The sequence below is a fragment of the Papaver somniferum genome, chromosome 2, assembly GCF_003573695.1.
Source record: "Papaver somniferum cultivar HN1 chromosome 2, ASM357369v1, whole genome shotgun sequence".
Lineage (NCBI taxonomy): Eukaryota > Viridiplantae > Streptophyta > Magnoliopsida > Ranunculales > Papaveraceae > Papaver > Papaver somniferum.
The window spans coordinates 9364499-9436587 of record NC_039359.1 but is presented as its reverse complement, the minus strand read 5'-3'; the positions used below and the strand labels follow the sequence as shown (position 1 = coordinate 9436587).

The following is a 72089-nucleotide window of genomic DNA, read 5'->3' as shown; positions in this document are numbered from 1 at the left end:
CTTTTCTTTGGGGACTTGAACTTGTTCTTGTTTGTTTGTTGAGAGCTCGCTTGTTAGTTCCCTCTCTTGTTCTCATTTCTGGTTGTTTGGAGTTGGTTTTTTATCCCTCCTTTTTGTTTCACCTAGGTCCTTCTTCTTATGTTCTTTTTTCTTTTTACCAATAAAATTTTAACTTTTTACGTCAAAAAAGAAAAAAAAAACTCACTGTGGATTCTCCCGTATCTCACATAAAAATTGATCTCCTATGAATCCTGGGTTGTGGGTCTTAGAGGCTCCATTTTTTATGTGAGATACGGTAGAATCCACGGAAAGTTCTCCCAGATAATGTAGATTGTTCCGAATATAGCAAATTAGTTATTTTAAGTTCTAGTAATCAGAGTTTTTTGGCCGGTATAAAAAATAGAATCAGGATAACAGCAACCTATACAAGATGAATATTGTCGTAAGAACATAGTGAGGATCGTGATTATCGATTTGCTTTCCATCTTTTATTTCTTATTTTGTTTGTTTTACTTTGACAGAATAGTTCAAGGCTGCTAATAGGGGTGCCAGATCTAATGGGGGTGTACCAAGCCAAGGCAAAACTTGTTTTATCCTATATAAAAACCTGTTTTGTCTTATCTTAATTTTGGTATACCTTCATTTAATCTGGCACCCCCATTAGCAATCTTGGAATAATTGCTTATATGTAACATTGAAACAACAGAACTTCCTGTGGTGGGGATGGATCCCCTCCCAAAGACTTTCGTCACTCTACAATCGCAACACTGAAACCACCTACCCTTAACACGTGAATCATTTCAGATATTTACTCCAGCTGTGGTGGCCTGGTGATATAGCGGTAATAGTGCCGATAATTCTACAGCTACCGGGAGAAGGGAAAAATACGGTTTAGTCCAAAACCATATCTAAATATACTAGTTAGTCCATACTCATTCAACTAGGTACAAATCATTCCATTATTCATTTGAAATATGAAAAGTACACTAATAACCCTTATTATTACAATTTAGTCCAAATATTTGAAGTTTAGTCCACAGTGACTTATGATGATGTCACCAATTTTAAAAAATATAAAAATAATATAAAAACGATTTATCTTTCTAACCGCTCATCCAAAATTCATGAACTTTATATATTCGGAAAGCTCTTTCCGATAGCTACAAAAAGAGTACCCATATGACTATATAATTTTCATTTTTAAAAATTTTTAATTTTCGCTTCAAAATGTGCACATGCACGAAATTTTCAGAAGTTTTTCAGTCATTTTTTAACATGTGTACCGCCTTGTACACGCCTATAAAACATACATGAAATTGGTCATTCATATCCACTCCCAAACCTACTTTTTCATGGAAATTACACTAGTGCATCAATATGTACACCCCTGCAGAACATGCATGAAACCGTTTGTTCATAACCACACACAAATTTACCTTTTCATGGGAAAATACATTGGTGCATCGTTATGTACCCCCTGCAAAACATGCATATAATCAATCATTCATAACCACACCTAACCTTCTTTTTCATGGGAATTACATTGGTACACCAATATGTGCATCATACGAAACATGCATGAAACCGTTTAATTATAACCACACACAAATTTACTTTTTCATGGAAAAATACACTGGTGTATCAATATGCACATGCATGAAATGGTCATTCAATCCACTCTCTTACCGACTTTTTCATGGGAATTACATTGGTGCACATATATGTGTACACCCCTGCAACACATGCATGAAACCGTTTATTCATAATCACACACAAATTTATTTTCTCAAGGAAAAATACACTGGTGCATCAATATGTACATCCTTGCAAACACATGCATAAAATCAATCATTCATAACCACAACCTGACCTTTTTTTTCATGGGAATTATACGAGTGCATCAATATGTACACCCCTCCAAACATGCATAAAATTGATCATTCATAAACACACACAAACCTACTTTTTCATGGGAATTACACAGGTGCACCAATATGTACACCCCTCCAAAACATGCATAAAATTAACCATTCATAATTTTTTACCCTACGCCGACTTATTTTTAATGAAAGATACACTGGTGCAAAAATATGTACACCCATACAAAACATGGAACAAATCAACCATATTCGCCTACAAACAAATCCATTTCATTGGATTTACACAGGTGCACTAATATGTACTCACCTACCCATATTGTATAAACATAACAAGGAAACTCAGATGGATTTGAACCATCAACCTCCGCAAACCTTGTGATAGGCTTGGGCGCTCTACCATTTTGAGCTTGTGAGTCCCTAAATTAGATGCATAAAAAGAAGAAAAAAAATGATGTCAAAGGTGCATCAGAGTACAATACACTTTTGTATCATTAATATTCAGCAGGTGTACAACTATATACACAATAACAATCAACAGGTGTACAACTATGTACACATGAATAATCAAAAAGTGTACAACTACGTAAACATGAACAATCAACATGTGTCCAACTATGTGAACATGAGGTTAAATTATTCAACTTGAACTAGTAAAATATTCAACGTATACAAAATGAAAACAAAATGAACATAGATAAATATCTCTTAAGGAGCTAAAAAAAAGTAATAAAATCAAAAATAGGTGTACAATTATGTACACGTTAACAATAAACATGTGTATAATTATGTACACATTAAGAATCAACAGGTGTACAACTATGTACACATTAACAATTCAATAACAAAATATGCACAAACTGGTAAATCAAGTGTTTAAAATATCACATACGAAATAGTATTCTAGATATTTTCATTCACAAATACTATTCAGTTGATAAAATATAGTTACAAAGATCATGTAACCAAATAAAATGGTCATATAAGACAACATCCATGCATATGCTTGTGAACCAGCTTGGCTTCTCTTCCCATAAAATTACCATTAATCAAACTTATGTTTTCATCTTTATATGGAAACAAAAATTAGTTTAGGCGGAAGGCTTAACACCCATTCAGTCTAATTTTCATCAGAAACAACAAACCCAACCCATATATACAACAAGTACATTACCTGACAGTCTGCAAGCAATTGCTCAAGTTCCCTAGGGAGGTAGGCAAAAACAGCTGCTCTTACCATACAATGAGAAAATTACGTGACCTGCATAGAGAATCATAATAATATCATTACATCGTACGTGTTAGGATGAGACCACCATGCCTTCTTAGCTATAGATAATTCGAAATGTCCATAAAATACTCTGAAGTTAGATTCAAATATTTTAATATAAATTAATATTACTATCCAAATATGAATAACCATCTCACTAAGTGTTGCCCGAGAAATGGTGTAGCTAGTATGAGAACTGTTGATGTTTTCAGCCTAACCCGGTATATGTTGTTAAATTTGAAACTGTTCATTTATGTGTGTATTTTGATGTGGATATGCAAGTACAGACATATTAATTAGAATAGAAAAAAAATTGTACCCATTTACAAATTTCATGTGAGTCGACTACAAAATCACTTATTAGATTCATGCTTATATTACATTTTCAAAAATATTACGACTAACACAACGAATCTAACCAGAGAAAGCATAAACGAGTTAAAGACTATGCACCTCCATAATATTTCTCTCTCACAATCAAACAAGGAATCATGCCTACATGGATATCTACTGTAAACTGTATACTAGTTTGATTCATTATCAATGTAGTAAAACAAAGTATGGATGATTATTTTAACAGCCTGATACACATGGGTGGAGATTGTCCTATGTCAACCACAATACAATAATATAATGCCTACATGATACGTGTTAGGATGTCGATTTCTAATCAACTAGTCACCTAATTGTCAATGTATTCCATCTTAGAAATTATACACAATTTTCTCTCTGCAAATTATTGCGTCAATAATCAATTTATCTCTAACAACAACAAAACATTAAATAACCACTTACTGAATCCAAAAAAAAAAAAGTTACAGTTAGGTAAAATTCAAACAAAACAAAGAGATTAAGAGATGTAATTAAGATTTTTGAACTTGTTTAACAAGAGAGTCGGCGATTTTATATTTACGAAATGTAGAAGAACAGAGAAAGAAAGATGCAATCGAGTTTTCTAATCCCATCTTTAAATCGATCAGATTATCATGAGTCTTCATCATCTTTAGTTCTTAGAATCATCAAACAAAAACTTATGGCAAGAATCAAAAGAATCTCTAAAATTTAAAGAAAAAAATGGGAAAAAAGAGGCTAGAATTACCTGAGATCTGGTAGATTTGTGGAGAAATTCGCTCATCTAACTTGGATCTCATATACAAATTAAAATTGATGAAAAGCTTGGATAATCGATCTGAAACGTGATGATTAACTAAAACCTAAATCATTTTCGTTGCAGAACTTTGTCGTCACATGACGATGAAGAAATGAATTAGAAATACACCGACACTCCGGGTTTCTACATGAAGGTTAATTTTGTCATTGAAAAAGAAAGTTTTGGACTAAATCGTTCAAATAAGGACCGACTCGTTTGAGATTTGGTAAATTTGGATCAGAGAGTACCAGGCTTGAGAGGGGTGGACTAAAACGTCCAAAGCTCACAAACTTTGGGACTAAACGTCAATTTCTACCCGGAAGAATCCATCGCAGATTCTCACGCGACTCACACCAAATATCTGCACCCCTGTTTTCTCCCTGTGGGTCCTCGGGACTTCCTTTTTTGTGAGACGCGGGAGAATCCGGGGTGGATTCTCCCGGCAGCTGTAGCATTACTCTAATAGTGCCGCACTGGGCCGTCCTTCCATGTTTTCTAATTTCTAACGCTACTAGTATATTCTTCACATTAAATAGCTTCACCTTCCTCACTACCCATATTCCTAGGGTTCGTCAGTCCTGCACGTACTAGCTAGCTAAGATGCGTTAGATACCATAGGCTGTATAGTAGCTCCTTCTAACCTTACGTAGTATTTTGATGCATATCTCCTTGAAATTCACATTAGATGATCACCATCCACAACAAATATCGAGGAGGAAATATCAATAAAGCACTGACGTAAAAAAAAAATGTAGTAGCTGTTTATTCGAGATTTATTAGACTCTCTCACGTTAAATCCATCTTTATTCTTTCACCAGGTGATACATTAATTTATGGAGGCCGCGATAAGCAAACGAACATTTACTATAAATTACTGCCTGCCAGTATTTTTTTCATTGCGTGTTCATACTTGCATAAGAAAAGAAAAATCACAATCAGCTCTATATACGCGGTTGTTCACTTCTCTTAGATAATTAGTGATCAAAAAGGTCCTCTTAAGAAAATGGAGGATTATAAAAGCCCATAGTACCTCACGTCTAGTTTCTTCAGAAAATTATCTCATGAGTGATGACTAGTCAGAACTCTTGAGGCCAATACTCGTCGACGCCATTCTCTAAGTTACATCTAAGTAGGCATATAGAGAAGACAAAAACAAACAGTGAATGGACTAATCATGGAATTAGTTGCTAAAGCAGCAGTAAAAAAAGTGGACTTAAAAGCCTAATGATATAGATATGCGTAAACCCTATAACTCTGCATTGCCATGCATTCGGTGTATGATGTTTCTTTTTTGCTTTTCTGCTTTGGTTTAATTAGCATCTTTATATATGCAATAAAACAAACATTATTTGGTGATTAGATGATAGAATTAGAGTAGAAGAAAAATTAGCTTTGGGCTTGAGTCCTGGACTCACAATTAATCTATATTAACTTGTTTGACATTGAGAAGCTCAGTTAAATCGTGCAATACTTCATTAAAATCTGTTACTTCCATATTATAGTTTTCCCTGCCTTGAAATTTTTCTACGAGTTCAGTTCTTCGTCTTCACGGCATACAATCACACTCTCTTTAATAAGTCGTCAACAAAAGTTACAATGGACCTCCTTCCTCCTTTGGATACTTCTGGAGGATTTCATGAAAGGACCTGGCACATCAGCACGTACCTAATCCAAAATACTTTTACGTGATAGCTTTGCCAAACTTCACTTCATATTGATTTCCATCAGTATGTATAACGTTCACAAAGGTCGAATTTATCTTTTTTCCCCACTTGTCAATCCATATTTTCATTTTGGTCGCTCTTTAACAAAAATCAGTAAAGTAAAAACTCACATAGCAAAAATCATTTAACAAGGTGAACTAATGTCCTTGTTCCGTCTCTGCAAAGTTTTAAATTGAAGGCAAATGGAACTCTTATCCAAGCCTGAAAAACACTAGACGGTATGGGTTGCAGCTCGAAGCTGATTCAATTTAATGTCCTCACTATACCTTTACCGTTTCTACAGAGAAGTACTGTACTGATGAGGGAAATCTTTCAAAATCAAACAGCACAAGTTTTGACATGCATGTGTATTTCTACAAGCTACAATCTTTCTCTCTCCAATAAAAAAACTCTTCATTGTAAAGCTGGGGGCAGTAGTTATAAATACGAGAGTGAGGAAATGATCTCATCAGACCCTAGTTAGCAATTCGGGATTCGGCAAACGTACGGAACGGCAAACGTATGAGAATTGTACGGTTTTGTAAATTCCAGTTTCGGTCCAAAATTCGGTCAACGGGACGTGATTCGTCAGTAATTCGGAACGGCATACGTACGTGTATAATTCGATTTATAAATGTGAGTTCGGCTCTGAAAATTCGGTATCTATATATAACAAATAATTTGTATTTATAAGGTCATAAACCAATTTTTATGCATATGTGTGAGTTATTTAAAGAAAAAATAAACTTAATATGATGATATTAATAATATATACAACATTAGTTATCCAAGAGGACGTCGTATGGTGGTTTAGATGCTTGGTTAGTGAGTTTGAGATCTCTCTCACCTTCACCTTCAAATCTCTTCAGTCGTTTTTGTTTCATAAAAATTACAACACGTCTAATATTCGGTCGTGTATGCTCGGAAGGCAGTAAAGCCCAAAAAGTGGAGTCTTTGAAAAGTAAAAGCTAAAGAATTTATGGCGAATTAAGCGGACGTATCATTCGGAATACGTAAAATTCGTGAACGGTTCACGAATAATCCGGGAATACCACATAATACGTGATTTGGGTTCGAAGTTGCAAACGTACGCGAATAAAACCGTAAAATTCGTGATACGAAAAAATTCGCGAACTTACTAACTAGTCATCAGACTTCTTTTTAATTAAAGATAGATGGATATTTTAGTTATCTTCTCTGCCCGAGTTCTGAATCAAAAACCTGACTCTTTAACAACTCAATTCTCACACACGCACGCATAAATCTCTGCCAACTCTTTTGCATTAACTTCTGCCCACCCCCTAATCTACGAACCTATTTTTTTTCTTTTTTCTGAATGTATTATTTATTATCTTATTTCCTGTTTTGAAGGGGTTCTATGTCTCAGGTGAGCTGAACTAGGCCCCCCCATAGCCATTAATGAACCCAAATCTGCCTTCTACCATCCCCAAATTTGTTTCTTACATTTTATTTCTTTCTCTCAATTTGTTTTCTTGTTTTCGATTTCAGTGCTCATTTCCATTATATATACCCCCTCTCATTTCTATCCTTTTCCTTCACAGAAACTTTTCTTCACTCTCAATTTTTCTTACTGTACCATTTACATTTTCAAGCTCACTTTCTTTTGCAATCCTTGATGAAGATGATGTTAGCAACCATGGGAGGAGGAGGAGGAGATTTTTTAAGTGAAGTTCATTTAGATGATGTGAATGAACAAGGGTTACCTCCTGGTTTTAGATTTCATCCAACTGATGAAGAGCTTATTACTTTTTACTTAGCTTCAAAAGTATTCAGTGGAAGTTTTTGTGGTATTGAAATAGCCGAAGTTGATCTTAACAGATGTGAACCATGGGAACTTCCTGGTAAAATACTATCCATCTTTCTTCATTCATTTTAAACTTTGTTTTCAAACCAAAATGCTTGTCTTGAAGAATTAGTTCTAGCTAGTAGCTACTATGCCCAAAACTTCTACCGTCTCTTTAAAAACTTTATATTTGTTCTATGCCAATTGCATGTAAGCTCCTAGTTCTGCAGGTTCATTATGTGAAAGATTGCTTGTAAGCTTATCTCTAGTCCTCTTAAATTCGCTATACAATTCTTTTATACTTTATGTCAATGTCATAACAGTGTTCCTTCTATATTAAAGACTTCGCAGCTACCCTCACTACCTCTCCATACAAAACTTTCTCTTTTATTGCTACATTTTTTTTTACTTCCTGACACTTCTTATGAGTCCAATATTTTTGTCTTGTATTACTTAAAACGAAGATTTTTATACTGTTTGTTGTTTTTTCTTGGTGCAGAGATAGCTAAGATGGGAGAAAGAGAGTGGTATTTCTTCAGTTTAAGAGATAGGAAATATCCAACAGGGTTGAGAACAAACAGAGCAACTGAAGCTGGGTACTGGAAAGCAACTGGAAAAGATAGAGAAGTTTATAGTGCTTCTAATGGTGCTTTACTAGGTATGAAGAAAACACTTGTTTTCTACAAAGGAAGAGCTCCTCGTGGTGAGAAAACTAAATGGGTCATGCATGAATATCGCCTGGACGGCAACTTCTCTTACCGTCACGCTTCCTCTAAGGTATGATGATCAACTCTATTTGTAGCTACAATGTGAGTTCGTTCATTCAATCATTTGCAAAAGTTTGTTACTGTGTTTTAACGGGTTTTCCATTTTTATGCAGGAAGAGTGGGTTATTTGTAGAATTGTTCATAAACCAGGAGGAGAGAAGAAAACACCATTTTATTTTGCTCATCATCATCATCACAACTACCTTGTTGAAGTTGCTTCACCTCTTCATCAGCATCACTCCAGCAACACTTTGCCTCCACTTCTTGAATCTCCAACAAAATTACTTGAAGCACAACCGTTACAAGTATTTCAGGAACCTTACTTCATGAACCAAGACAGTGACATTGGAACTTTAGTAAACCCAGCTTCAAACCCTCATCAGATAGTACCCAACAATATGGCAGTGAATAGTAATAATATTCAACCTTTCTCTTCCTTGTCATCTAACTGCAGCAACAACATCTCATCAGCTCTCTTCAAAAGTTTGCTTTCACATCATCAAGATTGCATGTCAAAGGAAGAACCGAGTTTTCATACTAAACAGTTTATAAAACCCGATACGAACTTGAATTCTTATTTTCAACAACTAGATGGTGGAGCTAGTAATTTGAACTGGCTAGACAAAATTCAGAACCAAAATCCATGGCAGCACAGTTTCTCTTCATCCTCCTCATTGTCTTTTGAAACGGGTTATGGTGCTTTAGGGTTCTGCACTGATCATCCAAATACAATTCAAGAGATGTCTACTTCAGTTGCTTTCAGCAGGGCTATCTAGACGATGTTAGATTCTACTCACATCGGATAAACAGTAGTATCTGGACCATTGAATGTTGGAAATATCTAATTATCTACTTTATATAGATTATTATATAGTTAGTTTATAGTATGGAATTAGAAATCTAAGATATATGTATGTGGCTGTAAATAATGGTGTACTGTTTTTACTATAAATGTATTAGGGAGTTAATGCCAGTTTTAGGCGAGTTATCGTTGAAACTTGAAAAAAAAACTACTTCTGTTTTTGTCATCGGGGTTTGGTATTTTAGGCCCAGAGATTGAAGAGATGGGCTGATTTGACATGAATGACAGATTAGAAATTTGATGTCACTCTTCTGTTTGCTGGAGACTTGTGCATTTAATGTTACACGTTCATAAGTTTGTTTATTTCATTATTTTCCTTCTTGCCAAATGAAAACCGCAGGACTGAAGTTTAGTTAGCATTCAAAAATGAGTTTCTAATCTAACAGAGGGTCCTAAAATCATTGGATGCTACCTGCCCGTCATGGGTTCAATTAATTTTGAGAAAACTACAATTTGGAAATAAAAATGGCAAGATAAACAGACCAGAGACCCATCCCATAAGGAAAGCAAATTGGCTCAAAGTTAAGTTGTTTGAACCAGACTGACTGGCATACGGGGCTAATAACCATTATTGATAACGGTGTACTTCAAACATGGAAGTTAGGGAACCACCCTGATGAGGTTTAGCCGTTTAGGGGATGGTATCACTGGTACATTTTTTGAAGCATGAACATTGGTACATGATAAGTTCATGTCATCATGGCCTGATGATAGAAAAGATAAGATGATCATTTTGATGGTGCATGATCATGGCAAAGTGATATACAAAATAGATCTTCTGTAGATTCACTTGGGTTTTGGTGGCCTACTACTAGGGTTAAAAACAACAACTAGAAGCTGTGGCTGCATGTTGCGCTGCCCAATAAAAGCCTAATTTAAAAACAAAAGATCCAATAATACCACCAACGGAGGTAAAAGGACAATTGAGGAAGACAACTAGCATCATTACCGTTTCTTTGGTTTTGAAACGATACCATCATTACCGTTGCCTTGCCCTGTTTTTTATTGAAACACTGGTGGAGCCTACAGTTCCATCAATTGATGGGACCTCCTTGTGATGGTTTTTGTCTCATGCGCACCAGTCAAATCATCACCATGGAAATGAGAAATAAGTAATTTCAGTATTGTACACGAGAGTGAAAACAATTTCTAAGGTACTACTACCTTAGATCCAGGCTCCTGTGAATGAATGTGAATAACTTTCTTGTGATCTTCCTGTAATGTTTCTAGGCAGTGTGAATTAAAGCGAGAGAACAGAGCAGAAACTAGGCTCAAAGGTGCCAAAGGTTGTCGAAACTTACTTCTTTTACTGAGAGCAGTTCACAGTTGAGTGTTTGATCATGTATACGGATGAGTAAATACTGTAGAGGACGACCCGATGAACTGGTGAACAGGCTCTGATCGTGTCAAAAAAAAAAAATTAAAAAAAATACACTGTACAGAATCTCTTTTCCTTGGTTTCATACCGGATTAGCCAGCTATAAAAATTCATGTTGTTCCCGTTCTTGATGATTTACTGCAAAAAATTCATGTTGTTCTCCATTGCACCTCATATACTAGGCCACCAAGCCGCCTAGGTTGCAACTCTCCACATATAATGAATGCATTGATGGGGTGATGGACTTAAAACCATGGTGCAACAGAATAAAGATGTGTGTTTATAATTTTCATGGAAATAGCAAAGCTACACATTTAGCTCTTCATGTTATTCAAATGAATGAAACAAGTCGAGATCAGCCATCCAACAATTGAAGCAGTCTATTTCTAACATTTTGAGACACACAAGAAGGAACACTAACAAATAACGGATTTATTGCAAACCAGACATGTTGCGTTGAACTCCGCCTCTGCACCTGCAGTCTCTACAGGCAGAAATTTCTGTAAAAGAAAGTACCTAATTAGATGATAGCAGTAAAACATAAAATGGGGTTTTTGGTTGACACTGATATCAAAATCAAGAACCAATATGAACATATGGACACATGGACGGTGCTTTCTGACACTCTATATAGGAGATTGGAATTATGTTTTTGCAAATCCTCTAAATCAACTCCACAGAACCTCCTATGATTTGAATTTTAAAAACATGCAAAGAGGGAAAACCGGCAGAGGAAAGAATTTTGGATTACCATTCATCACAATCACATGTTTTTTTTGAAGCATATCACAATTACATGTTGCCAGCAATACCACAAGAATAAAGTTTCCAAGAAATTCGTGTTTATAAAGATTCATGAATACCGTGGGAAGTATGAACATTACATCCGAACAATAGCTGAAGTGCGAGACTCATTTAGCATATTATTGATGGTTTGTTAGAATTCAGATTGCACAAGATCAGGAATCGTTTTCATATAATATTGTCCTAGATTAGGAAGCTGCACATCATACAACACTATTATTCATTTATTTTCAAACTTGAGCACAAACTAGACCTATGTGAGTAAAGATACGAAAACACCATCCTGTCTATAACATTACCAGTTACAGACAAACTATACCTGTTATTTAGTTAACACATCACACACTTCCAAACTCTTTCAATCCACCACTCACTTTATTTTATAATCCACATATATAAGATGATCGTGGTTATCAAGTATCAAATGAACTTCGCGTTATCTCCAACATAGCAAGTCAGTGTTAATGGGTACCCCTTCTGTTTTAACCGAATGAACTTTAAGGTTGATATTAACACAAAACCTAATCGAGTAAGCATGTTCCGTGATATCGTCTACAAAATCACTGGACAATTACCATGCATGAACGAATTTACTTAGCTTCTAAACTGACATAGTCCATTTGACCTCATGACTTAGTAGTACAGACTCGTGTTCATACTAATAAAAGCATAACCTCAATTCTAAGTATGTTTCTGGACGTTTTCATTCGATAACAAGCGAATTGGATAAAAAGAAAGAACAAAAAATGAATTACATCAAACAACCTAAACATGAAACAAGAAATTGAGGAAATCAAACCTGAAAATAGAAAGGATCCATACTGAAACAGAGCAGCACCTTTTTGACCTATGGTTTTCCCCTCGACATTATAAGCCCTCGAAGGTCTTCAAGTTCAAGCTTCTCTCTCATTTTTAACAGAATGATGAGCACTTTATAATCCAGAAACAACAAACTCAAGTTCAAAGGTTTATACATCCAATCATGCTCACTACTTGCCAAATGAAAAAAAAGAATGAAACTCAATCACCAGGGAGGAATAGACCCATCTCTAACAGGATTGGATCCATCTCTAACAGAGGGTGACCTTGAACCCAATATTGAATCTGTTCCTAACCTTGTCGAGCTTCTCCCAGATTTTGGAGTAACTGCAGCTGGACTTGAACCACACTAACTTGCACGTAGTGATCCATCCACGGAAGAAGATGATTTTGCAATTACGTTCCTCACGAATTTCTGGGCAGCATGTGAAAGTGTTCTTACACCTGGACTTGCACTTCCCCCTCTAGCTGGTGAAGGCAGAGGTGGCTTCTGAAACATCTTTGATCTCTCCCTCAGTTTACGAGCAGCTTCTGTCGATAATGAGTGGGACTTCACATCTCTAGAAGGTGCCCATGGAATACTAAAATGGGGACCGTCTCCACTTCCCCTAACCCAACGGGTGTATCCTCAGTTTCCAATCTTAAAGGTGTCCCTTCTATCTCTCCCCATGTAATAAATGGTGAATCATCAACACCAGGTGCAGGAGAAGGTGTCTTGACATAATTATACCCGATTCAACATAAAAATGGATTAGGGGTTTTTCTCAAATCCTCCAGGTCATATCTTCTGCTTCACGACCTGGAAATGTTAAAGGTACAAGGGTACTCCCAGCCACAGGAGTATACATCACTGCAATTGTATGTCCCTCGGACCAGAATCTATCAATTTTCCATGAAACCGAGTGTTTGTTCGACTGATTTCTTTTGGCAAGCCCATAACCCTTTCATTCCTTTCTGCCTATGTCAATGGCACTTCACCATTGCCGCATAAACTCATCAAGAGACACGGATACATCGATAGAATTATCACCAATTTCACTAGTTTCTGATACATATAAGTGTTGCGGAACAGTAGGGGTTTTGTCTAAATCAGATAAAGAAAATAATCTCAAATTCGACTTCCGGGGCGTTTGGAAAGTGTTACCTTGAGCAACATCGGAAATTAAGGGTTTTTCCCCACATAGCCGCTCCATTATCTTCAACTGAGCATCTTTAATCAAAACTGGACACCAGATTAACAAGCTTCAAGCCAATCAAAACGCTTTGGAATGTCAGAAAAGAAATTCCTTTCAATGATTTTCTCAATAGATGCTACACAAGTATCCTCAACAATAACGATGTTACATTTCTTAGGGGTGTTTGAGGATTTTGACGGCTCGATAGAATTTGTTTCTTTCAAATGACAAAGAAGGGAAAGGAAACGATAAGTGACGAGGAGAATGGCCTGGTGAAAATAGCATTTTTGAACGAAAATGCTAGGGTTACGATGATAGAGATAATCAAAACGGGGGTTTCTCTTCTGTTTCATGTCTATAGAGAATTCGAAGTCTGGCAAGTGGTAACGATGCGAAAAATTAAAGGATATATTTACCCTTATGGTTAAAGCTTGACTATTTGTCCCTCTGTTAGAGGTGTTCCGGAAATATCTGGGATCGATCTATTATAGGTTAACACTTGGTGTGTTTCTACAGATAGTGATGGTATCAACTCAGATGACCATGTTCTATTCGGGGGAATAAGGGCTATGAGGAGTTTCATTTGGCGACTTAACTCTTTGGTACGAAGGAGTACTCGTTCAAATGAACGAGTGAATCCACTATGAGCAAAAGGAAAAAAAACACTGTCCCGAAGATAGTTTTCCGTGCAATAAAAAGATTTGAAACCACAAAAGAAAAACGAAAATGATACATTGACGGAAGGAAATGCACCGAGCGTGCACCATGTGAGTGGATGGTGGGGCCCATTCATGCCCCACCCCTATCCCAATGCAGAGAGGGTGACTTTGAGACCGTCAAATCCCCTCTTGGCGCACAGCTCGGTATCCACCTTCGGTGGATGTATCATAACTGAAAGTAAAAAAGACATGTGGAAATAGGCTCGGTTGTTGTCCATCTTGTTCAATTTCACAAACTGAACTTTTAACATTTCCATCGATAAAAAAAGGGCATGTGAATATTCGATTTCAAAATCATTAAAAGGAAATTTGAAATCAAACTAGAGAATTCCAAAACCGTAATCTAGCGCGAGAAATAGAGAGATGGATGAATCAATATCGACCTTCTGTAAAACCCTAGCATGTTTCTGCAAACATCTACAATCCAGTTTTGATATTCTCAAAGAATCGATTGAAAGACAACCTATTTCTCTCGGCATGTTTTCCTAATCCCAAGTTTCAGATTAAAGTTACATATAGATAGATTAGTTGACCCGTCATTCTCATTTTCATCTTTAGGAAAAGAAGTTGCATTCAGTGTTTGAAAGAACTGTTGTTTTTATTGTTGATGATGATCTGATACTACTTATGGTTATGATTATGTTTGTTAATAATATAATACTATGCGTTAGATAGACAAAACCCTAGCTAGTTCTGATTAAAAGTATCCAATGGAGATGTTAATGATGATGAAGAAGAAAATAACGTAACCCACTACGGGAAAATGAGAAAAACTAATAAATTTTTTTGAAACCAATCGGGGGACAATTCCTTTCCACTGCCAAAAAAAGAAAATTGCTACACGGGAGACAGTCTTCCGTGTATGTCAAAAAATTTCTTTAGATGGGAGACTGTCCCCCGTGTAGGGTTTTTTTTTTCCAGATGAGGGACTACCCCCGTCTAGTGTTACACTACCAACCTCTCGTTCAACTAAAAAAGTGTGTGAGCTAGTTGGGGGTGAAAGTGGGTTGGAAGTGAACCATAGTTGCCTCTAATTAGAGCAAATTGGAAGTGTCTCCTTCATTTCGAAGGAGTGACACTACCCATAGCCCCTGCTCTTAGAGCGTCCACAATCATGGAATAAAATACGGAGCAAAACCAAATTTGGTAAAAAAAAATCATTGTGGTGCGAGCATAACCAAATTTAGTCCGACTTTTTAGGATTTGAGACCAAATTTTGTCAAGAATCCTTACCAAAACTATATTTGCTCGGACGGTGGTATTGTGTGTGTCTGATAGCAGGCGGTGGTATAATTGGCGTATCTTAACAGGCATAGATTGAAGTAATCGCTTAATAATGGAGTAAAGACCGTTAAAATTGGGTGAACATAAAACGTCCGCCCCGCCATACATGAGTATAATTTCCGCCTGATATCAGGCGTCTTTATAATCCCCACTAATCAATTTTCAAATATCCTTTTTATTTCTCCGGTTAGTACCTTTTTCAATTGGAAATGTGGTGTCCTTAATCCGTTAATATAAAAATGAGTGTGCTGATTAGAGCTTAGTTATATTTAATTAATCAAAATTATGTTGTAAAATTAAGTATCAAGACCAATGGTAACCTCTTAATTTCAGACATATATTTTATGCATAGAAACGATGGTAAAACATACGCCTCTCCGTTGGGCAAACTTATAATCTCCATCTGACATCAAACAGTGCTTTAATTTGCATCTCACACCAGGGGCTTACCGTACGTCCGCCCCAATCAGACGATATCTATGTGTATGCTCGATATCAAGCGCTTGTTATACGTTCGCTTGATCAAATTTTGCTCTGCTACTGTTGCGGTTGACCAAAGAGCAAACCAAAAATTTTGGTTTTTATTTTGGTTTTTGCTCTTTACTTAGTTTCATGATTGTAATGCTCTTAGCCTCCAGTCGTCTGACAGCATGCTCAAATTGCAATTTTGGCTTTGGAATGCATGAGGTATTGAACGTACAAGTTGGCAGAACTCGCACACGCACACTTGCACCATCTGGATGGAGAAGATGTGGAACAAGGATGATACTTGGATGGTGTTGTAGTCCTTGGCACAAGTAAGATCAGAAGCATGTGCGTCCTTCATATGATCAAGCGGTTAGATACGGCTATACCTTATGAAGGTGTATTTTGTGGTTTTCTAAACCAGAGGAATCGTCAATTGGATTTAATAAAAGTAATGGGATAGTTTGGTAGGTTATGCCAACTACTGTGTGCAAAGTAAAAGGTATCTACTCGAAGATGGTGAAATTTAGATGAGGGGAAAAAGTGTTATTTCAAGACCAGCGACAAAAATGGTAATTTCATAACTAGGGATTGAGTTATCATTATGAGCCAATAGTTTTCTTCAAAAGTTCAGTAAATCTAAAATATGAGAGAATCGAACGTGAAAAGGGATCTCTAAAGACAAGTTCTGCAACACCCCAAATTCGGATTATGGATTAAACCAAATTCAAGATGTTACGGGCAGGTATCGAAGCCTAAAATAACATTCACTTAAATTTCAGGCCTTCAATTCCATAACCAGGTCCACTAAGCATTATTTTAAAGCATTTTTAATAATATAACATTTGGAGGTTCAAAAGAAAACAAAATGGAATGACTGTCAAAAAGTACGCAACAAAAGATAGACAAAAACGTCGCAGAATTACATCTTTGGTAGCCTACACTGTCGAGGCTCTACAGACTTCGGCAGAAGTCGGAATTCAGATCTTAACCCCAATTTAGAAAATAAAAATTTGAAGCACATTTTAAAAATTCAGATTCTAAGTTCAAATGGTCGGTCAACAGAACTGCGAACCTACAGTTTTCAGTTTTGAAGTGTCGTACTATAGAAGCCAAATCTCCTAAACGTAAGGTCGAAACACCAAACCCTTTAAACCCATTATAAACAAGATATAGATGAACATTTTCCATAAGAAATCAGGGACTAAACCCCTGCCAAATGATGCCAGTTCTCAAGGGAAAAAGGCTGCAGTAAACTGACAGTGAAACAACATTTTCAACATTCATTTCGATCTAACTCTCAAATGAAAATAAACCTTACTTAAATACTTTCAAATATTAGTAAAGAAACTTCTAAGAAAATAAAACATGCGTTTAAATTTCCAATATCAATTTCAAGTGAACCATCCAAGCAAAATACATAGGAAGTAAGTCAAGAACAACGCACACTTTAAACTGGGAAACTTCTACTTGCTTCCCCCTTCGATAAAATCTGCAAAACGTCAATTGGGGTGAGATGACAACTCAATAGGTTTATGTTCCCATCCTAAAATAGATGTGGAAGAAATCTCAGAAAAATATAAGGGATTAAATGTAATAAAAACAACGATAGAAATTCTAATAGTGAACGATGTATTCAACAAATAAAATTCACAATACCCATGAAGTCTCCGAAAAATCAATTCATTTGGATTTCGGTATATTGAGTCCACAACACGAAAACCTTGGTTCATACACCCACCTATCTTTTCTCGGCTTGGATAGTCGTCATCGATAGTCGGGAAGCTAAGTTTCCATGGGGACCATTACCAATTTCTCTATATCGGGGATCATTACCCAATGTAAGATGGAATTATATTCCAACTAAAGGAAGACATAAACTCAATAATATTTTTTATAAACAACTTGTTTTATCACTATGAGAATGAGTTTCATTCACAATCGAATCCAACTGATTTTTAAATCAAGAGCCATAACAACACAAATTCATTCATAAGAACAATGTAATGTGCACATGGAGTTAACTGTCACTCCATAAAAATCAGAAAACACTCATCCTTGAAATCAACATTTATGGACATAAAGAAACTAGTCATTCATTAATGTAAAATGGCAAGAAAAATAGGTATGTCAACAATGAACTCTACAAATTCGTAGTAACAGAACTAAGGTTCTAATAAGCATTTTTACAAACATCTTATATTCCAAAAGAAATCAGTGAGAACCATCATTTGAAATTAGGTATTTTCTTTTCAAAAACCAAGCATTCCAATTTCATAACTGAAGATAACAAAACAAGTAATTCAATTCGTATGAAGCAATTCAATAACAGCACAAAGATAAATTAGGGAATTCAAATCGTAATTGCGAAGAAATAATATCAAAGTAAAATAAAAATTCTCAAAGAAAATGAGTAGTAAACCTACCTCAATTTTTGACTAATTCTAGCAATTTTTCCTTAGAACTCTTCTCATTCCCTAGATTTAACTCTAGGAAAATTTCTGATATATAACTCTGACGTTTCAATTCCTTCTCAATATTTTCATCTCCTACAGTAATAGAATCCATTCTCCCTAATAAATTTTATGTTCCTAAATTCCCTTGTAAACATTCATTTTTTGTTCTTAACTCACATGTAAACAAGTGATTATTCCCACCCCAGCCTACTATCTCTATAAAGGGTGAAACAAGACTATTTAAATTTTTATACTTTAAAAATGTAACTTGAATTATGAAGTGGCTCTAAGGAAATACCGCTTGTCGACAAACCAAAAATAAGAAATGAATAGTTATCCTAAACGTACAGAAAACATTGCAAGCACAGGACTAAACTTCCCATTTAGTATTAAATCAACGAAAGACAAACAGATTATCTAACTCGGGTTAGAACCCGACTCGAAACACATACAAAATAGGTATATGAAAATGTAAGGTATCACAAGTTCAATCCTCATCTCCAAAAGATAAGCTCGTCTACATAGGATAAAAACTCAACTCTCATGAGAGAGACCCAATCCTTGGTCTTCAATGCACCTACAACCACGATCTCTATTTTACATCCCCGCGACACACTGCTGGTCATGATGTCGTGACTCCTATCACACATCCTCGAGGAGATACTACTGGTCACGTAACATCTGTAGAGCCTAAAAACGTTGTTAGAGCACTGCTCGGTCGAACTCGCAAGCGTTGCTATCTCAAGCTTATTGTCAAGTTTAGTTGCCAAAACTATAAGTCTTGATTTCTAGTCTACTTATAGCTATTTCTCGGATTAGGATAGAATGTGTATTTGAGCATTAGACTTCACGGAGTTTATCAACTGAAGACGAAAAACTACTAAGGGGAGCTTGTGGAACTTCATCAACAAAAGGTATGTGGAGACTTGAACTCATATATCACTCAGAAGTCTGTTTCTATTCTATCTCTTATTGAAACAAAAGTCGTATAGCTGTATGGACTTTATATTATACACATTTGATATTTCGAGCTAAGTTTAACTCGCTTACATATTTCTCGAAATATGTGTTGATAAGATTTCGCTTTAACCAAGTTCATCTTTATTCTTGACGAAAGTCAAAAGATGATCATGTGAAAATCGCCTGGTAACATCTTACATGATTTGTGTGAGACAGTCATTTGATGTAGACTCGGAATGTTTCGTATTGATTTATTGATCACTTGAAAATTGCTTTGAAGCTAATAGTTTGTGTGAGACATCTATTCCCGACTTCCAATTTCAATGATTAAGATGGAGTTTAGGACGATTACCCATTGATTGGATATAAGACAGTATGTGTTCATGTATGCTAACTGTTGCAAGTTATTCAAAGTCCGGGAACCATAAAATGGATACCCGTATGCGTACTGGTTTGATAAGTTGAAGTCCGGGAACTTAGTATGCATACACGTATGTGTACCAGCTTAGAAGTTCAAGTCCGGGAATTCAACTGAGTTTGGTCACGTAAGATAGTATGCGTACGCGTTCGCATACTCGCGAACCCAGACCAAGTCCGGAACTCTAAGTATGCGTACCCGTTTGCATACTTGAGTGGGTTAAGTTCTAAAATCGGTTTTTTCATGAACTAATACATTTATATATTAAGGAATGCAATCTTTTGTAAACCGTGGCTATAATGTTCAGGAATTGATTCAAGTGAATCAAAATCGATTTTGCTTCAATTGTGTCTTGTATACTTCCTATGGGAATGATGCAGGGCATACTACAATTCCAGAAGATTCCGCTTAGAGGTTTGGCTTCCATGGTTTCCTAGTTTCAGTCTTTCTTATTTTTAGGATTCTTTTAGATTTCCTTTTAGTTTTCTGTTTCCTAGTTTAGTTATTCTTCAAGCCTATATAAAGGCTAGATTAAGTCTTGTAAGAGCTATCTATTACTCAATCAAATTATTAAACAAAAAACTTATCTTTCTCTTCTTGCTTGAATTCTCTTCTCTTCTTGCTTATAGCAATCTAGTATTGCTTTCTTTTACCTTGTTCCACATTAGTTGGTATCACCCGCTTAGTTTTAGGTTTTTCATCCTATCACTTGATCCTTTACTTCGCTTCCGCAACACCTTTTCATTCCTTTTAAATACACAAAAAAAAAATAAAAAAATAAAAAAATAATATGACTGCTCAACCAGTTACTCTAGCAGCAATCGAAGCTCTCATCAAATCTCATACCGAGATTTTGGAAAAAAAACATTACTGAAACTCTTGAGAAGTCCATGGAGGAAAAATTAGGGTTAAGAGATAACAAGCTTGAAGCAATGCAGAATCAACTTTTCAAGGTTGCAAAACACATAAATATAGATTTGGATATGCCTGAGCTTGTAGACTTAGAAGAAAAAACTAAAAACGATACACTTCAGTTTTTACAGAATGATGAAGTACCTAAAGATGTATTGCGTACTTTAAACATTAAGAAACCGTATGAAGGGTTCATAGGTCATTCAAAGAAGAAGCTAGTTTCTCCTACACTCGACAGTGATGATGAAGATGAACGTGAGAACGATCTAGAGAAGAATTGGATTGAAGAACGACGTTTAAAAACTGGTCACAACCCTTACAGTTCTTTACCCGAATATAAGCTAAAAGCTGATATTCCCAACTTCTCTGGAAATTTTCGTATTGAAGAACTAACTGATTGGTTCTTTGAGGTAGAAGATTTTTTTGAATTTATGGAAGTCCCTGAAGATTCTAAGGTCAAACTTGTGACTTACAAGCTCAAAGGAGGAGCTGCAGCCTGGTGGGATAAGATCTGTGATGATCGTAGAAACGCTAACAAACCGAAAATACGTGCTTGGACACGTATGAAAACTTTGATCAGGGATAAGTTCTTACCTAGAGACTTTATGCAGCAACTTTTCATCAAATTGCAGAACATTCAGCAGGGGGCACGCACTGTTGAAGAATATGTGTCATATTTTTATAATTTGGTGGCACGAAATCAACTCAAAGAATCTGAAGAACAGTTAGTTGCAAGATTCATTGAGGGGTTGAATAGATTAATACAAAATGGTATGACTCATTCAGTTTTTACTATGGTCGAAGCGGTGCAGTAAGCTATTAAGATAGAAAATCGCCTTCTTCGTTCTTTTAGGACTTATCCATCCAGACAAGGGCGTTATCAAAATAATTCCAGGGGTACCAATTCATCTAAAAACTTTTCTCCAGATACTGTTTTGACTATTCCCAGGCCTCCTTATGATGATGTTAGCCATTCACATCGACAACCTAGCCATATTGTGCCTTATACTCCACCTCTGGCTACACCTATCTTAGCCAATCCAGTTGATCTTCAGCCGGGTCAGCAGTCTCACTCTCTGCAACCAACTCCTCCTACTACAGGGAATCGGTTTCATAACAGGCAACAAAAATTTCCACCGCAACAGAGAACTACTAATACTTATGCAAAATTTCGTGGAGATAAGTGCAATAAATGCCAGCAATCGGGGCACACGTTTAGTGATTGTCGGAAATTCAATGCTTTGATTGGTGAACCTCAGTTAATTAATGAAGTCACTGGTGTGCTTAATGAGTTCGAAGATGAATACTCACCTGGTGATGACGATGAGTTTGTTGGGATGATTCGTCCATTATTTCTTACTCAACAATGCAAGTCTCAGAGACACAGTATCTTTAAATCCAGATGTTATATTGGGGGTAAAATCTGCAAGATGATAATTGATAGTGGCAGTGTGGATAATTATATTGCTGATCACGTAGTTAAGAAGCTTGAACTACCAGTAACTTCTCATCCAGAACCTTACACTGTAGGATGGGTTAATGCCTCTAGCACACAGAAGATTACTCTTCAGTGTTATGTGTCATTCTCTTTTGAGGGTTATGAAGACACAGTTCTATATGATGTCATTAATATGACGGCAACCCATCTTCTTCTTGGAAGACCTTGGCAATACGATCTTCACGCGGTTCACAATGGATTCGAGAATACTTACACTTTTGTTCATAATGGGAAAACCAAGTTTCTTAGTCCATCCAATTCCACTTCAAACTCTTGTGCGCAGACTGATGCTGTCGTAGCCACTGTTATTCGTTCTTTGCACCCACAACATTCTTTACATTCCCATGAAGATTCTAAGCCTATGATTGAGTTGCCTGCAAAGGTGAAGCCCTTATTATTTCAATATAATGTTTTATTTCCAGATGAACTACCAACTGCATTACCTCCTTTACGGAATATTCAACACTGCATCGATTTTATTCCTGGAGCCTCTTTACCAAACCAAGCACACTATCGCTTGAGTCCTACTGAGCATGAGATACTACAGGGACAGGTAAATGATTTGCTTACAAAGGGTTTGATACGACCTAGCAACAGTCCTTGTGCCAGTCCTGCCTTCTTGGTTAGTAAAAAAGACAATGGATGGAGGATGTGTATCGATTGCAGAGCATTAAATCGCATCACCATTCCTTATATATTTCTGATCCCGCGTATTGATGATATGATTGATTTACTGTCGGGCTCTATTATTTTTACTAAGTTGGACTTACGCAGTGGTTACCACCAAATACGCATTCGAGGTGGAGATGAGTGGAAAACAGCATTCAAGACACGTGAAGGTTTATATGAATGGCTGGTCATGCCATTTGGGTTATCTAATGCACCTAGTACTTTTATGCGACTTATGAATCAGGTTCTCCAACCCTTTCTCAGTAAATTTGTTATTGTCTATTTTGATGACATACTAATTTTTAGTCGCAGTGAGCCAGAACACCTCCAACATCTTTCACAAGTGTTTCAAGTTCTTGCTGACAACTCTTTATATGTTAATTTGAAGAAGTGTACCTTCATGGCTTCTTCAGTAACATTTTTGGGATATGTGATTTCTACTGATGGTATTCATGTCGATCCTTCTAAAGTTCAATCAATTGAAGATTGGCCAGTTCCTACTTCTATTCGTGATGTTCGTAGTTTTCATGGTTTGGCTTCTTTCTATCGAAGATTTGTGAAGAACTTTAGCTCTATTTCTGCACCTTTGACTGACTGTCTCAAGAAGGAGAAGTTTGAGTGGACGGAAGCAATGGATAAAAGCTTTATTCTTCTTAAATAAAAGCTTTGTACGACACCAATTCTTGCACTTCCGAATTTCAACAAGCCTTTTGAAATAGATTGTGATGCATCTGTTGTTGGTATTGGTGCAGTATTATCACAGGAGGGTCATGCAATTGCATATTACAGTGAGAAGAATTCAGATGCACAAAAGAAATGGTCTACATATAAATTAGAGTTATTGGCTCTTGTTCAATCTCTTAAGCAGTGGCATACTTATCTTATACATAGGTAATTTGTTGTCAACACTGACAACCATGCTTTGAAGTTTTTGAATACTTATGCTAAAGTTAACAGAATGCATGATCGATGGCTTTCCACACTCAACAAATACACTTTCTCCGTGAGACATAACAGTGGTAAATTGAATCAAGTTGCTGATGCCTTAAGTAGAAGAAGTCATCTATTAACAACAATTCGTAATGAGAGTTATGCATTTGACTATATCAAAGACATTTATCCAGAAGATGAAGATTTTAGCAAACTATGGGATCAATGCAGTTCTCAAACTCATGGGGTTGATGATTTTCTTATACAAGAAGGTTTTCTTTTTAAAGGGAATCGATTATGTATTCCTCAAGGGTCTTTACGTTTACATCTTATGCGAGAATTACATGGCAGTGGTCTTGGTGGTCATTTTGGGAGAGATAAAACCATTTCCCTGATTGAAGAAAGATATTTCTGGCCATCTTTGAAACATGATGTACAAAAGTTCGTACAAAAATGCATGGTCTGTCAGAGAGCAAAAGGTACAATTCAAAATACCGGGTTGTATACTCCTTTACCAGTTCCTGATGCACCTTGGGTTGATATAAGTATGGATTTTATACTTGGTTTACCTCGTACTGCTAGAGGTAATGATTCTGTTATGGTTGTAGTTGATCGTTACTCTAAAATGGCTCACTTCGTAGCTTGTAAGAAATCAACTGACGCTTCTAATGTTGCTTCTTTGTTCTTTAAAGAAGTAGTAAGATTGCATGGGGTTCCAAAGTCTATCACTTCTGACAGAGATACAAAATTTTTGAGTTATTTCTGGAAAAGTTTATGGATGCGCTTAGGCACAGTTTTACAATTCAGCACAACTTCACATCCGCAAACTGATGGACGGACTGAGGTTGTTAATAGATCACTTGGGAATTTGATTAGAGCTAAGTGCCTGGATAATAGTAAGCAGTGGGATGTGTTATTGCCACATATGGAATTCGCTTTCAACACTTCTGTGAATCGTTCTACTGGGAAAACTCCATTTGAGATTGTGTACTCTAAATTACCTAATCATACTCTTGATTTGGTAGCCTTACCCACTACACAGAGTACAAACACTGCAGCCGACTCTTTTGTAGACAAAGCAACTGAATTACATAATGAAGTAAAATCTAAACTGGAGAAGTCCAATCCTAAATATAAATAGGATGCTGATAAACACAAGAGGTTTAAAACCTTCAAGGAAGGGGAGCTCGTGATGATACATCTAAGAAAAGAGAGATTTCCAGTGGGTACTTATAACAAAACCAAGATGAAGAAATATGGTCCTTTCAAGGTTTTAAAGAAGATCAATGATAATGCTTATGTTATTGATCTACCAAATGATTGGAATATCTCCAACACATTTAATGTTCAAGAGATTTTTACGTTTCATAGTGACAATGAACTTCTGGTTTGTTTGGACAACTCGAGGACGAGCTTTACTCTAGAAGGGGGGACTGATGCAGGGCATACTACAATTCCATAAGATTCCGCTTAGAGGTTTGGCTTCCATGGTTTCCTAGTTTCAGTCTTTCTTATTTTTAGGATTCTTTTAGATTTCCTTTTAGTTTTCTGTTTCCTAGTTTAGTTATTCTTCAAGCCTATATAAAGGCTAGATTAAGTCTTGTAAGAGCTATCTATTACTCAATCAAATTATTAAACACAAAACTTATCTTTCTCTTCTTGCTTATAGCAATCTAGTATTTCTTTCTTTTACCTTGTTCCACATTAGAGAATATAAACAATTGAACAACTCCATAAATAGTTTCGTTAGAGTCATTTGAACTAGTTGTGATTAAGATGAACAAGGTTGGTATGAAAGTGTTCATATGGCTAACTTCGGTTAATTATTGTTGAGCCAACTATGTGCACACGTTTGGGTACGGTTACTCATACCTAGATGAAGTCACATTTCATTTGTGTATAACAAGCTAAGTTTGATCTAACGGTTGAAAGATATTAGCTTGACTCTAATCAGGTTTTCATCTAACGGTGAATATTGAATGCATTGTTACCAAGTGTTAGAGCACTTCTCGGTTGAACCAACCAAGCGTTGGTATGTCAAGATTGGTTGTCATATTTAGTTCCAAAACTTGAGTCAGTATTATGTAAACTACAGTCAACTTCGATAGGTTAGACTAGAAATGATAGAAGTTTTGTGCTCCAGTTACTCACAAAGATCTGAAGATGGATTGAAAACAACAAAGACATTATCCTTCAACTTGAGGTTAGTAACTATGACTTGACTTGTTTCATATCTATCTTGTGTCTTTCAAGTCATGTATATTGAAAACAAAACTGCAAAGCATGATTATACTCTAGTTAGACATAGTATTAAGGAATACAATACGAGGTTTATTGCTTAACCATTAAACTTTGTAGATAAGACATCGCTATATATAATCGGTTGAATGCTACTGTGGTTATGTATGAGTATAAGGTGAGGATTTCATCCTAGGAAACAATGTTCTACATGTGTTTTAAGGAAGTAAGTTCATAAACTTGTTTATGAATCGAAAAGGAAATTACCAGGTGTTATTGGGATTGTTATTTTTTGCATATCTTGTGAATATCCAATATGTGTGATTTAGTATAACCGCTCACGACTTGTTTGTGTTCTTGGTAAAACTATTCACAAAGGCCTGACTTATGTATTGGTATGACTTTTATTAGTGAAACCGATCTTAAGTAATCATCTGAGATGGTATGATCGAGTTTGTGATTTGTGTATGACCGACTCTGGGTAAAGGATAACCGATCCTAGTAAGAGGTGTAGCACATCACAAAGGGGAATCGATACTTGTATGAGGTACAACAAAGGGGAACCGATCCTATGAACATGTGCAACACGTTTTTAGGCGAAGGGGAACCTATCCTATGGACATGTGAAACACATACAAGTTAGATACCATAAATATGTGGGGAACCGATCCTATGGAAATGTGCAACAAGGGGGAACCGATCCTTTGAACATGTGCAGTCGGCCACAAAAAGTCTCAATCAAATCCGAGCACGTTTTGTGTTTTTAACACAAAAAATTATCCAAAAATATCTTTCCGAATTTTCTATTATTCTATAAATATTAGAGATATCGAAAATATATTTGGTTAATGTGTAAGGAAGTCTGCAATATTGTTTATCATTAATTGTTCAAAGATATTCCTTAATAGCTAAGGAAAGATAATCCCAGGATCGAAACATAAGTAAGTTAAGAATCTTTTAATTAAGGTTATTAATTTCATTTTATAGGGAAATACAAGAATTAGTAATGTGCGTTTACTAATTAGATTTTCCGAGAGATTTCGATCATTATTTTGGACAGAGTATTTCCAGGAATTATGGAAACCGAATTTGTGCTTTAATGAATATCTTGAGAGTTTTTCGGTTTTGGAAATTCCTTGGTGTCCAAACTTCCTTGTCTATAAATACTTGAAGTTTGCCTTTCTAGCAAACTAATCCTTCGTAACAACAAACTTCTTCTTTTGTTGTTGTTACTGGTGTAGCCGCCTATTCGGAGAGGAGAGTAACCTAATTAGGAGAAATCTCTTACGACCGCTCAGTTTAAAGTCTTCTTTGGGATTGAGAAGCTCTATTAGTACCGTTGGTGGGAAACTAGATAATTACGGTTTATCTTTTGTTTTCGATTGATTTGATTGACTAACGGTTGTTGAATCTTTGATTACACCTAGTTTGTTTATTCTTGAGAACCTTCTCTTCTGATATAAGGTTCACTCAAACTAGATCAAGGATTTAACGTTTCTACGGATCTAAGTTTTTCTAGATCCGTAAGATAGATTCATTGATTTTCCATTGTTAACAGACTCCGCTCCGTGCGACAAATCAATAAGGAATCAAGTATTTTTTGCAGGTTGTTACTTTGAAGATTAAATAAAAGATTGAATACTTTGAAGATTTGAAGAAGAAGTTGTTGTGAATCATTAATAATATATACTAGATCCAGTCCTAAAGAGAACGTCTGTTCTGCTAGGATATTTGGTATCAAATATCTATTGAGAACTTAGGTTCTTCTAGATATTATCAAAACAAGAATACTGTTGAAGCTGAGTAAATAGAATTTTAGTTTACTTAGTATAGTCTACACGAAGTTGCAGGTTTACTTTTTGTAGCGTCTTAATTCATCGAGTATTCATCGAGTATTCAGATCGTTAAAAAAATTCTGGTGTGTGCTTTACTTTATTTCCGCATTATAATTGTTTTTATATTATAATTAAAGTAATTACACTTATATGTTAACTAGGCACTTGATATTTATCTTATAAGGTTTTACTATTATCAAGTGAACACTTTGTTGTTGTATTGTCTCGATTTCATATCCGTAGACGATCACACAAATTGTATTGTATTTCTCCACTTGTATGATATAATCATTCATGTGTTAGGCCAGTCCGGACTAACCCTATTTCAAGTGGACACTGTGTTGAAATATTCCTTGAGTGATTGTTGCTCCAAGAGGTTTATACACAGTAGAGATCGAGTAGGTTGTTATCAAATAAAAAGATTGTGGTGTATTTTCGTACCCTCGTCTTTTCAATTGGTATCAGAGCAGGCAAACACGAAAAGATCTAACAATATGTGTTTGGTGTGATCCAACCTATAAAGTTGTGAATCAAATGATAATTGATCCGGTTAACGTACCTCCAGGGTTTGATGGCTCAAACTATCTATGGTGGAAAATGGCTATGCAGTCTTTTCTTCAAGCTCATGACTTTAAAACTTGGGTTTTAGTTATTGATGGGTATGTACACCCAAAAGTACTGGTCAACAACTCAACCACTGAGTTTAGACTAAAGGAATTGAAAGAATTCATTAATGAAGAAAAATTGCTTTCGAAGCAAAATTCTTATGGATTGAATGCCATTATACATGTTGTAACTCGAGATCTCCATCATCATGTAACCAAGTTTAAAACATCAAAGGAGGCTTGGGATATTCTCAATATCGTTTTTGAAGGGAATTCCTCTGAAAAAGAAGCTAGGATTCAAACCCTATCTTCTAGATGGGAAAATCTTCGTATGGATGAAGAACATACCTCTGATGAGTTTGATCAAAAACTTTCTGAAATAGTGAATGCCTCTTATGCTTTAGGAAAAACTATTTCAGATAAAGATATTGTGTGTAAAATTCTAAGGTCTTTACCACCAAGATACGCATCTAAAAAGCATGCCATCATGGAAGCTAATGATCTTTCCACACTATCTAGAAACGCTCTAGTTGGTAAATTAAAGATCTTTGACCTTGAATACCAATTCAAGAATGAAGAGGGTATTACCTTTAAATATGTAACTAAGACTTGTTCTTCGGATACAAAAACTGAGAATTGCAGTGTTGATACGACTGCACGGCAATTTAGAAAGTTATTAAGACAAAATAAAAGGAGTTCTTCTCCTTCTCAAAAATCACAAAAATGTGTAGAGAATAAAGAACAAAATAATTTTGATAGCTCTAATTGTTCCAAGGATCAAGATAACAAATCTTTTCATGCAACTGTTAAATGCACAGCTGAAAAGGATACTGAAGTAACTTCAGAAACAAAGGCACTTGAATGTGATAGACTTTGTAAAGAGAATGAAAGTCTTAAAAAGGAACTTGATATTCTATATAAGGATATAGAACGTGTAAGCAATGGTCAAACTTATCTTGAAGTCTTGGAAGAATATAGAAAACAAATTGAAAAAGGTGATGATCGAGCAGCCCCATAGCCAAAGACATTCAACTGTGATCTTCGTGAAGAGAATGAAAGATTGAAAAGGGAACTTGATGAATTGGAGAACGATACAGAGATTATTGGTTCTGGTAATTATCTTGAATGCATGAAATGTTACAGAGAGCAAATCGAAGAAGGTCATGATCGAGAAGTGAAGCTACACACAGAGTTGGAGAATCTAAAGAACACCAAGGTAAGTAATTCTACCGAATCTGAAATAGATTATAAAGTTCAAATTGATAAATTTAAGGTTGATTTAGATAATGCTCTCGAAAAAATAAAAACATTGGAAAAAGATAATATGGGTCTAAAAGCGGACTTGAAAAAGTTCGATAGTAGCACAAAACAACTTGACTCAATGTTGAAGTCAAATAGAGTTCCTCGTGACATGCGAGGACTGGGCTACAAAGATAAACAAACTTTTAAGCTAAAAAGGAGACAAAGTTTGTAAAGCCTAAAGACTCTGCTGAAGAAATTGCTTCAAAAGTTGCCACAAAAGATTGCTCTTCCTTAAAAGAAAAATCTGTAGGACCTTCATCTTCAGCAAAATATGGAAAACGTAAATTCCGTCAAAATCTAATACAAGTGGATCCACAACAAGGTAACACTAAGCCTCATATTTCGTATGTTACTAAGCATTGCTCTTATTGTGGGAATAAAGGACATTTGGAAATGGGGTGCAGATTCCGTAAAAGGAATGAGAAAGCCATAGATGCAAGTGTTTCCACAAAATTAGATGATCTCAATAATGCTTCTCGTGCTAAATCAGGACATCATTGTCCTAAAAATGAGCAAAAGAATTATTGTAATGATAGTTCAAAGTTTGCTGGTCAGGCTTCCACAAAGTTTTATCATTATCACTCAAACAATAAAAGAAAAGATAACTTTGTAAAGACCAGATCTGATGTTCCAAATTGGAGAAAGGCTAACTCTCCGAGTTTTCCACATTTCAGTTACCATAATGTTTCATCAAGAGATTCATCTTGGATTTCAGGAAGAAATAATAGGAAGAACAAAGTTGCTCCTATAAAACCCATTTCTAAATGGATTCCAAAGTCTTCTCTAAAGACAACCCAAATAGTTAGAAATAGCAATAGCACGAGAAATTCTATCACCTCCAATATAAAACTTGCTCTTTTCATAGTTTACGCACTGGCCAGACGCATGTTCATACAAAACAAGCATATTCTTCAAAATTTGCAAACTATGAAGATTACCTTTGCAGAATATAAGGATATCATCCGCAAAAAGCAAGTGTGTAGGCGCCACACCTTTTTTACTAACCATAACATTCATACTATGATTTGCAAACAACTTTGAAAGATTGCGACTTAAAACATCTTCAATAAGAACAAAGATCAAAGGTGAGAGAGGATCACCCTGACGCAGACCTCTAGTAATACTGAAATAACCTTCAGGGCAGCCATTAATCATAACAGAAATCCGAGCTGAGCTAAGGATATTAAGAACCCACATGCACCAAGAATCAGAAAAGCCATATTGACGAAAAACTTCAGCTATGAAATCCCAACTTACTGTATCAAAAGCTTGAGCAATATCCAGTTTGAGGCCAACATTTCCATGCTTCCTTTCCGTATTGATCTCATTGATCAATTCAGACGCCAAAGCTATATTATCATGTATGTTTCTACCCTTCATAAACGCCACTTGCTACTCAGAGATCATCTTATTTAGCACAGTACCAAGCCTGGTAGCCATAATCTTAGTAATGATCTTGAAGAAAAAATTACTCAAGCCAACTGGCCTATAATCTTTAATAGCATCAGATTTGTTATTTTTTGGAATAAGAACAATAAAACTAGAATTAATGCCATTGGGAATTTTACGCATAGACCAACAGTTTGCAATGGCATTAAAGAGATCTCTAGAAATAATGTCCCAACACTGTCTATAGAAAACCTGTGAAGCCATCTGGGCCAGGCGCAGAATCAGCTCCCAAGTCAAAAACCGTCACTCTAACTTCCTCCAAAGATGGAATAACATCCATATAAGCACTCTCAGCAACTGAAATGCTCTCATGTTCAATACCAAATAAAACTGGATCAATATTAACGTCACCACCATTGAATTTGGCCTGATAATGATTAACAATCAAATCTTTTATCTCATCATGCAAAAACAAAGTAGTATCGTTAGAAACCTTAAGCTCTGAGATGGTATTTTGACTTCTCCTCATGCGGATGCTATTATGAAAGAAACGAGTATTTTGGTCACCATCTTCCAACCAAGTTACTCTCGACTTCATCTTAAGCATAATTGCCAACTCCGTTCTCACATCATCAACAGCCTTTTTGGCATCCACAACTTTTACAAATTGAAACTCATCAGCCGGATCATAATCAAGAATATCATTCTCAGTTTCAAGGTTCAATTCAGCCTGCTTCAAGCGAAGTTGCACATCTCCAAAAATAGTTCTGTTCCAAATCTTCAACACCTCCTTTAATCTCTTCAGCTTAGAAGTAAAAACAAAAGGGGGAGCACCATTAAGATCCAAATTCCAGTTCTCATTAACCAACTGCATAAAACCTGGATGAGAAAGCCACATCTTCTAAATTCGAAAAGGAACTCTAGCCGACCTTGGATTTTCAAAAGCAAACCCAAAAAGGGGGGAATGATCTGAACAAACTCTAGGCAAGGCCTTGTATCTCCAGTTCGCATACTTATAGCACCAAGCATCATTAACAACCGCTTTATCATGTTTTGAGACAATTCTTTGAGATCCACTTCTACAATTAGACCAAGTATATTTTTTACCAATAGCATCAGCCTCAACCAAACCATTGTCAGAAATCCAGCTACGAAACTCATTCATATAAACCTCTTTGATCGGCCTTCCACCCTTCTTTTCCTCCAAGCGTAAAACGTAATTAAAATTTCCCAACACCAACCAAGGAATAAATATAAAACCTAAATCCAATTGACGCCAAAGTATCTTTCTTACCACCGGATTATAAGAAGCATGAACAGCCGTAATGAAATCCCCCGTAAAAATTCACAGTAATTTCTTGCTTTGAAGTAGATAAAATATCAGGCCTTAATAGAGTATTCCTCCATAAAATCCAAATATTACCTTTCTCTCCATCAACCTCATTTGTAATAACATCTTCAGAAAAATCAACCAATTTAAGTGACATAACAAAACGTACATTGCAGAAAACATGCGGCTCTGCAATGCAAATTACGTCAGGTTTGTGCAAGAAAATAAGCTCCTGCAACTTGGCTCTTGAACCATCCTTAGCCAAGCCTTGAGCGTTCCAATAAAAAACACGCATTAATTAACCATGCTCCTTGAAGGGATTGCTGAACCCTTATCATCCTCTTTGCGTGTCTGACTTCGACCTCTTCTAACAACTTGGCCATCATCCTCAATTGGCTTGGCACCAGGTTTGCTTTTCTTTTTTGGCGCGGTTTTAACAGCGCCCTTCTTAGCCAAATTATCCAACTTCTTCTTATCAGCTAACTCCCTTTTAAGTTTATCTTCCTCATCTTTAGCGGCACTCCATTCCAGTTTTTCAGCCTCAGTCTCTACGTTGCGAGCAGATTGCAAAGAATCTGGCGGCTTTTCCTTAATAGGCAATGCATCAGCTTCAATGCTTTCTTCTTCATCTTCACTATCTTCAATACCAGTTTCAAAAATATTAGAAGTCTCAAGAACTTCGTCAGTTCCAACTGGAGAGGATCTTCTAGCCGTTCTAGTTGGAGAACTAAAACCATCATCAATTTTTTCCAAAACAATATTAGATTGCAGCTCATCTGTAACTAAGAGTGAGTCTTGAATTTGTTGCGTTTGTGAAACATCTTGTTGAGCAACTTCTTGTTGTTGTTTCTTTAAGTCCAAAATACCATCTTCTTCTTGAGCACTCTTCTCTTCCTCTTGCTTCTTCTTTGCCATAAGCAATTGTCTAGTATTTTGCAATTTAGCCAATAGAGCATCTTGTTCTATTTTTGCAAGAGCTGCAGCTTTAGCCATATCATCAGCTATCTTTTTTTGTTCATCATAGACTTTGTAAAGTTCTTTTCCTCCTTTTCAAGGTCCAAAGAGATTGTAGCAGCATCATCAGCAAGGTAACGCAAAGGCACTGAACCAGCTGTAAGATTAGTGCTAGCGGATTCAGGCAAGGCATGCGGAATGTCTGCAATATTGCCATCTCCAGCAATACTCGAAGATGGACTAGGAATCAGAGTACGACGCCCAGTATGTCTAACTCCTCCAATACATAACCCATGATTGTTATCCTTGGGATCCAATGATTGTTATCCTCCTCCTCTAGTGTATGCCGGCGGTGGAGGCTTATCTTTTGGCTTAACATATTTTTCCTTCTTCCAATAATCCTTCAGTTCATCCATTTCAGCCTTGAGAGCCGCACGTTTCAAAGCATCCTCCTCAGCATCATGCAACTTCTCCAAATCTTTATACTTAGCCGGTCTGCATTGGGATAAAGTGTGACCAACTGATTTACAATGATCACAAAATTCTGGCTTATTCAAAAAATCATAATCAAGATGAAAACCCTCCGGACAATCTTCATCATCAATGACAAGCTTAGGCAAAGGTTTTGAAAAATCTATATTCACAAGTATCGCAGAAAAATAACCATATTCTACTTTTAATGTTCTCGGATCAACAGCCACAGGCTTGCCAAGGCCACGAGCTATTCGAAATAATATTTCCTCCTCCCAATATTCAAAGTGAAGATATGGAAAACGCACCCAAACTGTTGCCCTTGAGTTTTTTTCCGATTCAGGATCAAACTTAGGTGTCCATGGAAGCATCTTTAATTGTTGTTCCTTAACTTTCCACGGACCTTCATAGCTGACTCTTTTATGATCAACCTCATTGTTAAGCTTAATGACAAAATAACCTTTCACTCACGGAATAAACTGGACTTGGCCTGTTAATTTCCAATGATCGCATAAAATGCGCTTAACATCTTCAAACTTAGCACCTAGGGTTTTAAAATCAAAACGGCCTACAATACTGAATTTCCATACTTCTTTGGAACGTCGAATGACATCCTTAGGAATTGTGATCACAATCTCCCCTGTAGAGGCTCGAACCGGAGGATGTGACAAAGAGTCCGCATCAGTATTGGACATAACAATTGATTTCTTCTTAACTATATTTGCATACGAACTACTCCCATCTTTGGAATTGTCCGCGCCATGATTAGGGTTACCTTTTTTTGGAACGTAAGTAAATCTTGGCCTTGAACGTGATCGATTCCTATTTTGAGCACGATCATGGCGTTGCTGATTTGGATGGTTGCCCAGATCAGGCGGAATTGATTGATTCAGCGCCATCGACGCCAAATCTTAGCACAAAGAACGCAAGGAGAAAAAAGGAGAGAAAAACCGGAGCTAGTCCGACCAAACCCTAGGTTTTTTTTTTTTTTTTTAATTAAATACTAATACCCATTTAACTTCCTAGTCACTCCAGAGTGTTTACTTACTCTCTTATCTTTTTATGTACAAGTTTTTTAATATATTTTCATCTAAAGTTCTTCCTTGTTGTGTTGACATGTTGGAACTATTTGGCTTGATATAGGTGGTCAGGATGTTATTCAGTACATGTGCAGGGAGGCACCAAAAGCAGTCATAGAACTAGAAAATTAAGGATTACCATTTTCCTTTCCCGAACTAAAGAAGGAAAAATTTATCAGCGTGCTTTTGGTGGTCAAAGCCCTGGACTACGAGAAAGGTATTTTATGGTGCATGCTTTTTTTCTTCATATGATGTCTTAAATCATTCATTTAAGCTTTTCTGAACCTGTGTCTGACCGGCCATGCTTTGTTGTACACTCAGTATGGTCAGAAAATGAAACACAACACGAAGTTCTTTGTGGAATACTTAGCGTTGGATCTCATCATGGTCAATAGTGGTAAGGCAACTGCATCCATTTTCTACTGCTTGTAAAGGTTGACGTGGGTTTACGCTTGTTATTGGAAGCTCTTAAAGTTATCAGATAGTCGACATCCTTGTGCAATATCTGGTCAAAACCTCTCTACCACCTTGATAAGCCCAAATTCCTGCATGTTAAAACATGGAGTCCATGAGAACTGAATTATAAACATGGGTAACAACCAAATAATACATTTACGTAAAAAATGTCGATGCTTATCTAGATATATTTTAGTAGTATGTAATAGATCTATGCAAGACCTGCAGAATTTGTTTGCATCACATTATGTCCACCTTTGAGTTTTTTATTATGTGTAGGGATATTGATGATTCATTAAAGTAGTATTTCTCAACATTTGCACTTCATTTTCTATACTGCCAGTTTGCTGGCAATTGATAGTATCTTGATGTGGATTATACTTGAGTGTTTTCTAGTTCATTTATAATGTCTTTTCTTTTAGAATCATGTCTTTTCTTTTAGAATCATGTCTTTTCTTTTAGTTTACTCTTATATGCATCTGATTTATAATTATGCTAGTAATTTCTCAGCAAATGTTAGCCCACTTGTTAATGCTATCCATCTTTCGGGATCTTCATTTTGTCATGTTTTTAGAGATTCAGGGTGTGATTCGATGTTTTGGTCTGCAGAAATCCATAAGTTATAGTGTGTTTATCTAATGCATCTCTTTATATCTCAGGTTGTTTGTGGTTTAGCTGATATATCAAAGGATCCCATCATGGGCATAGTTGGAGGAGATGATGATAATCAGTCGGAAGTCCTACAGAACATCGAAGAATTTTAACAAAAAAAAACTAAGTATTGTAGTTGAAGGACCGGACTCCTCTTTTACTTCGTATATGTAGTATCTATTAGACTATTTAAGATTGGATACATTTTTATTGGTTGTCATAGGTGTACAGTTATGCATTTTATATACTAAGTTCTTATTACATGACAGGTTATAAGCTAGTAATAAGAGCATAAGCTATCAATTCTTATTAATTTGATTTCCAAATGAACAGGGACAACTTCATGTTACAGGGAACTTTATTTTTGAAGTGGTATGATACAGAATTCCTTGGTTTCCTGAGGACATCCAATGTGAAAGTTCTTTTTACTTCAAATCATCATTTTGTAAGATTACTTTGGTATGATACAGAATTCATAGATATACAATCCTTCATTTGATTATTGTGTTCATTGTGCAGGTTCTCTTGGGTATCACAGATTCTGAGATACGATTTCTGGATAAAATTGAGGATGTAGAATATGAGAAGCGCACTGTTCTCTGATAGTAAGTTCTCTCTAATCATTGTTCCATTTTTTTCAGTTTCTTATGTCTTAAACAAAAAATCTTTACCTTGTTTATGGTGCAGTTAATGTTTCGTATCTATTAAAAATGTTCTCAGCTTGTTTTTTTCCCTTTGGCAGTTAGTTTTTATCATTCTTTTCTACTTCAGTGGAGTTTGAATTTGTTTTTCTTCGTAATGATGGATGTGTCATGGATTGTATCTCATGAATGGATAATTTTTGTGTAGGTTCTCTTGGGTATCACAAATTCTGAGTTAGGTCTTCTAGATAAAGTTGAGGATACAAAATATGAGAAGAGAACTGTTAATGCTTCTTTGTAGTAAGTACGATTTAATCACTGTTGCATTTTTTCAGTTTTGTATGTCTTAGACAAAACCTTCAAGTATTTCTTAGGAAATGAGAATAAAACAACTTAGGAAATGACTATGTTTAGTTAGTTACATATCCTTTCTCATTCTTTATAAACTGCAGAGTGTATGTGTTGTAGAGAATTCTTGTATGTTGTAAATGTTTTGTTGAAAAGCTTGCAACTGAACTCTGTTTTAGAAACTAGGTACTGTTGCAGGTACCCTAATTTTAACCAGGTCAAAATCGACTTGGAACAAATTTTTGGTGCTACAAAAATTTCGAAACGGTTGCACCCTGTTGCTAATTTTATACCGGAACTATCATAGCCGGATCGGATAACATTTTCCGTTCTTTAAAAAAGCTGGGTAAAATTTTCGTAACTGTGTGAAGCTGTTGCTACAAATCATACAGTTTTAAGAGTTGCAACAGTTGACAACTGTTACGACATCAGCTGGTCGCAACAGTTTCGTAACTGTTACTAATTTTTGGTGTCAACAGATTAAAACTGTTGCAACCGAAAATTTGCACAGGCTACGTAGCCGTTGCAAAACAGCAACATCGACTTTCGTAACGGAGCCAAACTGTTGCGACCCCGTTGCAACTGTTAGTTACTGTTGCTAAACGGTAAAATTGGTGTAGTGTGTGTATTATGTTGTATATTCTATTTGTAAACCAAATGACTATGGTATATATATCAATTGAGAGGAGTTCTTGTATATTTATATTTTGAGCGGGACTAGTTTTGGGTTAAGTTTTGTAGCAGATTTCTTAATTGAATGCTTAAATATATGAGTTACATCTTTGGTGCCTCTTATTTAGTTAATCTCGTGGATTAGTCAGCTGCTAGCTTAGAAGGCGCTACATGCCTATTCCTGAAGAGAGGGAGAATTGCTCCGCACGGCACAGAAAACAATCTTTATCTTCACCGACCTGAGATTAGAGAATTTTCAACTATAAATAAGTCCTCTATTTTTCCAAGTTACGGGTATCTTTCTCATAACCTCTCAGAGCAATAACTTGTTCTCTCATTTCTCTCATCATTTGCTTCCCTCACTAAGACCGGCCCTAAACCTCCATCCATGTGACTGAAGCAGCCTTTGAATGGCCACTGTGCGTGGTTTAGGCGAAGACTATTTGTGCCCAACCTCCCGAAACTCACTTTCAAAACCCAAGAATCCCATCTCTAGCCTCTCACCGATTTTAGGTAACTACAGGTATGTGGAGACTTGAACTCATCTATCACTCAGAAGTTTATTTCTATTTTATCTCCTATTGAGACAAAAGTCGTATAGCTATATAGACTTTATATTATACACATTTGATATTTCGATTTTAGTTTAACTCGCTTACATATTTCTCGAAATATGTGTTGGTAAGCTTTCGCTTTAACCAAGTTCATCTTTATTCTTGACGAAAGTCAAAAGATGATCATGTGAAAATCGCCTGGTAACATCTTACATGATTTTTGTGAGACAGTCATTTGATGTAAACTCGGAATGTTTCGTATTGATCTATTGATCACTTAAAAATTGCTTTGAAGCTAATAGTTTGTGTGAGACAGGTATTCCCATCTTCCAAGAATGTTTCAAAGATTAAGATGAAGTTTAGGACGATTAACCATTGATTGGATATAGAACAGTATGCATACTTGTATGCTAACTGTTGCAAGTTATTCAAAGTCCGGGAACCATAGTATGCATACCCGTATGTGTACTGGTTTGATAAGTTGAAGTCCGGGAACTTAGTATATGCATACCCGTATGCGTACCGGCTGAGAAGTTCAAGTCTGAGAATTCAACTAAGTTTGGTCATGTACGACAGTATGCATACCTGTTCGCATACTGGGGAACCCCGACCAAGTCCAGAACTTTAAGTATGCGTACCCGTTTGCATACTTGAGTGGGTTAAGTTCTAAAATCGGTTTATTCATGAACTAATACATTTATATATTAAGGAATGGAATCTTTTGCAAACCGTGGCTATAATGTTCATGAATTGATTTAAGTGAATCAAAATCGATTTTGCTTCAATTGTGTCTTGTATACTTCTATGAGAATATAAAAAATTGAACAACTCCATAACGAATTTCATTTGAGTCATTTGAACTAGTTGTGATTAAGATGAACAAGGTTGATATGGCTAACTTCGGTTAACTATTGCTGAGCTAACTATGTGGACACGTTTGGGTACGGTTACTCATACCTAAATGAAGTCACATTTCATTTGTGTATAACAAGCTAAGTTCGATCTAACGGTTGAAAGATATTAGCTTGACTCTAATTAGGTTTCCATCTAACGGTGAATATTGAATGCTTTATTCCCAAGGTAACATTGATTCCAAACCCTGATTTGAAGACTGTATAAGCGAGAACTCTAGCAACTGGGAAACCTAATCCCCACACCTCTTGTGTGATACTAGTTACGACTAGAGTCGATTCTCCTTTGACCTAGGTTTTTCCTAAAACCATTATAGGTTAACGACTTAAAGACTTCATTAGGATTCAGAAGCTAGAACCAACTATCTTCTCTGTAGTTACGTGTTCTGATCTTACTTTGTTCTATCGTGTTGAGTACTATCTTCTCTAAGATTAGCTCGAGATTTAATCTCTGATATGTAAGATAAAAAGTAGTCACAAACATCTTCGTCTCATCGTTTGTGATTCCACAATGTCTTGTTTCGCTTCCATATATTATTGTGAGGTGATTGATATTACTAGGATGTTCTTCGGGAATATAAGTCTGGTGTATCAATTGGTTCATGTTCACCTTGATTTATCAAAATACGGAACAAAACTCGTAGGTATTTTTGTGGGAGATAGATTTATCTATTCAATAGACTTTTCTGTGTGAGTCAGATTTGTTTATCAAGTCTTCGACTTTGGGTCGTGGCAACTCTTAGTTACGGGTGAGATCAGCTAAGGAAATCAAGTGCGTCGAATCCGGCGTGGTTCAAGAGGCGAAAGAAACGCGATTGTACCTTAATCAGTGTGAGATTGGTTAGGGCTCAACTGCATTCCAGTCCGAAGTTAACTTGTAGTAGGCTAGTGTCTGTAGCCGCTTAATACAGTGTAGTGTTCAAATATGGACTAGGTCCCGGGGTTTTTCTGCGTTTTCGGTTTCCTCGTTAACAAAATTTCTGGTGTCTGTGTTATTTCTTTTCCGCATTATATTTTTATAAAATTGAAATATCACAGGTTGTGCGTAGTTCAATCAATTACATAATCCAACCTTTGGTTATTGATATAAATTGATTGACACTTGGATATTGATCCTTGGCACCATCCAAGTTATTTCTCATATTAATCCGGCTCACATATTTCTATTTGTTCGATTGCAGATTAATTTGAGAAATTGAGATATAACTCTTGGATATATTTCCCTTGATTGAGTCTGACTGTCAATTTGACTCTCTTGGAAATATATTGGAGTTTGTCCATACAGATTGCCTAAACGAAATATTGAGTGTGGTTTTTAAACTCCCGGTTTTTCAAACGTCCATGGAAGACTTACGACCCATAACATCCATGACTTCAGCATGTCTTCGTGAGACGCATCTGGTTGTAATGCCATGATTCGTAGTACATATACTCGATGAGATATTGATGGTCATGTAGGATCTGTAAATGCATAAACGTCCCCGGGGACTTATGACCCGAGCGGAGACTTTCGTGTCTCTCGTAAGTACGACTCATCCCTATTTGAGGTCAACGACTGATTCCTAGTACATCATCGCGATATTGGTCACGTTTACTCTAGGACCGACTCGACTTAGTGAGGTTTTCGTATAATTCCTAGGACATCCCTGCGAGATACACTGGTTATGTTGCCTCCAGACCCTTTCAACAGATTCCTAGAGCATTCTTTCGAGATACACTGGTCATGCAGGACTCACTATACAGACACAATTGACTAGCACATCTACGGAAGATACGCTGGTCAAAAACAAGTGACTGAAGGTCTCACGGAGACGTTATTAGGCATGCAAGTCTCATTTTTCTATCAAACATGTCCCAGCTGACTACGGAGAGACTCAATCGCATGAGCCAAGCCTCAGACGCCTCATGCTAATCTGAGACGAACCATCTCGTCTGAAGTGTCTTATACAAGCATAAGACTTTGGCACAAGTATTACTTAGGGCTCAAGCCTCTTCCCCAACGTCTCAAACACACTCATGGCTAGTAAAAATACATGTGTCTATCCGAAAACGTGGATAAACTCCCTTGAGATCCCCATGATCAACAAAAGGCGGGAATTTGGCCTCCACATTACACGTATGACCGGACACAATGAGATAGAGTCTAATCTCAGCTCCTCTCACACTCTATACATGATTTTTGAGGCATTCCATGCCTCTTCACACGACTCACCCTAGTCATGCTCACAAATCAAGAGAATATCTCTATATCTTGGCCAACTCCGCTACAAATAATATTTTCTCTCTCAACACCATTCACCTCATCTCAAATTAAATACAAGCTTAAAGGGTCATCCATCCTTCCTCGTATTATACCTTATTAGTCTTTTTTGGATATACACAATCCTTTCTTTTATGGCTGTTTTTCTTGTACGAGCTACCTCTCTCGCAAACCATCTCAAACCGAGTCGTCAAACCTTGAGTGTTCCTCACTAACCCACGTATTCATCCCACTTAATTGCCTCTTCTTTACTTGTTAATCTCTACATAAGGACAAATAAAAAAGATTATATGAAAACCCAAAGTATAGTTCAAAGCAAGTAATAGCACTAAGTGAGCTAACTTTTTGGTAACCTACTGCATCATTTGTATAGCACTCCAACATATCAGGTCCCAATGATTTTGCAGATGTTGGCTCATCGTATAGTACAATCTAAGATATGAAACGAATAAAAATTAGTTGAGATACATAATGAGCCGACATAGAAGAAGCTGACACATCTATGCATGTATAGTCTTCAAGCATTGACTATCGTAAAATAACCACGCTGGGCAGACCAAACGACATGCTCGACATCTAAGGGTAACCACTTAAATTCTTGGGCATAGAATTTTGACCAGCATACAATGCCGAAAAAAGTGTTCCGGCATGCTCGATAAATAAACAATAATGCCGACATTGTGCTTTCGTACATTTTGCTCTATAAGTTTTGTAACAACTGTGTGAATTGAAGGTTTAGTGGAAGTCCATGGGAAAAGTAACTTTTCTGCCGGCATAGTTTTCTTATATATACAAAAAAATGTCGGTTGACAATTAAATTTGGAGGATATTGTTTGTCGGCATGGAAAAAGTAGACCATGTCGATTATGTGGTTGTCGGCATGGTACTCGTATTTTTACCATGCCGGCACTGAGTTTTTTCAGTTGTAAAGATGACGAATTCAAAGGGAAAAAAAATTAAATTCCAACGTATTAATACATATACCTGAGTATTTGGAGTACATGTGTGTTGAACTTGTTTAGGGATGTCAATGGATATCCATTATCCGGACCTGAAACCGTACTCTACAGAAATGGGTCTGATTTCGGGTCCTAAAGTTGAACCCATTAACAACTTTGGAACCGACGGTTAATTACCCTGTTGGACCCGAATCTTAACGGGTCCAAACAGGTAATACCTGTCGGGTACCCGCAGGTGATGAGTACCCGGTTATCCTAACTTTTACTAATTTTTTAGCAAAATTATAAGTATTTTGATAGTTTTGGCTTAGATTTTTTTTTTTTTTGGTTTTCTTCTTATATTTAATCTTTATTTAATACATTAACGAAGAAACAATAATAAACTTTTGTAAAAAAGATTTAAATCCAAGCCAAAAAAAAGTTTTGAATTCCTTTTTATAGTTTTCTTGATATCCAATGGGTACCCGCAACCGATGAGTACCCGAAATTTTTAACGGGTTCTGGGTCCAAAAATTTAAAAACTGGACCCGATTTTTATAAGTAGGGTCCGGGTCTGGATCTAGTGATACTCGGGAGGATCCGAACCTGTTGACAGCCTTAGTTTGTTTAATTTCTTAGGTTAGTTCTATATGAAAATTTTCATGCTCATAAATATCATAATTTAAGGGTGCTTGATTCACAAAAAATTGTAATTGTGAATCGTTATCATTACCTGAAAATCAAGACAGACACCTTATTATTGATGAGTTGGAGATTCAACACCATCTCTTTGTTTATTATCATCACTCATTGTCACCCGATTCCTTTCTCCTTAAATATTATCCTTTACTTTCTAATCAAATATCTAAATTTATAATAATAATCATAAACCAACTAGTCTATTAACTTAATTAATTATTATAACCGGTCTATGTAGACATTCACAAAAACCGATTATGGGCTTGACGATTAAGAAATCACATGTTATATAATCGGTCTATTTGGATGTTCACGTAAACCGATTCTATCAATAATAACCAACAAAAACACGATTATTTCTTACATACCAGAAACGATCGATGGAGACATAAACATTTACCGATAGATGACCTTCAACCAGAAAATACATACAGAATAATCGGCCTACGTGCGGATGAACATTGACCGTTTCATGGAGGAATTTGTGTACAAACATGAACATAGACCGATTATGGTAAACTCATTAAACTTTTGAAATCAAAATTTCCAATTTTTGCTCGAATGCATATTGTTAAAACCTAATTTAGAGGATTGAGATTTAGAAAAGTACCTGATTTGAGATGTGTCTTCTACCTATATTGCGTTCGGAGAATGTTCGTCTTCCGTAACCATTTTCTTCCTCAATTTTTTTATTTCGAATCACTTGAACAATCCTTGGATTACCTCACAATGATAAGTAACTTCAGTGGTTTGTTTAAATTTTGATGGCTTCAACACTCCGTAAAAAAAAAAAAACAATTAATCATTTTTTGAATTGACGATACTTTTGTTTGAAAATGAAGAAGACAAGAAGAATCGGTGGATAGAGATGGAAATAAAATGGATTAAAGTTTTAGGTGTTATGATTAGGATTTAATGTAGGGTAACTGCAGTACTAGGCCTCCTATCCTCAATCTAGCTGGGAAGAAAACTTGGGCAAGCCTCAAACTAGCCAGATATATAAGAGATTTTGATCTCACTTCTGTAAAAGAAAAAAACAAAAAACAAAAAAAAAAGTTGACACATAAATATACACCAACTTACCACGGGGATGCTCTTATATGCGATTCATTTCGAATTTGCTAGCTATTAAGGTCTTTTAGGCAATTGGGAGTCCGGGAGACGTGGTTCGCGATTTATGGTTTCTCGTTTGCTGGCTTGGTTTGACAAGGGAAAATGTCAGCAGGGATGCAGAGAATCTACACTACAGTTAGCCTTCCTCTTTTTATTCAAATGATTTGAGTACTTAAGGGTTTGCGTGTAGATACCAAGAATAGAAAAAAAAAAGAAAAAAAAAAAGATTGTTTACATGAAAAATTCAAGCGGAGACAAACATGGGGAACGAACTCATTGCGCGGGTTAGGAAAAGACGAGACATGAGAAAGATCATCTTCCTGTGCTTCTTCCCTCTCCAACTATTTCGAGAGTACAAGTCGGCTAGTGACGGGTCTTGGGAATGGACTCGTAGCCAACCCGGTTCGTAACGATACATCCCAAATTGGACTCTTGCAAAGAATAAATTTGTGCGAATTTTAAATCCTCGTGTCAGCTGACGAATTAATCCACATTACTTCCCACTCCTTTCTTTTCTCTCTGACTTTGCCTTTCTGTAAAGTGGTGGTGGATAGAGAAAAAGCTATGGCAGCATTTTCTGCGAATATTATCTGTCAAACTAAAACTTTCATTCCTTCATCTCCTATTCTCAAATTCCGAAACCCAAAATTCGTCTCCAAATCTGCATATATACGTTCTTACTATCTCCTTAATCAAATTCATCGGAATTCTGTTTCCATGTCTGCCGCCAACGTTGCCTCTGACGTCGAGGTTCAACAAAATCTCTCTAATCCCACCACTCCCGGTAATGTTCCACTTTCTCTCTTTCACTTTCTGAATTTCAGCTTAATTTTATGCCTCAAATTTTATTGGAATACTTAATTTGACTGATTGGAGTTTTAAAAGATTAGACCATAATTCACAGTAACCCATGAAAGATTGTATTTGTCAGCGAGATTGTTTACCTTGATGTGCAAATCAAAGATTATGATTGTTTTTGTTATAAACGAAAATTGCAGCATGGGAAGAATTTGCTAGAAATGTGTCAGGAGAATGGGATGGGCACGGTGCAGATTTCACTAAAGAAGGCGAGCCAATTGAACTTCCTGAAAACGTAGTACCGGATGCATATAGAGACTGGGAGGTTCGAGTTTTCGATTGGGTAACACAATGCCCTACGCTCGCCGAGTCTGATAAGTCTGCTCTTTTTTATAAGTTGATACACCTACTTCCCACTGTTGGATGTGAAGCTGATGCTGCAACCAGACATACCGTCGATGAGAGACATATAGGAGGTGTGGATAACAAAGTTTCAGCATTTGCTTATAACTCAAGTGGATGTTATGTAGCTGTCTGGCCAAAGGAAAATAAGGGTGTCAGTTTACTTGAATTAGAACATTGCTTGGTTGATCCTCAAAATCGAGAGGTGCGTGTTAGGATAGTTCAAGTTGTTCGGATAGACGGGACAGCATTTTCCTTGTTGAAGATCAAAGTTTGCCGTGAACAATGGTATGGGCCGTTTAGAAATGGGGAATCCTTAGGTGGATGTTCTATACGTGATGCCGCATTTGCTAAAACGGATGTCATCAAAGGGTCAGAAGTTATGGGTACATGGAAAAGTTCAAAATGTGTAGCCAGTTTTCAGAGTTCCGAAACTGTAAGTGTCATTCTCCTAACTCCCATATACTCTTTAACATTTCTGATTTAACAATTCACTAGTTATCATGGTCTAAACATGGGATTCAAAGCTAATGTTTAGTTGTTTCAGAGTTTTTTCCAAGAACTTGCTGGAGAAAAGAGCCAACAATCAGTAAGAGATGAGCAAAATCTTGTACTGCTTCCCAAACAGTTATGGTGTTCATTGAAAGAAACAGGAAATGGAGAAACTTGTGCAGAAGTAGGATGGTTACTAGAGCAAGGACGTGCAATCACATCAAGGTGTATTTTCTCAGAAGACGGAAAATTGCAGGCAAGTTGATGCCCGTAGATTGTAGCCAATCTTACATGACGCATCTTTATATGATAGTCATGTCGTTAGATACTTATAACCTGGTGATTTTTGTTTTATCAGAATTACTTCTTTTTTGCAGGAAATTGCAGTTGGACAAGAACATGCAATGTTGGAGAACAGCCAGTAAAAATCCAATGTTTGAGCTCACAGGAATTCAACTGTATTTGTATTGGTAGTATATTTACATCAATAAATAGTTGTGTTGCTAGATTATAACACCAAGTTGTACTAGAGAAAATTTGATATAATGAAAAGAAGATGTTTTACATGCATCTGTATGGGTAGTATATTTACATCATGGATTGAATAATGATCACAGTAGATAGTACCTCTCGTGTTACTGGGATCTTCTTTTCTCAATTAGATTCGCATCTTAACATCTGTCGAGTGAATCCATTAGTGTGGAAGTATACATAAATTATGGGATAAATAATACATGGAGGCACATTTCATTGAATGAACTCGCGGATTATAATTGTCGAGTGTATTGTCTATTGTGCATCAGTATATTATAAAAATATGGTGTGCCTGTAAATTTTATATACATTGAGTATTTGTCAGTCAACTCGAAAATTACAGGTTGATTGTGCTACAGGTCAATTATACATGTACCGCGGAGTATAGGAATCATCCACAAAGTGCTTAGACAAAAGCTATAGCAAATTATAGATACAGCTACCAAAGCATCAACTGGGATCTTCAAGGCAACCGCTCAAAGCTTCACAGTGGGCAAAGGTGGAAGGATCCAGAAGGCAATTGTCAAAGAATAATAGACTATGCAACCGCAATATAGAACTGAGTAAAGTGGCAGAATCAAGCAACTTTGAAGGAAGCAATGAGAACTTTGCAAGGAAGGAAAAGCACTCTTGATCAGATTTGCAACAACAGCATGCCTAATTTTATAAATTCTGCTTTAATGATAGATAAAAACTCAATTTTAATTTCTAATGTATTTTCAGTTTCCGAGCCAACTGAACTGTTGGATGATACCACTATTTTAGGCACCACTGCTAAGACAGGGGACCTTACAGGGAATAGTCAGCTCCTTCATAAAAAAAAAGTTCTAATTCTCAAAGCACAGGTACTGTATCGTACGCTGATTCTTTCAAGTCCACTTTATGTATAAGGCATCACTGAGTTGCTTCTTTACTACATGGTCCTGATTACTAACCGGTGGCAGGGCAGTAGTGCAAATATCTAGTGAACCAACTAAACTACATGTTATGATTTTTTGCAGATTTTATGCAATGCATGTACTGGTCAACCTGACAACCTGCAATCCCTAAAATCTTCTTCTTCTTTTTTTTTTAAAGAAAGCCAGCTAATTACATAATTGGAACATGTTTACAATCACGGTAACCTATTTCTGTTGATTGCGAAGGATACAAATCACAAATTACAACAATGCAAATAAAACTTCAAACGTCAAACAGCAGGCAAACACCTTAAGTTGGAGACTGGAGATACATGTTACTTTCAAAATCATTTTGCCAACACAAGCTGGGGTGAAGTTCTCAGTATCAAAATCTCCATCTCCAAAATTGCTGAAAATACACCTGCAAGGCTTCAAAGCTAGTGAGGAACCAAGGCTGCATCTTTAAAGCTACTTCTCTGAATCTTCTGTTCTAGCCTTGTTTTACACGACCTGTGGTAACCACATACAGAAGATGAGCAAAACACAACAGCTGTACGCACCATCCATTTATGAACACTCGCTTTACTTTTCTATTTGACTACTCTATTCATTATTTTACTAATCAATGTAAACTATTATTTGACTGTTAATTTGTATCATATGACATCAATTTTGAGCGGAGGAGAGCAAAGGTGCAAGTAAAAGCAGAAAATAACAAATACCTGTACACCATGTACGCATGATATGTTGTTAGAGGGCTCCAGGAGCATCTCTCATGCTTATATTCACACTGTTTCGCATGGTTCTTCGTCCAATTCCAGCAGATCCCTTTGTCATCATAGCCACAAACTCACCATAATCGATCCTACCATCCTGATAAATTAACAACATTTAACAAAAATGAAGGCTCGCCTAAAATGATATATGAACAATAATCAAGCCTAAGTTTAATAGTTCAATGATTTTTCGATACATACATTATCTTGATCAACTTCTTTAATGATATCCTCAAGAAGAACGTCAGTCATGTTATGCTCCACACAAGCTTGCTGGAGTTCGTCAACTGTAATATAACCACTACCGTCTTTGTCAAAGTATGCAAATGCTGCAACCAAGTGTTCCTCACGTTCCAGCTTGTTAAGATGTACAGTTGCAGCAATGAATTCCCCATAATCGATTGTCCCGCTGTTGTCTACATCTGCCTGAAATGTGTATATGATAGAATCAGTTCACATACATGGAAACCATAACATTGTATTTCACAACTAGCTCAGCAGGAAAAACATACTGCATCCATCAGATCACGGATCTCCCACTCCTTCAAGTTAGAGCCATATTTTTTCAAACCCGCTTTGAGTTCATCAAATGTAATTGCACCACTGTTATCAGTATCCATTGCCTTAAACATCTCCTTTAATCCAGCAATCTCTTCCTCTGATAAACTTTCAGCTATAACCTGATAACCAGTAGAAAAGTATCAGAAAACATACTTATGCCTTAGCAAACAGTAATAGTTACTTTTAAGTAGGTAAAATCATTAGCAGAAAGGAGGAGCATTCAAACATGCAGAGAAAAAAAAGATCCTATAGAAAGTTGAGGTTGAAGTGTTCTTCATATAAATTCAGATTATTATTAGTATGATAAATAGTGCTGGTCGATGTGGTTACCATCTCAGCCCTAATTGGTCAAATGTGTTCCGGAAAATCAACAAGTTAATTGTCCATGCCACAAACCTACATTTTGCCATGGAAAATATAAGAAATTGTACTTACACGCAAAGCCATCTTCTTCAGTTTATTCATTGCAGAGAATTGCTTCAAACGGGAGAGGACAGCTGGATCCAGTGAACGATCAGGAGCAACACCATTCTCGCATATCCAAGGATGGCCTGGGTTCAGCACAAACATTAGGTCATCAGTATGAAGATGATAGAACTTCAAGCTACCATCTTAACCAGATATTGACCCTCGCTCAATAACAGGAAGAGGCCCCAGCTTCCACGGACTTCTAGAAGGATTAAGTAATTAACAAAATTTGTAGGAAAGAACAAATGCTATCCTCTTCAGCAGGTTTAGAAGCAGAGAAATCATGCTACTATTGCGACCTAACTTGTATGGTCATTTAATTGGTTCTTTTGTCGGGTTTCAGATAAAAACTGAAATATCATGGCAAGGAATTTAAAAGTAATTTCACCATTTTGAGTTGTCACAAAATGCAGTGCATGGGACTATACAAACGCAATCCCCACAAAGTTTAGCCTATTAATAAACCAGAAAAGAATAAACAGGTGGAAGGAGATTTGGGGACATACATAATACTTGATGAGCCGTCAAACGATCAGAAGGCTTAGAGCAAAGCATCTTCCGGATAAGGTCTTTGGCACTGTCTGAGATCACAGGCCATGGGTCTGAATCGAAGTCAATCTCTCCCTTCAATACGGCGTCGAATATCCCTTGTTGTGTTTCTGAACTCAAAACATTCAAAAAGAATTTTTAGTATAACAGGAACTAGTCATGACTTTTTGCGCATACAAGGTGGGAGAGAATGGACATATACCTGCCCAGAAAGGTGGTACACCACTAAGCAATATGTAGAGAATGACTCCAGCTGTCCACACATCTGCTTCTGGCCCATAATGTTTACAGAGAACCTCGGGAGCAACATAATATGGGCTTCCAACAACATCAGTGAAGATCTGACCTGAAATAACAACTCATGGTTAGAGCTGAACAATCACAATAACTCCAATTAAACTTTAAATAACAGAATTGAGAAGCATTTATAGAAAGTAATTGCTTAAGACGGGTCATTTCATTTAAACAAAGAAGTTATGATAAGGTAGACTATTAAATTTTTGTCTAATTCACAGAAGATTCGAATAAGATTAGATGATTATACCTGGTTTGAAGAAGACTGAGAGCCCGAAATCAATAGCTTTAAGAGAGAAATCATCATCCTTGTTGATTAACAAGAAATTTTCTGGTTTTAAATCTCTATGCATAACCCCAAGTGAGTGACAAGCCTCAACAACTCCCACAATAATCTTTGTCAACTCAGCTGCCTTTCTCTCACTGTAATGCCCTCTCTGAATAATCCGATCAAACAGTTCACCACCAGCACACAACTCCATCACAATATGGACATACAACGGATCTTCATAAGCACCCTTAATCGACACAATGTTCTTGTGACCTGACAAATGGTGCATTATCTGAATCTCTCTTCTAACATCCTCCACGTCTTCTTTGGAAATCAACTTCCTCTTAGATATAGATTTGCAAGCATATTCATGACCAGTACCATTCTCAACACACAAATAAGTGGTACCAAATTGACCTTGCCCTAATTTACGCCCCAACGTGTAAAGATCACGAATATTAGCAGTCTGATGACCCAAAACATAATAAGCATGATTTTCCATTCCTCTTCTCATGCTGTTATCCTTTCTTGGACTAAAAACAGACAATTTACTACTTTTCTTAGGACTATCTTTCCCAGATTCTTCAGAAATCAGCTGAGTGTTCAATCTAGTTGGCGAATAATCAGAATTATTGGAATGTTCAGAAGTATTTCGTTTCGAATGATCTACCGGCTCGTTCTGGCCTTCTACTAATTTACTTCCTAAAGATCCACGGCATGAATTGCCCATGAAACAAAAAGTAAACCACTAAAACAACCTTACAATCTTTTCCTCATTCAAGGAAAAGATTTATCTCGTAAAACTAGCTAAAACCAACTAAACCTGCAAAATCTTGAAGTTGAAAACGAATAAATAATCAAAATCTTGAAAAGAAATCCAAAAGTAAAACAGAAAACAGAGGAAGATATAGACAGAGATCTTACCAGAGCTGAGAATGAGTGAAGAGTGGTGGTGGAAGATCTAATTAAAGAGGATTCAAAGTATGTTTCATGGTTATTTCCTGTTTTTAGAAGAAGAAGTAGTAAAGAAAGAAGAAGTTTATTTTGTTTTCTTTTTTATTAAGTCTTGATTTTAGGGTTTTTTTCTTTGCTGTCGTAGAAGAAACCAAACGAGAACACAGACAAACGTTGTGCTGACCAGCTATTTGTCCTTCATTTTTTTTTTCTGAATACGTGTGTGGTTTTGTTCACTTACTTAGCACGGGTGATCAACACTCACCAGAACCTAGCCTTTCAATACTCAAAGTCAACGGTGACGCACCGTAGGATTAGGTTTGGTTAGTTCACTTACCTTTACAAATGGGCTTTGATAGCTCAAGTTACTTTGGATGTCTAATCATGTAGCAAAAGTTTGATACTTTTCGATCCAAAGTCGCTCATGCGATAGAATGAATTTTGATAGGCTTAGCTTTAGATTCTTTGTCATAATAATGTTTTAGTCTTAAGTTGATGTTAGAGATAGTTTGCATTTCGGAACTCTTACTGGCGGGTTTTGGATCTTCTGTTGTGATTCGAGGACTCGGGAAGTTGAATTTATGAAGTACAAGTGTAGTTGGACTGTTGGGAGTGAAAGTGATTAGGTGAGATGTAATGAGGTTGGTGCATATTTATTAGCACTAAAGTTGGTACTAATGCTAGCTGCAATCGAGTAAAAGTTCAAGCAAAAAGACTGATGCATCTTTATGGAATAATCTAATTTTATCTTAGCTAATTAAATTGTTGTTTAGCTAATTATGATTCTAGTATATCAACATAGGTGATAGGTATAATATTTTAAGAGAAAAGTGGATCACTCACATTATTACTATACCCAAGTGCCAAAATTCCCAATGTCTTTCTAAATTATGGTTTACCTTTGTTTATTTTAAATGAATATGAAGGCTCTTGTTAACTTGTATACCCGTATGAATATTATCATGGGAAATAAATTCCTAACAAAAAATTATCACTCTTAAATTCATGGCATCCCTTTGGAACAGCTTGTGTGTATATGTATGTAGGGAGCACAAAATTGGTTAAAAAGACCAAAATTAACAATTTCTGGGTGAAAAAAATATCTAGATTTTGATACTGTTTAAATGGACAAAAATGTAAAAATAGTCAGGATGTAAACAGTTTCATCCTGCCCATTTTCAAATACTTTTTCTTATTTTTAATTTACACAGGATGCATCAAGTTTCATCCTCGCTATTTTTTAAGTTTAAGCCAGGATGAATCCAGTTTCATCCTTGCTATTTTTTTTGTGTCCATTTCACCCGTACTAATTTTCACTCGTCCATTAGAACCATGTTTTAAAAATATTTGGACAAATGACCCATTTTCCGTATAAGGAAGGATTCCTTACACTCTTAAATTCACACGATCTCATATTTTTGGTGAATTTTTGTAATAAAGTGTAAACAACAATATTGTAAGTTCACATTTTGGAGTTAAGTTCGTGTTATGAAGCTCTACATAGCTATAAAATATGAATTTATTGTTGGAAAACGATTAATAAAAAAATAATTTTTTAAAGTTTTAATAAAAATTATAATTTTTTTTTTGTGAATGAAACTTATTAGTCCCACATTGTGGAGTTTCCAATTTTTAGTAGTTATAAGAAACTATATAAACCTTTTACTCCCACGTCGGGGAGTTTTGTTTTCTTAAGTTGTATTTGTCAATTATATAAACAAATTCACTACTTTTGTAAAATCCAAGGGAAAGGGGTTGCTCTATATTTAGAGGGACCCCTAAGGGAAAAAATATTTTATATTGTTTTCTCAAGTGTTCGAGATTTTCCTTTATGGTTTTTTTCGGAGTTACCAAGCTCAAGTTGAGCATCTACTACATATGCTAGTAGTAGGTGTAGTAGGGTGTTTTATCCTGGAGATATCCGTCCTGTGAGGGTTATAGCATCACTCTTGAGTGTAGCCGGGTGCTAATGTCTTAAGGGCAATGTGTTGAACACGTGACTCACTCTGTTTTTCTAAAGTTTTGCCTTGTTGCTGTTGCGGAGATATGAGGAGCTCGTTCGTTTCATCAAATCGATCACTTCCATTATAAAGGAGCTAAGTATCAATAACTTTTGCTTATTTGATTTTTCCTTGTTTTTGATTATGCACCCAACAATCTTAAGACATTAAAATTTTTAATAATCGAAAAATGGTTGGTTGGTTTGTGAATCATGGATGTTAATTGTGGAGTGAAAAACAAAAACGAATTTTTGGTCAGCTGTATAGTTTCGAGTTTATCTCTTAACCTACAAGGAATTTCGATGAACCCTTTTGACACAACGTAGTAGACATCCTGATAGTTACCCACGTAAAATTTCAAAATTTTTGGAGTTGTAAAAGTATTTTTTGATATTTTACAAAACAGAGAAACGTTCCTGAAAAGTTCTGACGGGCAGAATTTTGTTGTTAACTAAAGTAGTTTTTATGGGGTAACCATGAGTTTTTTTTGATATGGTGGTTCAAACGAAGTTTATAAATCTAGATATTATCTTCAAAACTCATATTTTATCTGAACTAAGGTTTGTGAGATGTGGTGTATTAGGTGATTGCATAATTACCGTGTCCGTGGTCAGAGTAGAAACGAAGTTTGTGACATGAAATTGAAAAGAAACATGGCTATCGGGCGCATGTGGATGAACACAAGTATTCCAATGCTGACAAAGGCGAGAACATCAAACACAACTCTAAGCGTTGTCTTCATAAGAAAGGTATGTTTCGTAAAACTGAATCCGGCATTACTTTAATTAAGGGTGATTGTTATGTTTGTAAAATTCCTGGCCATACTGCAGTAAAGTGTAGACAACATAAAACCTTAATAAGTAGAAAGTTAATGCTAATTTAGTTGAAACAAATTAGAACGAGTTCATTGAAATGATGTCGGAAGTTATTTTAATAACCAATGTGAGAGACTGGTGGGTGGACTCTGGAGCCACTAAGTATATTTGTTGAAACAGAGACATGTTCACCTCTTATCAGAGGATAAGGGATGTCGAGAAACTCTATATAAGTAACTCATCTGCGACAGAGGTTGCATAAAAGGGAAAGGTCGGGCATAAGCTCATATCTGTAATATTCTCACACTAAATGAAGTTTTCATGTTCCGAGCATATGAAAGAATCTTGTATCTTGTTCTCTTGAAGATGGTAAAAGATTGAAGATCTTAATTAAATGTGGAAAACTTGTTATAACTAAGGGCATTGAATTTTTAGGCAACAATTATAGGACTTAGGGTCTATATAAGTTTAAAGGAAAATCTGATGAAGTGAACATAGTTGATTCTTATGCTTTCTTTTGTGTGTCTTTGAATGTTTTGCATGGTAGACTTGGAACCGTAAAATTATAAGTCAATGCATAAACTGCCTAACATAGGCTACGTACCCAAATTTAGTTTGGATCTTTGAATATGCTATAAAATCTTTTAGCACAAATGTTCAGAGTAATTCTAAGCCTTTAGAATTAATTCAGTTAGGCCTAGTTGACATGAGTTCAACCCAAAACCACTATGGTAAAAGATGGCTTATAACTTTCATAGATGATTATACGAGGTACTATCTTGTATACTTTCTTAGGGATAAGGATGATGCCTTAGAAGCCTTAAGATGTTTAAACTTGAAGTTAAAAACCAATTAGAAGCCTTGAACATAACAATTGTATCCTTAAGAAGATGATAATTGCCATGTTGATTAGTTCAGGATTACCTGCGGGCTTGTGGGGGGAGGCAGTCCTCTTAACTAGTATATCCTGAATATAGTACCCTTAAGGATCAGATGAAACTCCATATGATTTATGGAAAGGTAGATGACCTTCTTATGAATACGTCAAAGTGTGGGGGTGTTTGACTAAGATTGTCATTCCTCTTCCTAAAAGAACTAGATAGAAACCAAAAATGTTGATTGTGTCTTCATATAGGGTATGCTGAGTATACTTCTACATATAGATTTTTGGTTGTGTGTTCTGATTTTTCATACTTTGGTGTGATTTTTCTGACTTTGTTGTGAATACTATTACATAATCTAGGGATGCTGAGTTCTTTGAACATGTTTATTCTTACACCTGTACCTCATTAGAGATGTGTTGTTGATCCCCTAGATTTATTTTCAAATAGTCATAACTTATCTTAAAGGAAGATGAAGTTAAGGTTGAGCCTAAGAGAAGTAAAACAATTAGACTTGAGACTTCTTATGAAGCCGACTTCATAACATGCCTAGATTAGTCTAAGCCCTGGACTTGTAAAGAAGCTTTGATATCTACTGAAACCCCAATCTGGAAAGAAGCTTCATTTAGTGAAATGGACTCAGTCCGTCGGAACCTGACTTGGGAGGTTTCTTGTTTACCTCCAGAGAGTAAGACCATCAGATGTAAATGAGTCTTTAAGAGGAAACATTAGATATATGTAACTTTGGAAAAATATTAGGCTAAGTTGGTGGCTAAAGGCTATAAACTAAAAGAAGGTGTATATTTCCTTGATTCTTATTCACATGTGACGAGATTTACTTCCGTTGAGATGCTAATTGTTATTGCTGTCATAAACAAATTAGAGACACATCAGATGGATGTTAAGACAACTTTTCTAAAATTGTGAATTAGATAAAAAAAATTACATAGACCAACCTGAGGACTTTGTAGTGAAAGGTTATGATGACAAAGTTTGTAAGTTGAACAAAATTTTGTATGGTTTATAAAATAAGCACGTAAACAGTGACATGGAAAATTTGATCATGTGATAATGTGTAGTGGATTTAAGTTAATGCATCTGACAAGTATATTTACAAGTAACTTGTTAAGGATGCATGTGTGATTGTATGCTTGTATGTTGATGATATGCTTATACTTGATACAAACATAGATGTGATTAATTCCACTAAAAACATGCGCTGAATGAGAACGTTGACTTGAAAGACTTAGGCCTTGTTGATGTAATCTTAGGGATGAGGATTAAAAAATAATCTAATATTTGTAGTCTTAGTCATTCTCATTATGTTGAATTTGTGCTTAAGAGATACAATCAGTGTGATTGTAAAGCCTGCTTGTACTCCGTACGATTATTCTTGTAGACTCAGGAAAAAAAGGTTATGGAGTATCTTAACTTGAATACTCAAGAGTTATAGGATGTCTGATGAATTTAATGAACTGTAAGAGTCCATACATTGCCTATATTGTGAGTAAGTTAAGTAGATATAATTGTAGTGAGCAATAGCATTCAGATGCACTGAGTAGAGTATTATGGTACCTAAAATACTCTATTACCTTTTATTTGATTTATCAAAGGTATCTTGTTGTCCTTGAGGGAGTTTGTGATGTAAACTGGATAGTTGACTCAGATGAGTCTAAGTCTACAAGTGGATATGTTTCACTCACATGAGGTTTTGTTTTTGGAAGATTTACAAACAAACATATATTGCTCAATTCATTATGGAATCTGAGAGTATTGAGTTAGGTAAAGCACGAGAGGGGGCCGAGTTCCTAAGATGCTTTTTAGAAGACATTCCTCTCTGGCATAGGCATGTGCCAGCTATATCTATACATTGTGTTAGCCAAGCTATAATAGCTAAAGCTGAAAATAACTAATCTCAATCGGCGTTATTTCCATTGATTGGATAAAGTCCAAGGAGAATATCGCGCAACCTTTGACGAAAGGTTTATCCCAAGAGATAGTTAGAAATGCATCGAGGGGGAAGGGGCTTAAGCTCATAAATTAAACTTGCCATGAAGGATACTCAACCTTGCTGACTGGAGATCCCAAGATCAAGGTTTCGAATGAGACAACTAATTTGTGGTGAGTAAAGGTAAACACTATCAGAGAATTTTATTCTCTGTCCCTTCCCTATGGTGTAGACGTGATAGTGTGACTGCATGTGAATGATGACTTTTAAGAAGTCTTAATGAGTTCTATAGTTTCAATTTAAGATTGAAGTGGGGTATAGCAGTAACACTCTTTATGGAAACTCACCTATCTGAATGAGGAAGTGGGCCGCTTCCTATGAGAATATGAGCTTTGATTCTCTAGAGCATTCTGAGAAACAGGATATGTCCAGGGCCAAATTGGACAAAGCGGCACGAGCTTGGCAGCAACCTTGGAGATATCACCCGTGGTTGTTATCGCGAATTACATCAAATGCTAGCAGTTCAAGACATAGTTCACTGTCTCTAGCAAGTAATTCCGGTAATATCTCACTAAGCAAAGGTTCAAGACCTCATGGACACCTCTGCCTAAAATGGTATTTCCTGCGCTTTTTATGTGATTTTCGTTTTGATGGTTTTGGTATTACTGGAACTTAGGACCTAAAGGTCACTAAGGGTTCACTAGTTCATGCTTTTTCACTTTGGTGAAAGATACCTATAGTCTCACCATGTGAGAACTAAAGATGAAAGCTCTCAATACTATTATGATTTGTGCAATCCATAGTATGACCCTGGGGTCAACACACTTTTATGTGAGGGAGAGGACATAGAAATGACTACTATGATTTCATCACTTGCACGATCAGTCTGTTTGGATCGTGAGATTGGGATGTTGATTTACCAAGATCTATATGTGTTTTCATGTTTTATTGAATTTTCATTCATGTGGGGGATTGTTGGAAAACGATTAATAAAAAAATAATTTTTTAAAAATTTAATAAAAATTATAATTTATTGTTTTCTTTTGTGAATGAAACTTATTAGTCCCGCATTGTGGAGTTTCCAATTTTTAATAGTTTTAAGAAACTATATAAACCTTTTAGTCCCACGTCGGGGAGTTTTTCTTCTTAAGTTGTATTTGTCAATTATATAAACAAATTCACTACTTTTGTAAAATCCAAGGGAAAGGGGTTGCTTTATATTTAGAGAGACCTCTAAGGGAAAAAATATTTTATATTATTTTCTCAAGTGTTCGAGATTTTCCTTTATGGTTTTTTTCGGAGTTGCCAAGCTCAAGTTGAACATCTACTACATATGCTAGTAGTAGGTGTAGTAGGGTGTTTTATCCTGGAGATATCCGTCCTGTGAGGGCTATAGCATCACTCTTGAGTGTAGCTCGATGCTAATGTCTTAAGGGCAACGTGTTGAACACGTGACTCACTCTGTTTTTCTAAAGTTTTGCCTTGTTGCTGTTGCGGAGATATGGGGAGCTCGTCCGTTTCATCAAATCGATCACTTCCATTATAAAGGAGCTAAGTATCAATAACTTGTGCTTATTTGATTTTTCCTTGTTTTTGATTATGCACCCAACATTTATTTGTCAATTGGGTATGGGAAACGCTATAAATTGGGAGCAAAAGATTTTGTTTGCGCAAAATCTATCAAGTTACCAACAACTTAATTTGTTTTTCATGTTTCCAAATTATTAGTCGGCCCTCCCTCCAACTGAACCTAGATATCACCACATGCTAGTATCACTTTTGGCTTAAAGATTAGTACGATGTCTATAGTCTTACCTCTTATAATTCATCTGTGCTCTAAAAGTGTCAAAGCTTCCATCATGATTTATTACGATTGGATTCAATGCATCTTAAATTTAGACTACACCGAACTCATGGTTCCCATTGGGGAGAGAGTGAGAGATATATTATGTATATACCTGGCTTATGTGTACGGTATGCTCATGTATATATCTTTAAGCATTGAGGGACCTACAGCTGGGCTAAAGGGGGCTTTAGCCCGGGTAGCCTTCCCATTCCACAAGTCAATTCTTTTCTTTTTTTTGCTCGACCAAGACTTCTATCCCGGATCTTAAGAGGAAATTTATCCTTCCTGGATCCGTCCCTGTCTTTAAGTGTATTCATATTTGTGTGTTATACACTAACTCACATGTACGGATATTAATTGTTTGTAGGTTGGCGTTCCGTTAACCCCTCTTCCAAAGTGGTCACTTAAGGGAACATTAATGGGCACAAAAAAGTGGACATGGAAAATTTCATCTTCAATCAATTTTCTCCAAACAACTCTAAAGCTCATACTTTGCATTACATAGTCTAGAAAAAACCAAGCAACATTGTCATAAACTTTTTCAAAATTGATCTTACATGGAATGCCATAGTGATAGAACTTTTGCGGAAAATTAATGCAAAGCTCTAAAGGTCTTCGTTAGGGAGACACTCTGCTCATTTTTTTTATTCTTACTGGTTGTTGAATCGTAGAACTTAATCTTCGAAGGAGTCTTGTCGATAGGGTGGTTCAAACTTCAAAGGCTTTGAAATGTGCTAAGGGGAACTAAAATCACACACCTTCAATTCTTTGAAGACACTCTGGAGCATCTAAAATGATAATCATAATATATCTCATCTTCGCAATATCTTAATTTGGTTTGAGTTCATTCTAGATGAAACGTGAACTTCCTCAAGACTGTGCTTATGGTTTTTGGAGATGTTCCAAATATTAACTCTCTTGATGTCATGGACTAGTAGTTAAGATAATTATGTTATGGGCAACTCTTTCGATCTATGTGCCTGGGTGGCCCCTATCTCATTTTCTTTTGACTTTAGTTAATTATCCACATGTTTTACGTGAGTGTTAGTTGTAGCTATATGAGTTGTTCGGCTCATTCCTTGGACATGATGAATTAGTAAAACCTTATCTTCTTCGTTCTCTCTGTGTCTCTTCCTTCATCTTAACCTTAATCCCTTGAGTCCTTCTTTTTTCGATCCTTCATATTTTTTATTATTGATTAATCGAATGCATTTGTAGTAAACTCACTACAAGTGGTATCACAGCGGTCGTTTATGGACTACAATCATGGTTACCGTGAACGAATTAGCCAAAAGATTTTATGAAATAGATAGTATGATGGATTGAATAACTAAAACTCGGCAAGAGATGAGATAAAAGCATATGAAAACAGTAGTGGATTTGGTAGAACATCATTAAGAACAAATTAAACGGTCTCAGCTAAAACATGAAGAACAAATTAAACAGTCTCATCTAGAATTCCTCAAGCTTTTCGGCACGTGGTCGAAGAATAACTATCTTCATATATAGCAGCGGGATCAATCTGCAGGAATTTTGGGCAACTCTTTAATTAATCATGCTGGCCAGGGATCTCACAATAATATACACACTCTTTCAGGTTATATCCCGGTTAACCTTCCTCGTTTCTTTATCGGATCTTATGAACCGAATTTTCAACAACACAAGCCGAAGGTAGATTTTCCAAGGTTTGATGGTACTAATCCTAAATCTTGGATTCGTAAGCTAAAAAAACCTCCTTCATAATCTACTTGATGGTGTTAAGGTAAATACAATTGTTATGTACTTAGATGGTAAAGCAAATGTATAGTTTCATGATTATCAAGAATGCAAGTTGAATATAAGTTTAGAGGATTTTGTTAGAGATATTTGTAACCGAATTTGGGGATTATAAGATGATGATATTGTGGGTGAATTCAATAAACTAATTCAAGTGGGTAGTGTTTTAGACTACCATGAGGTTTTTGAAGAATTGAAAGCACTTACGCTAGCCAAGAATCTTCACTTCACTAAGGAGTATTTTACCTCTAGTTTTTTCAATGGCCACAAAGAAGAATTAATAATGCATGTGCTCATGCATTCACCAAAGAGTCTCACGCAAGCAGTTTTTCTTGCTAAAATGCAAGAAGAACTACTAGAAGGCGCGACTAGAAAGATAAGAAATCATAGACCTCCACCAGCTTATGTACCTAACCAACAATATTTTAGAAATCATTCATCACCAGTTACTTGTCCAGGATCCTTAAACAAAACCACTAGCTCCACTGTCACCAGTCCTATACACCAATTTCCTACAATCAAAAGACTATCTTTGGCTAAAATGAAAGGGAAAAAAGATAAGGGCCTTTGATATAACTGTGATGAAGTGTTTAAACCGGGACATTGATGTGTCGAACAACAAATTTGTATGTTGAATTAATAAGAAGTTGATTGATCCTCAAGAGAATATGGTTCTCCGGTCGACACACTAATGGTTCAAGAGGTAGCGGAGGAAGTGCAGATATTTTTTCATCCACTTTCTGGTAATGTCTCCCACTCCACCATCAAGATTCAAGATCTGGTTAGAAAAACTGCCTTATCAATCCTTATAGACAGTGGTAGTACTCACAACTTTATAGATTCAGAGGCTTCTAGAAGATGCTGCAGCTACATGGAACCCACGGTTGCATTGTTGGTGTGTGGCGTCCTGGAAAATTTTTCACTTCCGGTCGGTCGTGGAGTTCGATCAATTGACAAGTTCCAAATTCTCCGAGCTGCCATTTGAGATGCACGGATTGAAAACCAGTTTGTAAACAAGAGTAAAAGTCATGTTATTATTAAACATAACCCACACTTACTAATAATAGTACTCTTTTTACAAACAACAACTTCAATAAGAAACGATAGTATCAGTTTTCACAAACTAAAGCAATAGGAAATACAATATCCTTTTTCATAAGCTAACCCAGATACACATGAATATATACATGAACACAAAGTGATGTACTCACTTTGACCCCAAAGCTGAATGCACCAAGCTTAAGAAAGCTTACTGCTTCAAGCCAACCTCAACCTCTGTGGAAAAGAAAATAAAACTAAAGGGTAAGCCACAACCCAGTAGAGAGTTAACGACACGATAACACGAGTATAAATAATGCCCAAATACGTTAACAATAAGATATGGAATCGAATAAAGCATAAACAATGTGTTAAGTTGTTGAGCACATCCAAATCGAAGTATCAAAGGCCTTACAAACCCAACACACAATCGAATTCATCTAAAACCAGTGAGTTCGCAATAATCTACTATGAGGGTTTGAATAACCAATTGTCGTTGTTTATCGGAAAACTAACCTATCGTCTTGGAAGATCTTCCGCAGGTCACATTACTATGGATTGCCCCTTATGGGCCCGACAAACTCAACAGTAGGGTTCATAACCAAGAGGATGCTCAACACAGTTCATAAATAGTTCGCAAACATCGTTAAATACGAGTATCGAACAAACCATCAACAAATATTTCTTCATAAATCAAGAAAGAGACTTACCTTTGATTTTCCCACATAAAAAAATATCATAAATACATTAAATTATTAAATCTTAGAGCTGGTCATAAGCTCAGAATCAATAAGTTCATTCAAACCAAGAGTTTCACAAAAAGATTGTTTTAAACCACTTACTCAAAAATATTACCATGGGCTTCGTTTCAAAACAAAATGCGATAAATCTTACCATTTTAGAAACTGGAGAATACCTCCTTTCACACAAAAATCATTAAAAAAAAAGAAGAAAATCAAATAGTTTAGGTAACAAGATATTTAATTATAAGACAACTGCACAATGTTTCTGAAATTTCATATTGCATAGCTGTGTAGGATTCATCACACAGTGAAAAGGAGTGGTTTTTAACCCATTTCAAATATAAAAGGATGAGATATATTATAAAAAATATGAGAAAAATTATTAAATTTATGAACATGTCTAAATCACTTCAATAAAACCTGTCAGTGCAATTACTTCAGAAAAACTACAGTTTTGAGAGTTCAAACTTAAAAATTCACAAAAGGTTCATTACTCAACCAAATTCATTGGTTCTTGGCTCATTTTAAATAAGAAAATATAACCTATTGTTTAAAAAAAATAAAAATAAAATACGATGTAAACCACTGACAGTAATTGTTTTGCAGAAATCCAACAGTTTTGATAGTCTTTACTCAAAAATTCACACATGCTTCATTTCTAATCGGAAATCAGTGATTCTTAACTCATTTAAAAGAAGAGAAGATAAGGTATTGTATATAAAATACGAACAAAAATAATAAATTCAGTAAGAAGGTTGAATCACTTTGGAAAAGTCAGGCAGAAAAATTGTTTACAGAAACCTCCAGTTTTTGTAATCCATACTCAAACATTCACCCAAACTTCATTACTTATCGAAATCAATTGATTCTTATATAGTTCTAAAGAAGAAAAGGCCATATTTTACACACAAAAAATATAACCAAAAATAAGATTAACAAGAACTTGGTGATAATTTATCCCAAAAACATGACATAAACTATTTCAGAAATCCCTGAATTGCTTTAAAATTGAGTTTCAAGAGAAATTAGAGATCAATTCTAATAGATTGAGAGTACCCATGGCTAATTTTTAAAAGTAATAGAGTTTTAACATCAAATTAGAAGAAAATCCTAACTTTTTTCATGAACCTAAAATCAATATCAAGATGAACAATCATGAATTCATTTAAAACGTCACAAATCCATCATATAGAGTTTCATAAGAGTATGAAGAGGTTTGAATTTCATTTGAACATGAAATCATAGAACTGAAATCATACAAATCAATTCAAAAACAGCTTTAAAAGAATCCCCCTACCTTTTGTACAATTGAAGCTTTCAACGCAATCAAATTCAAGCAAACCACCAAATGATGTTAGTTAAGCTTCAAATTTTAAGTTCTACGAGAAGATTTCTTTTGTAGGAAGAATAACAATTCAAGAGTGAGGAGAAATTGGTTGTTTCTCTAATGAAAATCATAAAAAGTATTTTATCAAAGAATAAAAAGGGCTGAAATACCCTTGCTTTGCTGTAAAATCGACACACATACCTAGTGAGTGTCCTTTCACCACAAATTTGAGTGTAAAACTATACAAGCACCCATACATTTCTATGGGAAGGCTCACACGAAATAAAAACATCATTTCGTAGGAAAATAAATAGTGTTTCTCAACCGAAACACAATGACAACTAGGTTTCACACTCCACATTGCGTTACTTTTAGTATTCCAGTTCAAATTGATTGGAATCGCACCATGATATTTTTAAGAAAAAGAACGCGAGTATTACATGGTGGTTGTAGAAGATGGCAATAAGTTGGTTAGTGAGGCTAGATGTAGGTCATGATTTCCAGTTTGATTTGAGGTTATTATCATTAGCATAATATGACACACTGCTTGGAATAGATTGGACAAAAGGAGTCAATCTTGTGGTCTTTGATTTTAATGCACCTACGGTCTCATTTACTAGAGTTGGTAGAAAGATTGAGTTGAATTGTAATTCTGAATCCTTCAAAATATCCATGATTTTTAAAGCAGCATTAAAAAGGTATTTCAAAAGACTAGAAATGGTATGGTGGGTCATCTCTTCTCCATCTTAGAAACTACACCTACCACTACATCGCTCACTCCACCACCCATATTCACTCTACTCGAGTCATTTTCTTACATATACAAAGAACCAACTCAATTACCACCTTCCAGAATTCATGACTATCATATTCCACTAAAACCCTTATCCTCACCACCCAATCAAAGACCATACAAGATCCCTAATGTGCAAAAGGAATTGGTTGAGAAATGCAAGAAATGCTTAATTCAAGGGTGATTCAACCTAGGCATACTCCATTCTCATTGCTCATTCTTCTGGTAAAGAAAAAAGATGGGAGTTTCAGATTCTGTGTGGACAATAAAAAGCTGAAGGACCTTACCATCAAGGAAAAGTATCTTATACCTGTCATACATGAGTTACTGGGTGAATTAAAAGGTACTAAGATCTTCTCCGAGATTGATATCAGGGCTGGCTACCATCAAATCACGGTATATCCTGCTGATATACACAAGACAACATTAAAAACAAACCAAGGACATTTGAGTTTTTGGTAATGCATTTGGTTTAACTAATACTCATGCCACATTTCAGGCATTGATGAATGAGGTGTTCAAGCCTTACTTGAGAAATTTATTTATTTATTTATTTATTTTTGATGATATCCTCATTTATAACACAAATATAAAGTCAAATTTACAACATCTTCAAACAACTCTTACTACACTCCAACAACACTCCTTGTTCTCAAAAAATAACATATGTTCTTTTGGTCAAACTCAAATTAAATATCTGGTCCACATTATTTATGGTGAAGGAATAGCTGCAAATCCTGTCAAAATTGAGTGCATGGTTAATTTTTATATTCGAAAATGTCTTAAAGACTTTAGAGGTTTCTTGGGTTAACTGGGTATTATATGAAGTATTTTAAACACTACGGACTCACCGGAAAGCCACTCACTGAACTACTCAAGAAAAACAACTTCACTTGGAACTCTTCAGCTCAAACTGCTTTCAAGCAACTCAAAGAGGCTGTTACTACAACTCCAGTTCTGGTATTTCCAGATTTTTCAAAGGCATTTGAAGTAGAAACAAATGCTTGTGATTCTGGAGTAAGTGTTGTTTTGATATAATAAAAAATATCAATTGTTTATTTTAGCAAAGGTACGAGAGCTAGATTCCTAGCTCACTCTACTTATAAAAAAGAGCTGCTAGCTATTGTCATGGCAGTGCACAAATGGAGGCCTTATCTACTGTACCGGAGAGTCACTTTAAGATTTTCACTGACCATCAAAGCATTAAATTCTTCATGGAACAAAGGTTGAACACTGTATTTCAACAAAGTGGCTGGCCAAATTTCTTGGTTATGACTATGAGCTTTGTTATAAGATAGGAGTTAATGATAGAACTGCAGATGACCTCTCCAGGTTGGGTCATTCAACATCCTCTTAGTGTAACACTCTCACACACATACATCCTTCTTGGATATATGAAATCCTCAAAAGCTACACCTCAGACACATTGGCACAAGAATTGTTTCCCAAATTGATGCTTGCTCCTACCTGAAAAGGCGAGGGTACCCAAATACACCTCAAGCTAAAACTTTTCCTACCTATAAGTCCTTTCTTCGAAAGTGATTGTCTATGGACTGAGTCGAGACAATACAACTAATACGTTCACACTTCGTGTGATCATCTATGGATACGAGATCGAGACAATACAACAACGAAGTATGTTTACTTGATACAAAGGTTCGGACTTAACCAAACACAATAGGATTGCTTATCAAGTAAATAGGATTTAAAGTTTGTGTAATTTGTTATTATTATAATAAAACAATTATAATACGGAATATAAAAGTAAATGACACAACAAGATTTTGTTAACGAGGAAACAACAAATGCAGAAAAAACTCGGGAACTAGTCCAGAATTGAATACTCTCAGGATTAAGCCGCTACACAAAATTACACTAACTTCGTATAGTTGAGACCAAGTAACTAACCCTATAGTTCACCTAGTTTCTTCTGTATTCCCACGCCTCCAACTTATAAATAAGTCACGTACTTGGAACAATTCCTTTGGTTCGTATTCCAAACAGTAAAGGAACAACAATTTTTTTTGGTATCAACTCTATTCAACCAAGTGATATGAGTCGGACAAAGGCTCTTCCGTTTATCTCAACATAAACTCCTTCATCAGGTCCTTAGACAACAACACCTTTAATCCGAAGAATCGTGTTGATGCCGATTTACTCAATTAATCAATCCAATCTACCACAAGGCTAACCCGATTATTAATTGGATCCTCTTTTACCGAAACAAGTATTGTGCACACCAAAGATTATAAAACCCAAGTCAGATCTTCAATATCTTCTTTGTCTTCAAATCTTCTTAAATCTTCAATAAAAACCTGCACACAATCACTTGAATCTCTTGTGATCAATCACGCACAGAATGGAGTCTGTTAACAATGGATTATCACAAGATCGTATTTAGAACTAACAACAGTTTAAAGATCCCTGTCGAAACTCTGAACTAGTTTTGAGTGAATCTTATATCAGAAGAGAAGATTCTCAAGAATAAACAAACTAGGTGCAATCAGATTTCAACCACCGTCAGTCAATCAAATCAATCGAAAACAAAAGATAAAATGCAATTATATAGTTTCCCACCAACGGTACACGCTAGAGCTTCTCAATCCCAAAAAAGACTTTAAACTGAGTGGCTGTAAGAGATTTCGCCTAATTAGGTTACTCTCCTATCCGAATAGGCGGCCAAACCGGTAACAACTACAAAAGAGTAAATCTGTTGTTACGAAGGATTAGTTTCCTAGAAAGGCAAACTTCAAGTATTTATAGACAAGGAAGTTTGGACATCAAGGAATTTCCAAAACCAAAAATATTCTCAAGATATTCATAAAAGCACAGATTCGGTTTTCATAATTCCTGGAAATGCTTTGTCCAAAAATAACGATCGAAATCTCTCGGAAAATCTAATTAGTAAATGCACATTACTAATTCTGTAATTTCCCTACAAAATGAAATTAATAACCTTAATTAAAAGATTCTTAACTTACTTTTGTTTCGATCCTGGTATTCTCTTCCCTTAGCCGTTAAGGAATATCTTTGAACAATTAAAGAAATAAACATTCACAGCACGTGTTCACAGTTTGTCGACATCTTTACTTTGTAAGTTCTCATTCACACTTACAACCTTGAAACCTATTTGCCACACTTCCAAACAAGTTTATAGTTGGTTCATCTGACTTTCAAGAACTATGTGATTGATCAAACCAACATTCAATCACAATCATGGGTTTACGGTTCTACCAAAACAAGTTTTGGTTCTACCTCCATGTGAGTATTGTGCATAGTCACAATAGCTTTCCAAAAATTCGGTTGACTAGGTACTAGGATCGGTTCCCCACATATATATGGTATCTAACTTATATGTGTTGCACATGTCCATAGGATCGGTTCCTCTTTGCCTAAAAACGTGTTGCACATGTCCATAGGATCGGTTCCCCTTTCTGCTATAAACCTTGATGCACCCCATACAAGGATCGGTTCCCTTTGATGTACTGCACCCCTTACAAGGATCGGTTCCCCTTTCCTTTTAATTGGTCAGACATACAAAATCCGATCATACCACAGGTGATTACTTAAGATCGGTTTTACTAATAAAAGTTATACCAATACATAAGTCAGGCCTTTGTGAATAGTTATACCAAGAACACAACAAGTTGTGAGCGGTTATACTCTATCACACATATTTGGTTGTTCATAAGATATGCAATGAATAACAAAACCAATAACACCTGGCGATTTCCTTTTCGGTCCACAAACAAGTTTATGAACTTACTTCCTTAGAACACATGTAAACATTGTTCCCTAGGAAGAAATCCTCACCTCATACCCATACATAATCACAATAACATTAAAATGATTTTGGCGATGTCTTATCTATAAATTTTAATGGTTAAGTAATAAACCTCGTATTGTATTCCTTAATACTATGTCTATCTAGAGTTCAAATATGCTTCGCAGTTATGTTTTCAATATGCACGACTTGAAAGATACATTAGGGAATGATATAGTTCAAGTCAAATATCACTAACCTCAAGTGGAAGGATGATTATTGTCGTTGTATCTCCTTTCTTCTTCACATTTTCAAGACTTCACAATACTTGTAATGTCTCATATCCTAATAATTTCAAGCTAACCTATACGAAGTTGACTCTAAAGCGACTCTTAACATGAGTTTTGATTCACTAAAATATGACAACCAAACTTGACATACCAACGCTTGGTGGGTTCAACCGAGAAATGCTCTAACAATCTCCCTCTTTGTCAATTTCAGTGACAAAACTCTTACATCATATGGATAAACAAATTACAAGAATTCATTACAATCCGCTTGATTCCCGATCCAACAACACAGTAAAACTGCTTACATTCAATCCTTGAAAATGCCGTTGTTGACATTATAATAACAAAGCTAATACTCCCCCTAAGAAAGATAGGTAGATATTCAATCCGCACGTCTTTGTTATACCAATTTATATGACATGTTACTCCCCCTTAGTCTGTGCTTTCACTCTTTCGTTAGATAAAACATTCAAGTACCAATGTTCTTTTCCCTAGCGATGCCAATCAATATAAAATCAATGCCATCATCACTTGTTTACTCCATATATTTCTCCCTTTTTTTGTCACAAAAATGACAAAGAAACGAAAAAATAAAGGACAACACGAAAAGAATCTTACAAATCTCAGAATAGACTTGCAAACCTGTAGAGTTAGGCACAAGGGTTCCACACATCACGTTCTGATAACTAATATCAAAACCGAAACTACAAGTAGTCTTATTTTGATATATTACCAAGGAAACAATTGTCTGAAACAATTTTTCCAATTTAGTTTAGCAAACCAAAAACAACTAAGCACATTAGTCCCTTTGCTAAACCAATTGTTCAAAAACAACCGCTTAATTCGATAATACCAAAATAAAGATAAACTCCATTTTCTCATCAGGTTCTAATTATCCATAAACTTAGACCTTTCAATTTTAAACAAGACAAGTACTAGGTTAGTTAACTAGCATTCTTTGTTTAGGCATTCGATTAGACTTGAATAACCGAAACCTCACTTTGATAAGACAAACTAAGATCAGAATTAACTTAGTTTCTTATCCGGAATCGAATTGGACTAAACAACTCATCGCGTACACAAATTATTTCGTTAAGCCATAAATAATTCATACAAACCAAAATAAATCAACTTGTATAATTATTCACCTCAACCGGAAGCAATTGAAACAACATAGGCATTAAAAGCACCGCAATTGCACCGTAATTTTGTAAGCCTAAACAATTGATACCATACAAAAGCAAGATAACAATGGTTTTTCTTAACCGGAACCAATTGAATCACACACACATCAATTGTACCGAAATTTTGTAAGCCTAAACAATTGATACCACACAATAAAGCAAGATAACAATAGTTTTTTTTAACCGGAACCAACTGAATCACACATCCACACACACATCATGGAATAAATATAAATTGAACCGAAATTTTGTTAAGCAATAGCAACAAATATATATAATATAAACTCAGGCTTTTCTTAAACAGGAAAACAATTAACTAACAAGATTGTTACCTCAAATTTCGCATCCACTTCTCCAATATGATAGTATCCTCGTCCAGGGATAATTGATATCGAAATATCACCACATTGTCATCCTTATGCATAAACAAAAGAATAACAACATACCTCAACCTTTACCAGAGAAAGGTTGAAAACCGGTTTTAACAATTGCAAGCAAAAGTTGAAAACCGTCGAAACACATATGCTTTTATGCTAAACCAAAACCGATTCAACATATTGTGACTTTTTCACATATTGTTTCTACCAGAACCCCTCATGATCCTTTGATAAAGCCTACCTACTAGGGCCAGAACTTAATCCCGCTAAATCAAAAAGTCACCCAAACCATAAGGGTTCACAATATATGAGATCGAATATTAAGGTAGTAAAACCGAAATCAAACATCCCATAAACATACATAGCAAAAGGATAAAAGCAATTAAGCACAGGCTATGTAAACCGAAAACTATCACAAGAAAAATTACTAGTCAAATAATTTTATTCATAATATACCAATACAATCAATGAAAGAAATCAAAAATTGATGTCTATTATACTCTCTCATTTCTTGTGAAGATTGCTTTCAAAAACTGGATTCAAATTCCTCTGAGTACTTCCTCTTTCAGAAGATATGTTCATCTCCAGCAGTTGAGAATGCAGATTTGTTAGTACTTCTTTCGAATCCTTTATCATCAGTTCATGATACCTAATACAACCTTTAACAGAGTGAATATGTTTCCTTAGAGAGTCTTGAGAGATTTCATGAAGAGGAACATCATGAGTTTCAGTCATAACTGATGCACAGAGTGCTAGATCACCAAGAGATGATTCTTTTACCGATTTTTCCATTGAAATATGATAATCTCCTTTCGGACAGGAAGATTTATAAGATGGGAGAAAGTCAAGGAATATATATAAAAAAATTGGTTTAAGGAAACCGAAACTATTCTTTCCCAAAAATAAGAAATATTCAATATTTTTCACTAGAGAAACAATCATGAATATCTTGCCTAAATTTATGCTTCCTCACAATCAGAATTTTGGGCAACAAGTGAGGATACAAAACTAAACACAATCAGTGTGTGTTGAGGTGAGAAATATTCTCACCATTCTTAGCAAAAACATCTTTCGGATGATTAATCAACACAGTGGACTATGTTTCCTTAGGTTCTTCCTCTCTCTTGTTATTGCGAGAGTTTCCAATCATCTTTTGTAAGCCAAGAACTTTACCAGTCTTCCTTATCCCTTTTTGAAGAGCCTGGATAAGTTTGATTTCGTAAAAGATTGTAGCGAGATCATTTTATTCACATGAAAAACTTGTTGTGTCATTAGAAAAACTGGTTTCTGATTCTCTTGGTATTTCACCCAATTTTTCTGGTTCAGATTTTACCATACAGGGTTGATCTGAAATGGATTTCAACCGATTTTCAAGATCTAGGATTAACCTTTCACTTTTCTTAATTTCCAACTCAAGTTTTTCTAGAAGTTGATTAGACTTACTGAAAACATCATAATTAGAGTTAGCAACAAGTGCATTGCAATTAGATATTTCTTCATTTGGATACTTCCTCCGGAATACCATCAAGATTGGAAACATACGCTCTATTGTACTTTCCAGTTTTTCTGCTGGGACACTATTTTGCCATATGTCTGAATCTACGACACTTGAAGCATTGAACTTCATCATTACCATTTCTATGGAAAACTGATAGTGTATCAGGCATACATTTTTCACAGGATAATATGTTCTTAATTCGTTGCACAAGAAGCACAATAGTTGAGTCAAGCTCCTTTTCAATAGGTGCCATAACCTTTTGGCAACATTTTGAAGTTTGATTCTTCAGCAGAATTTCTCTATCAAAGATCTTTAACTTTCCTATAAGAGATCTATGAGAAAGTGTAGAAAGATCATTCCCTTCTATTATGGCATGCTTCTTAGACTCGTATTTGGATGGTAACAGTCTGAGAATTTTGCATACTATTTCCTTTTCAGGTATTGCC

The 72089-nt window shown here is 35.9% G+C and overlaps 4 protein-coding genes, 2 long non-coding RNA genes and 1 pseudogene across 8 annotated transcripts; 2 read left to right on the top strand and 5 right to left on the bottom strand.

Moving 5' to 3' along the window:
* The first annotated feature begins 7573 nt into the window (after positions 1 to 7573).
* LOC113346855 (protein CUP-SHAPED COTYLEDON 3-like) lies at positions 7574 to 9538 on the top strand. The gene is made up of 3 exons (XM_026590393.1): positions 7574 to 7862; positions 8304 to 8581; positions 8685 to 9538. The coding sequence occupies exons 1-3, from the start codon at positions 7637 to 7639 to the stop codon at positions 9345 to 9347; spliced, it is 1167 nt and encodes a 388-aa protein (XP_026446178.1). The 5' UTR covers positions 7574 to 7636; the 3' UTR covers positions 9348 to 9538.
* A 961-nt stretch (positions 9539 to 10499) lies between these two features.
* LOC113346856 lies at positions 10500 to 14045 on the bottom strand (annotated as a pseudogene).
* Positions 14046 to 17236: 3191 nt separating this feature from the next.
* LOC113352952 lies at positions 17237 to 18838 on the bottom strand. Its single transcript, XR_003361004.1, has 2 exons — positions 18504 to 18838; positions 17237 to 17569 (listed from the first exon to the last, which is right to left on the bottom strand). It is a non-coding gene; the product is annotated as an uncharacterized LOC113352952 (long non-coding RNA).
* A 15058-nt stretch (positions 18839 to 33896) lies between these two features.
* Positions 33897 to 34415, bottom strand: LOC113350636. The gene has a single exon (XM_026594771.1). The coding sequence runs from the start codon at positions 34413 to 34415 to the stop codon at positions 33897 to 33899; it is 519 nt and encodes a 172-aa protein (XP_026450556.1).
* Positions 34416 to 41369: 6954 nt separating this feature from the next.
* On the bottom strand, positions 41370 to 44490 carry LOC113346854. The gene is made up of 3 exons (XR_003358636.1): positions 43864 to 44490; positions 41974 to 42048; positions 41370 to 41878 (listed from the first exon to the last, which is right to left on the bottom strand). It is a non-coding gene; the product is annotated as an uncharacterized LOC113346854 (long non-coding RNA).
* Positions 44491 to 44846: 356 nt separating this feature from the next.
* LOC113346853 lies at positions 44847 to 47733 on the top strand. 3 transcript variants are annotated; one of them, XR_003358635.1, is made up of 6 exons: positions 44847 to 45150; positions 45365 to 46002; positions 46105 to 46314; positions 46436 to 46528; positions 46952 to 47437; positions 47594 to 47733. XR_003358635.1 is itself a non-coding variant. In XM_026590391.1 (4 exons), the coding sequence occupies exons 1-4, from the start codon at positions 44931 to 44933 to the stop codon at positions 46481 to 46483; spliced, it is 1116 nt and encodes a 371-aa protein (XP_026446176.1). In that variant the 5' UTR covers positions 44847 to 44930; the 3' UTR covers positions 46484 to 46813. The 3 variants fall into 3 exon arrangements, 2 of the variants coding, with proteins under 2 accessions (XP_026446176.1, XP_026446177.1); XM_026590391.1 differs by lacking the exons at positions 46952 to 47437; positions 47594 to 47733 and having other exon boundaries at positions 46436 to 46813; XM_026590392.1 differs by lacking the exons at positions 46952 to 47437; positions 47594 to 47733 and having other exon boundaries at positions 44849 to 45150; positions 46114 to 46314; positions 46436 to 46813.
* LOC113346852 (calcium-dependent protein kinase 26) lies at positions 47637 to 51140 on the bottom strand. The gene is made up of 8 exons (XM_026590390.1): positions 50390 to 51140; positions 50048 to 50191; positions 49803 to 49955; positions 49264 to 49379; positions 48780 to 48947; positions 48469 to 48693; positions 48214 to 48364; positions 47637 to 48001 (listed from the first exon to the last, which is right to left on the bottom strand). The coding sequence occupies exons 1-7, from the start codon at positions 51138 to 51140 to the stop codon at positions 48242 to 48244; spliced, it is 1680 nt and encodes a 559-aa protein (XP_026446175.1). The 3' UTR covers positions 47637 to 48001; positions 48214 to 48241.
* Positions 51141 to 72089: the final 20949 nt, after the last annotated feature.

Coding starts and splice junctions, on each gene's coding strand:
- LOC113346852 (XM_026590390.1), bottom strand. CDS start 51,140: ATGGGCAATTCATGCCGTGGATCTTTAGGAAGTAAATTAGTAGAAGGC. Junction 50,192..50,389: donor CTCAGTCTTCTTCAAACCAG/GTATAATCATCT, acceptor TTGTTATTTCAG/GTCAGATCTTCACTGATGTT. Junction 48,694..48,779: donor TCCGTGATCTGATGGATGCA/GTATGTTTTTCC, acceptor TACACATTTCAG/GCAGATGTAGACAACAGCGG.
- LOC113350636 (XM_026594771.1), bottom strand. CDS start 34,415: ATGCTTCCATGGACACCTAAGTTTGATCCTGAATCGGAAAAAAACTCA.
- LOC113346853 (XM_026590391.1), top strand. CDS start 44,931: ATGGCAGCATTTTCTGCGAATATTATCTGTCAAACTAAAACTTTCATT. Junction 45,151..45,364: donor CTCTAATCCCACCACTCCCG/GTAATGTTCCAC, acceptor CGAAAATTGCAG/CATGGGAAGAATTTGCTAGA. Junction 46,315..46,435: donor CAGAAGACGGAAAATTGCAG/GCAAGTTGATGC, acceptor TCTTTTTTGCAG/GAAATTGCAGTTGGACAAGA.
- LOC113346855 (XM_026590393.1), top strand. CDS start 7,637: ATGAAGATGATGTTAGCAACCATGGGAGGAGGAGGAGGAGATTTTTTA. Junction 7,863..8,303: donor TGAACCATGGGAACTTCCTG/GTAAAATACTAT, acceptor TTCTTGGTGCAG/AGATAGCTAAGATGGGAGAA. Junction 8,582..8,684: donor ACCGTCACGCTTCCTCTAAG/GTATGATGATCA, acceptor ATTTTTATGCAG/GAAGAGTGGGTTATTTGTAG.